At 41.2% G+C, this 72089-nt stretch overlaps 2 protein-coding genes across 3 annotated transcripts; one reads left to right on the forward strand and one right to left on the reverse strand.

Moving 5' to 3' along the window:
* The first annotated feature begins 4584 nt into the window (after positions 1-4584).
* Positions 4585-25908, forward strand: ATP6V1C2 (ATPase H+ transporting V1 subunit C2). 2 transcript variants are annotated; one of them, XM_063125832.1, is made up of 13 exons: positions 4585-4729; positions 6551-6618; positions 11334-11419; positions 13271-13300; positions 17304-17398; positions 18973-19064; positions 19637-19735; positions 20987-21055; positions 22349-22441; positions 23393-23486; positions 24819-24916; positions 25358-25487; positions 25625-25908. In XM_063125832.1, exons 1-13 carry the CDS (start codon positions 4601-4603, stop codon positions 25718-25720), a joined length of 1179 nt encoding a protein of 392 aa, XP_062981902.1. In that variant the 5' UTR covers positions 4585-4600; the 3' UTR covers positions 25721-25908. The 2 variants fall into 2 exon arrangements, with proteins under 2 accessions (XP_062981902.1, XP_062981901.1); XM_063125831.1 differs by lacking the exon at positions 13271-13300.
* A 1386-nt stretch (positions 25909-27294) lies between these two features.
* Positions 27295-49128, reverse strand: PDIA6 (protein disulfide isomerase family A member 6). Its single transcript, XM_063125162.1, has 13 exons — positions 49026-49128; positions 45865-46006; positions 44789-44846; positions 42236-42362; positions 41013-41119; positions 39251-39387; positions 37425-37539; positions 36890-37030; positions 30637-30721; positions 30466-30538; positions 29479-29637; positions 29008-29104; positions 27295-27771 (listed from the first exon to the last, which is right to left on the reverse strand). Exons 1-13 carry the CDS (start codon positions 49057-49059, stop codon positions 27697-27699), a joined length of 1350 nt encoding a protein of 449 aa, XP_062981232.1. The 5' UTR covers positions 49060-49128; the 3' UTR covers positions 27295-27696.
* Positions 49129-72089: the final 22961 nt, after the last annotated feature.

Here is a 72089-nt window from a genome sequence, read left to right on the forward strand (position 1 = left end):
TGGGAGTAAGTCCCATTGAACTTAATAGGATTAATTTGGATTGCACTGTTATTTGTATTAAGATTACAGTTCTATGAACATTTACTTGGTAAAAAGTCCATTGAAATCAGTGACATTTACTTCTGAGTTAGAATTAGGCATGTGTGTGTAATGAATTGTAATGTATTTGTTGGGGAAACTCAATAGATGTAGAATAAAAATGATGTTAATGCTAAGCCAACTTGATCATTATTTATTTATACGGCCCCTCTCAAGGCAGCCCACAATATATTAAAACAATCTACAATAATATCACATCCTGAGTCTGATAAAGTAGACTCCTAATGTTGTCTCCAGTATCCAGGATAAATTAGCTGCAATCTTGTACCCATTTACCTGGGAGTAAGCTATTTATTTCTGAGTAGAAATGGATTGCACTGTTTGGGTTGCATCTGATGTTAGTCTAACTCAATTCCCATTAATTTCAATGAATCTTCTCTAGGTTAGAATTAACTTTGGATGCAACCCTTCATTTCCTCTAGATGCCTAGCAGCGCAATCCTATGCTAAATTGTTCAGAAGTAAATCCCACCTAATTCAATCATGTACTCCCAGACAAGTATGAACAGAACTGCAGCCTTCAATTTAGGCAGTCTAGCTAATCACACATAGGCTGAGTTCAGACGACACTCTAAACAACGGTTGTTTCCCATTCTGTTCCTATTACACACACACCAGAGTTGATTAGCTTGTCGTCCAAACTCAGCCACACATTCTTGCTTCCTTGAGTAAGTTTGAGATCAGTGCAGTTTGTCCACGCTTTTTTTTAAAAAAACTGATAATGGGGCGGTTGGGAAATAGCTAATCCTTGGCAAGTGCCGCTAAATTCACAGCCCCGCGTTGTAACTGATGACTACAAAAGGAGGAGTTTCAGGTCATAGCGCCTGGAAGCAAATGAGAGCGCAATACGTTACGCAGAGGGCGAAGCTGCAGCGACACAGCGTGTGTTTGTATGTGTGCGTAACTCAGCGTGCTGGATCCCCATCGGTGAATTTTACACCTTCATCCACCCGCAGCAGCCTTGTCGAATGAACGGGTCAGCCGTTGGCAGGTAAGGTCAGCCGGCCCGTTGAAGACCCGAAAGGTCTTTGAGCGACAGATAGCTGGGAGCTTTTCCCTCCGTGTCTTTCTGCATCTTTCGACGGAGTTTTGCTTGCTCAAAGAAGCATCTGTAGGGCGCAGAATATCACCTATTGTCCAGCCTTTGGTGGACCGTAAATTGCCGGAGCTGCTTTGGAGAAGTTCAAAAGCTGACCTGAAGTAGGTAACAAATGCGAGGAGCTCAAGTTCTTGATGGGCTTTCCAGTCCACGTCTCAATTCAATTAAACGGAAGCTCTCCAATTTAAACCCTCCAATACAATGTTCTAATTATCAGACGTTTGGCTTTGCATATGGTTTGGCCGTTTTTTAAATCTCTTTTTCGCTTTCTGAAAACAGGTCGGAGTGATGGACAATTTTTTTCTCCAGCTTTTTCGTATTTGACGAGTCACGATCCAAAGCGAAGTAAATGTAAGTTAGCACGGTAAAAAGCAAGCACCGTTAAATGAAGTTTTGTTGGGTTACTTGTTGGGGCGGGGGTGGGGTATGCCAGATTGGGGGTCCCTACAGAATTGTTGAAACAAAAGCTGGAAGTAATGCTCGTTTTGCATTTTCAACTCTGTATCCAGATTTAAAGAGCAAATTGCATAGAACCTCCAAGGGTTAATGGCACACCATTTGGACGGCTGGGGCAATATGTCCCACTCATCGATAAATTGAATAATAAATGATATGGGGAAATCAGTAACACAGTATCTTCAAAATAGTTGCTATGGTAACTTTTAAATACCTATTATAATTACAGCAAATTCATTCCCTCTCCATTTTTTAGCAAAGGCTTTGTAAGTTTGACTTGTACTCCTAGGACTGAAGGTCACTTACATTGGAATACTATACCTGTTTGCACAGAAGTCCCATTGACTATAGTGGGAGTTACTCCCGGGTAGGTGGTGTAGGAAGGATTCTAGTCTTTTTTGTAGATAACAATCGTTGGTGTGTAGAACTAGTAAGCTGGTTACAAATGTGCTCCTGATGAATAATCACATGGGGTCTGAAACCTGGTGGAAGGGGGAGACTGACCCCTCCCCACTCTTCCTAAATGGTACCTCAGTAGTTTATGTGCATTTAATTGGCCTGATTTCTCTAAAATAACAGAAGCCAGTTTGTAATAGAGCACTGAGCATGCCTATATAGCAACAAGTTTCATGTATTAATTATTAATAGCTTTTTATTATTTTAATTATTAAGAGCTTCGGCTATTGGGCGGTATAAAAATGTAATAAATAAATAAATAAATAAATTTATATGACATTGATTTTTGTTCTTAGTCATCTTGGTCGCTCTTAGTGGAAAGGTGGGATAAAAATATTTATAATAAATGAATTAACTCTTGATTGATCACACCAGCCATGTGAGGTGGTTTGTTATTATACCCATTTTGCAGTTTGGGAAACTAAAGCTGATCTCCTAGGTCTAGGATTAGCCCTAAACCCACTGAACTACACTGTACCTCATCAGGAGTTGATTCCAAGTTAATGTGTTTAAGATTTGTGGCTTGGGAGGGAAAGGGTTAATTTCTAAATCCATCTCCATCTCTGAGTATGCATGTTGATAGTTTAAAGCACAATCCTGGGCATGTCTACTCAGAAGTAATTCCCATTAAACTGAATGAGACTTACTTCCAGGTAAGTGTGTATAGGATTGCAGCCCTGATTATACCAATCTTTGTCTGTGCTAGAGCAAATAAAACACATCAGACTCCACTGTAGGTTACATCAAATAAAATCTCCTTTAAGGCTGTGATCCTATGTACGCTTACCTGAGAGTAGGGGCCACTGAATTCAACAGAACTTCCTTCTGAGTAGACATGCATAGGGTTTGTTGCCAAGTAAATTAAAAAGGGAGGAAATAATGAGCAACTGTGATTGAGGTTAACTCTTTGTACTTGGGACAGCATCATGAAGTCCAAAATACGTTCATATAGTATAAGCTATGAATGATGCACATGTGTACACAGTAAAGCTTTTGCAAGCAAAATACACACAAGTAGCAACCCAGTAAGGACTAAATACAGTAGGGTGACCATATGAAAAGAAGGACATGGCTCCTGTATCTTTAACAGTTGCATAGAAAAGGGAATTTCAGCAAGTGTCATTTGTATATATGGAGAACCTGGTGAAATTCCCTCTTATCACAACAGTTAAAGGTGCAGGAGCTATACTAGAGTGACCAGATTTAAAAGAGGGCAGGGCACCTGCAGCTTTAACTGTGGTGATGAAGAGGAAATTTCACCAGGTTCCCCATATATACAAATGACACCTGCTGAAATTCCCTTTTCAATGCAACTGTTAAAAATGCAGGAGCCCTGTCCTCCTTTTCATATGGTCACCCTAAATACAGCAATCTATACACACATGTTCCTTATTCATAAATTATACCATTAATGTTTATTTAATATCCAGGATTGTTTTCCTAGTACAAAGAGTAATGTTAGATATGAATTTGAAACGCCTATGCTTTGCTCCAATTTGGTGAAATAATCAATAGTAGCACTGAGAAGCAGCTTCTAGTCCAGCTAGGAATATATGTGGAAGACTATTTCTCTGTGTGTACATGTACATAAACAGCCTTGGGCAACATTATAGCTGTTGTACTTTTGTATTGCTGTGGAGTTATTGAGATGGTATCCACTGTAAAGGTCCCAATTTGGGACAGAACAGTGAGGTTTGAATTTTTAACACAAACTTCCATCTTTTCCTCTCTAGAATGTGTGTTAGTATTACAGTATTTGCCAAACCTTTCATTGTCATACTTTTAAAACTGGTCTTTCCCCCCACCATTTTAGTTTTCAGACTTCTCTAATCTGTTTGAGATTAATAGTAGTTATAGAACAAACGTGATACGGTAGCAGTTTCCCTTTTACCCAAGAGTAGAGAAAATTGTGTTCCTTTTTATTTTCCCTTGTGATATTTTAAATGTTAAAATAGAGACCCTTACCTCTACTTTAAGAAAAATCTAAAAGGTTCTCCAACCTTTCATGCTATTTTTGAGGAGGATTCCCCCACCCTCCCCAATTGCATTATTCTGATAAAAGCAAGGTTCAAGGTTTTTTGTTTTGTTTTGTTTTAAATAGTTGTTTTCCAATCAGTGAGCCTGCTCTTGGAATGTTTTTTTAATGGATTGTTACTTTTGCAAACGTTGTAGAATGCTCCAGGCATCAGTAGCCTTGTGACTGCAAACTCCTCCCCACCAACCCAGGGCAGGAAGAAAGGACCGACTGCCTTAACGGTGACATTCAGGGGAAGGTCACATTTTTTTCAAGATTTGGATTGCACAGTGACTTAATTCTCGCCATATAGACTGACATACTAACCTTCCCAGTGCTTTTGAGGGAGTTAATCTAAAACGGAGACCATTGCCTGATCTATTGTGTGTGGGATTTTTAAAAATTATTATTTTAGTGTGTTTTCCCCCTTTTTGCTTTTGGCTACTGTGATTCAGAGCGAAGGGGACCGTTTACACCATGTCCGAATTCTGGTTAATTTCGGCACCGGGGGATAAGGCAAATCTGCTGGCCTGGGATAGGATGAACACTGTGACTTCCAAAGCCAACCTCTCCAGCAACAGCAAGTTCACCATCCCTGATCTTAAGGTAAAGATGGGACTAAAAGGTGGCAGAGGAGGAGGAGACTAGAATGGCAACAATGTGGAGGGGAGCAGGGATAGGGTAGACTTTCCTCCTTCCCATCTCCCTTCATGGGGTGGGTCTGTGCTGCAATACTAACTTAGCTGTTCAATGGATCAAAATAAGACTAGTCTGAGAAATAGATTTTGGGTTTTTTCTGTTTGAGGTGTCTTGACCTCAGGGATGGAAGTAAGAACAATTTTGTATGATTAATTAATGGATGAATTACCAGTAGACAAAACTGGATTTTTAATTATTTCCATTAGACCTATCTTCTGTGGGAAGTCTTGAAAACCGTTTTGTAGTTAAACTGAATAGTCCATGGGCAATTTTGGCTTGTCAAAGCAACCAATTAATCAATGTGCAGCCCTATCCTATGTATGTTGATGTTACTGAGTTCAATAGAATTTCCTCTCAAGTAAGTATATGCAGAATTGTAGGCTAGACGTTTACATGGGAGGAAACCCTGCTGAACTCTGGGATTTACTAAGTAAATCTGCATAGGATTGGGCTGTTGAAACGTATGCACAGCTCAGTCTTAGGCATGTCTACTCAGAAGTAAGTCCCATTGAGTTCATTGGTGTGTACTCTCAGGTAAGCCCTCCCCAACATGATGTCCTCCAAATGTGTTGAACACAACTTCCATCGTCCCCAGCAGAGTTTGAGCCTTTGGTAAACTTTTGGGCACATCTATTCACCCTCTTTTAAAAGAAAAAATGCATAATTTGTGGAAATTTCCAAGTATGTATTGCCGGTTAAAATGTCACTTTCTTTTGATCTCATTATTCAACATCAGTTTGCCGTATAGATCTTCACATATATCTTAATTTATATTGCGTGTGCTTTTCTGTCCATTCACTAACTTCTTTTATATGCATCTGCATTGGGGTTCATCTTACTAACCATCTTACTTACAGTAGTAGACACAGTACAAGACTGATATCATAAGCATATGACTATGACAGAATTGCTGGTTCATAAAATCAACTTCCCTGTCTGTAAGAAGAATTTGTGGTAACATCAAGAACTACAGAGATACTTTTTGGGGGTGGGCATAGTTGCTTTCTTCCTATATTATACCCAGATGAATTTTAAACCTAAGAATTTTAAGGTGCTGTGATTGTTATTTTAATATTGTATTGGTTTTATATGCTCTTTTAACTAATTTTATGTATTATATTTTATTTAGTGTTGTTCCCCGCCTCGATCCAGAGGGAGAGGCGGGTAATAAATTATTATTATTATTTCATGTTTACATGTTGCTGGGCTTTTTGTTTGTTTTTTGCTGGTAAGGGGTAAGAGTTTAAGTCATCCTAAGGATGATTTATACTGTGTTTACCTGGGAGTAAGCCTCATAGACCCCAAAGGGATTTACATATGAATAGACAGGATTGCGCGCTGTTAGTCTTCTTGCCACTGAAGTCAGTAGTAAAACTTGTATTGCCTTCAGTGGCCCAAGATTGAATTTACAGTATTCATTCATCATGAAAGACAAAATTATTGAGGAACAAAAAAATTGGGAAGAAGTCCACAGTGGTCTATAATCATGAGACAATGACGTACAATCTTTCCTTACTTAGAATAGATTCTTTCTCAGAGTTATTGTGGCCATTTTCCATTGAAGGAAAAAGTTCCCTCTGCTATCCCATGAATGTCCTTACTAGTTTGAATAACCTAGAAGATATTGCTTGGCAAAGAAAGGTCACTTTATTTTTTAAAAAATACCTTGTAAAATGTGCCCTGCAGGTGATTTGTTTATGCTTAACATACTTGTGTTCCTTTCTGCAGGTGGGAACACTGGATGCTCTTGTTGGCCTCTCAGATGAGTTGGGGAAACTTGATAGCTTTGCTGAAAGGTAAAATAGATCTTATTTACTACACACAAACAGCCAAAGGATATTGTTTTTATAGGACACAGTGTTCCTGCGTTAACTTAACTCTGACTCATTCAAGCCTAGCCCTAGAATTCAGCCAGGAATGGACAGGTTTGACTTTATTCTTTTATATTGTATTTTATATTATGGTTTTATACTGTTGTTTTATACTTTGAATGTTTTTAATTTTTGTGAACCGCCCAGAGAGCTCCAGCTATTGGGCGGTATAGAAATGTAATAAATAAATAAATATTCTGCATAAAGAAGGGTTTCCCTAAAGAAGGCTTAGATCCTGCATTTTCTATTCAAACTAACAAGAATCCCGGAAGCCTCAGCGATCAATGCAGATGGTGATGTTCATCCTGGGAGTAGGCAGGCAAATCCTTGTCGAACATGGTACTTTTCCTTCCTTCTGCGCTGTGCAGTGACACTAAACTGGGAAGCTTCTACCTAGACTGACTCTGGAAAAGAAAATAGCATTTTGCAGAATCAATAAAAGCACCCCAAAACTACAGCAAGAATTCTTAGGATAAATACCTCTGTTCTGACCTATCCTATTTTATTTGGTTTCTTTTCCTATTGTATTTTATTTAAAGAGGACATCCATCTGCAGCAACGTCTCCCAAAAAAGTGTTCATGTTTAGGCTTTACATAGCAGAAGGGCTGCCTCCTCTTGTCTGTCCCACTGTGGCCTTAGAAATAATTGTATTGTCAATGTAGAAGCACAGAAGTGTAAGTTTGTGCCTACAACGTTAACAACAGTCATCATTGCTAGATGCGGCCTAATCGTGTGAGTCGGGCCTGTAGCATAGCACAGACCTGTGGAAGAGGGATGTTGTTTGAGTAAGCTTGAGACTGATTTATCTATTCCGGATACAAAGGTGAGGTCAGTGCTTGGAAACTCTGAGCCAAATCTAGCTCTTTGTGAGGTGCTGCCTGCCTGGCCTTTCTCGCATTTCCAGGTGAAAACTCAAGCAGGAAGGAAGAATTATTATTATTATTATTATTATTATTATTATTATTATTATTATAATATTTATTTGTATCCCGCCTTTTGCCCAATGCTGGGCCTCAAGGCGGCCTTACAAAGTTTAAAATATAATAGTGTCTTGCTTCCCTCTGTCTCTTGAGTATTTCCCGTTCTCTTCTCCTTTCTCTTCCTGTTACCTTGTCTAGTAGAGAGTATAGATTAGGGTGACCAACTGTCAGGATTTCCCCGGATTTGTCCTGGTTTTTGTTCTTTCCATGGTGTCAGGGGGGATTTTCTATAATTTTCAATAATGTCCTGGAATGACACACCTTCCCCTTTAAGGCTGCCATTAGCATGGCAGGAGTGAATGACATGCTTTCTTGAGGCACATCATTCCCCCACCCCGAGCTCCAATTGAGGTCTTAAAGGGGAAAGTGGGTCATTCGTGGACATTATAGAAAAGGCCCCAATTGGAGTGGATGGTGGTGGTGCAGAATGAAATCCTTTCCCCTCCTCCACTCCAATCGGGCTCTTTAAGGTGGCGGGGGAATAATGTACTTTCTGCAGGACTCAGAAAGATGCTTCCCCCCACACACACACTAGGTGTCCTCTTTTTTGGTTTCCCAGATATGGTCACCCTAGTATAGATATTTGAGGCAATGAACTTACATGTTTTCTTTTGGCTTCTGGGCTGACGAGGAATAGCAGAGCCCTTGGGCCTGTTGCTAGGGTGGCCATGTGTGAATTTGCAAAAGGGGGAAAAATAGGACACTGATTTAAATAAAATTTGCAAATTGCTAATTTATATGTATAGATGCAAATTTAAGAATAATATTATAATTTTAATAGGAATACAGAACATCTATTGTGTAGAAGATTGTGACCAGGTGACTTGTGTATTTTGCTCATTCTGCTTGTCCAAGTGCTGTTTAATGGCAACTTCAAGGCCCGGCTCTTTTTTCCAATGGCTCATTATCTTTAAGCCCTTCAAATAGAGGATTGCTTCAACATAGACAGTCTTCTTGCAGCTTTTCAAATAGAGGACTGTACTCCATAAAAGAGGATATTTGGCTACCCTATGGTTGCTAGGCAACCAGCCTGCATCTTCTCACAGTGGGACAGAAGAGAAGGGAGAGAGAGGAGCTGTCAGTTATGCAGTTGGCTGGGATGTGCATGAGGGCGGCATTCTACGTGGTGACACCCAGGGTGCCAAACTTCTTGCCTCAACAAATCCTCTTGGCTCTGTCTTTATTGGGGTTTAGATGCCATTTAAGCAGTACTGTTTCAGCAGGCCTTTGGCCTACACGGCTGTCTATTTTATCATCTCCCTTGACTTCTTGGGTTGTTTTTATCTGTCATGTTGTCATGTGTTTACTGTTTTAAACTTGCTTTTCAGTATATGTGTGTGCATATATGTACTTGAGGTGTAAGCCACCTTGGGTGATGTAGAAAGAAAACAGGAAGGCAAGATATATAAATATACTAATAAATTTAATGTTTGGTACTGATTTTTCACCCCAATCACCCAGGTTTTCCTCTCCAGAAAAGGAGTCACTTAAAGCAGCTTACAAAATATAAACATTAAAAGCAACAACAATAATTAAAACAAGCAAGCTAAAAGCAGCAGCAAAGACACAAAATCTAAGCGATAGTCAATAAATTTAAGCAACAGCAAAAAATTTTTTTTAAAGAAATGTCATCTTTTTTTAACCCTTACTAAATTGTAACAAAGAGTTAAAGACAATCAATATAATACTTCACATTTATATAGCATAGACATATGTCAAGCATATAAATAACTTTATATACGTAACATATATGATCTCATTAACCCTTGAAGAGCTTTGTAATGTAGCCTAATATTTTCACCTCCATACTGCAAGGCAGGGAGAAAGGGGTGGTGGTGGGGTGCTGAAGTGATAGTAGCCTATACTAAGGTCGTAGGAAGCTGCTTTAGGATAGCTCAAAACCCTTTGTCCACCTTACCAGTAATGTTTACTATGACTGGCTGTAGCTTTTCAGGGTTTCAAGCAGAGATCCCATTACTGCTACCTTACCCTTTTATAACAGTGTCCCATCATGTTTAATTAGTCTTACTCCTGAGTAGTTGTGTTAAGGATTGCAGTCTTACTTGGGAGCAAGACCCTTGTTTCTTATTTCGGAGTAAACATGTATAGGATCAGGCTGTAACTGGCTGTAGTGACATCTGAACCTGGAGCTTCTCTCGGCTCCTGGGTAGGACCTACACTGCTGCTTTAAAACATGTAGTTTTATAACTATTGTTATAAAACATGTATAACAATAGTGACAACTGTTGGGGCCCAGGACACACTCCATAGACAGTTTTCAAACCATTTGAAAGTGTCATATCCTGCTGGGTGTAGGTCTGGCCCTACTCTTCTTAGCCATCTCTCTCTATTACAGCAGGTCCCGCGAGGTGAGGCAGGCATGGCAGGCCAAACACTGCCAGTGGAGGAGGAGGGTGTATTACAAGGATTAAGATTACAGATGCCTAAAACCACCACGAAGGCAATTTAGCCAAAAGCAATGCAAATGAGATCGGGATTTGCATTTCTGCTCCCCTGAAACATAGGGCTGGCAGAGCTGTTGTTAGATCAACACATGTGAGGAGTTCTGATAAATTTAGCTAGGCAGGAGAAACCTGTCAGCGCTGCTTCTGGCCAGGAACAGCAGAGAAGAGACAAGAGTTTTCAGGGTCTCTTGTTTCCATGTACTTTTATTACTTATTTACACAGGGAGGCTGGAGTATTTTTCCATGTCATGATAAAGCAGCGTGTGGTGTTCTGATGCTTTTGGCCGGTTCATTCCAGAGGGAACAAATCATCAGATGGCACGTTTCTTTTGCGGGCCTATTTTAAAATGACTGGCCAAGGTGAAAGGTAGATTGAAGGTTCAGGTTACGGGATACCTGTCAGCCTACAGCACGCTTCCCCAGCTGGCGCTCTCCAGATGTGTTGAATCTACAACTCCCATCATCTCCAGCCAGCACAGCCCATGGCCCTGCTGGCTGGGGATGACAAAGTTGTAGTCTCACCCATTTGGATGGTGCTGGGTTTGGGAAAGCTGACCTAAAGCTTTAAAAGGGAAGTTAACAGTGCAATCCTATGCATGTCTAGGATGCAGAGTAAGCCCTGTTGAGCTCTTCCAGTTCTGCTGCATCAGCATCACTTGACCCTCGGGGAGGGTGCTTCCCCCATCATATGTACAAGCACACATATGAAGGGGCAGCTGTGGCTTTATGCTTCTTCAGCAACTCCTAGAGATAGGGCCTATTCAGTCAGACAACATGCTAAGCCATGGTTAGGCCCCTAACCCTTTTGCAGCAAATAGTTACTGAGCATGTTTAAACTGTAGCCGCCATGGTTAGGAATGGTTCACACAACACTCTAAGCCATAATGTTTAGCTCAAAATGCTTAACCACCATGGTTTAGTGTGTCATCTGAACAGGGTCATACTTCTTTCCTCCAGGCTTGAGTGCTTGTAGGCTACAGTTTCCATAATGCTCAAACTCGAATCATGTAATTCTCCTTTTTCAAATGCTTTATACTACTAGGAATAACTCGAGAACTGGTTACTGGGTCATCTCAGGGCCTGAACCTGGCACCTTTTTTGAGTATTTGTTTTGTGTATTTTGCTGTAAGTTATTTCATGGTTTTAAATAATTTATTTGGATTATCTTTAAAACTTTTCTCTACTTGTCTGAAGCGTAATCAAGAAAATTGCCCAGTACATTGGAGAAGTTTTAGAAGACTCAAAAGATAAAGTACAAGAAAACCTGCTGGCAAATGGAGGTAGGTCTTACGGAATATAAATATGCTTGAAGTGTTGTGTTTGGTTTAGTTGTTGTCATTTTCATCCAGTTGGGAAGTGGGTAGCTCCAGGATTAGGAAAGAATTCCTCCAAATAGAGTCAGTTTCTGTTTCCACTAGGATTATTTTCATAAGTCTTTGTAGGTGGTATGGTTTGATTTTCTTCCTCATTTGTTTGCCTGATGAAAGTCCTGTAACTGTTTCACCAGATGCAAGGGTGACTATTACTCATTGGCTTCCCCTTGTTCTTTAGTTTTTCCTAATGGCATGGAGAAGTACACAGTTGTCTGGTTCACATATACTGTATGGGTTGTTGAATTCTGGGTTGCCATGATGTGTGGCTGTGCTAACAAGCAATGGTTTGTTAACCAGGAACAGCCCAACATGGTTTGCTGTTGGGTTGTGAACTCTGGTTTCTTTAAATCATGGGTTGTTGTTACCTGTGAACCCAGTGCCACAAAGACATTTGGGATACAGGGAAAGAGTGGGCAAAGGAGGAGGGAAACAACAGTCCAGGAATTGAGAAAACAAACCACAATTTGTTTGATTGTCTGCCAGACAAACTCTAGGTAGGGCAACAAACCATGGGTTAAATAAACCATGGTTAGTGTTATGTGCAAACCAGACCAATGACTATTATATTTACTTTCTTTGTGAGGGATATTTCATATCTGACAACTCACAACATTTGCAAACAGGAAGAAGAAAAATCAAATGAGGTGTGTTTGTGGGGTTAAGTTACACCTTAAGGTACAATACCCAGAGCCATTGCAATCACTTGAAGATTTGAAAGACATATTGCAGGAAGTGAATTGCATCCTATGCAGTTCCAGTTTGTGTTTGTGCATGGGAACTATTGTCCAGTATATATTGCTTAAAACATTAAAAAGAGCTCTATTCAGTCACTGGCCTCTAATACAATACAAAATGGAGAGAGCAACGTGAGATGTGCCTGTGCAGCCTTTCAAAACAAAACTGCTAATTGGTTGTTTGGCAGAGAAAGGGGATGGTGGAAGAGATCAATTCCAGAACTTACTCCCTATTTAAAAAAAATTAAAAATGAAATTGAAAGTAGGGTTGACCCAGCTGCCTAATTCTGCTCAGAGTGCTGGCACCCCAGCCAACTAAGCCCGCAAGGGCCCTTTGGCAGAGGAGAGGGTTCACCAAAGCAGGGTAGGCATAATTGGGTACCTACCGAGGGCCCACACCCCAGCAGGGGCCCACTGACAAGAGCCGCCTAGATGTGCTCCTCCCCTTCGCCATGGCAACCTGCTTCTTTACCTGCCTCTCACTCTGACCTAAACAATGGAGGGGGTGAGAGTAGATGCCACTGCTAATGCCTATTTCCTCATTGGATCACTGTCTGTTAAGCAAGTGGTAGCAATGATAAAAAAAGATATTACAGCTGTTGACAATGGTGGCAAGAAGGTATATTCTATACTCACTGCGTGGAAGCCTTGTGGGTGTCTTGTCCAAGCCCCAGCCCCCCCCGAAAACTTGGAGCTGGCACTACACAAGAGGACACTTTGCCCAGGCCCCACCTCAAACCAGGCTGATGTTGGACTTGGATGGGGTATTAGCTTTTAAAAAATGGCTAAGCAGGCACGTCTTGGGCTACTCCTGTATTCTAGTGGCTAGTTCTTGACTGTAGTGCTTCCTTTCCAGCATTAACTGGAAGGAAACTACTTTTAAATATGTGCTGAAATGGTTATGGTATAATGTAAAGACTGGAGTGGAATTTTGTTCTTTGACATAGATCCTCTTGGATGCCACCAGCTTAATTTTAAGTTGAGTATCTGTTAAAGTTTAATCATCGCACTTACTATATTTCAGGAGCGAAGAATAAAATGAAATGTCTAAAGAGTATGTTGAGTATGGATGGCGGTTGTGTTTTTGCAAGCATGTAATGGTGTGTTTAATGATAGAGCTGAGTCTCCATCTGGTTGTAGGAGTACAGTGATCAGGTTACGATGGATTTCTCTAATATCAACCTCGTAGCTTGATCACCATCTCCCTATGACTCAGATAACAGCAGGTTTGCCTCCCTCTTTTCGATTCCTCCTTTCGCCCTATCTTTTTTCTTTCCTACTAAACTACTTTGCATGAATAAAAAGAGGATGCAGGGATTACTGGGCTGTGTGAAGATTTCTTACAAACATCTGTATTCTTTTGATCCATTTGTCTTGTACTTACAACTGCATTATCATTGTTTTTAATCCTCCAAAAACCATTTTACCTAACAGCAATTCTTTACTCAATAGATCTAGTAAATTAGAGACCACCTAACTGAGGGCCCAACTAGACATTGCAGTAAACACACAGTTGCTGCCAAAAATGGTGGTTGTGTGTCTTCCCCCCGCCCCAGCCCCACATTATGTAATAGATGTTATATCATGTTGTGAGATCACAACGTTATTTTTTCTCCCTGCTCCCTTCCAATAATTGGCTGCTAGTCATACAGGGCAGGAAATTTAGAACACTGTGACATGAGGTCAGTACTAATAGACATTACAGAGAGAAGGAAGAATTAGATATACAGCTGCTGTTTTCGATAGCAGCTGAGTGTTTAACGTAACATCTAGTTTGGCCCTGCATTTTAGGTTATAAAATTTAGATGGGAACTGACCCATGTAGGTAAGAGTTTTGTCACTGACTTCAGTGGACTTCACAATTGTTTTTGATTTTCTTGTTTAAAAATGTCTGTAAATTACCTAGACAGCAATCCTATGGTCCTGGGACAGCATTTAGCCACAGTTTTGCCTCCCACCAGGTTAGCTCAGCTTTTCCCAACCATTGCAGTGCCTCAGTTTGCCTCTTTTTTTTTTTTTTTAGAATTCCCTTTGTGCATTTAACCAATCAAATTTATTCCTTGTTGCAAAAAATGTTCAAGGGGAAGTAAGGGGCTGGCTGTGTGATATTACAGATTCTAACCAGTCAGCATGGGGCACAGCCTGCTTGACTCTGGCGAACATGGTGAGTGGACTTTCAGAGCACAGCCACTCTTCTTAGTAAGTTTTTAGGGGCTCCAGTTTTTCTTATTTTTTTGTTGTTATTCTCTTTATGAGTTTTCTTTCATAAAGTATATATATTGGCAATCGTCTATACTTTATCTGTACACCGCCATGAGATCTTATTGATATAGGGCGGGATACAAATGTTTTGAATAAATAAATAAATATACTTTATGTAACAGTGTCAAAAATGGATTGTTCTGTCTCCAGGACTCTTTGGACCTAGCTCTTTCCAAGTTCTTTCTGTGCATGTTAGACTTTCCACACACCCATGAAATCTAAGACAGTAAAGTGACTCTTTCTGAGACTTGAGAAACTCTAGGTCAGGAAATTCAGATACTGAAAGGGAACAAGTCTCATGTCATGAAAGAAGAGGCTGTTGAAGTGCAGGGTGTGACAGTCAGAAAGAGAGAATTTTCTCTTAGCAGACACACAGCCCAAAACAGACTTTGCCCAATATGCTTATATATCAGACGTTCCCTCATTTTTCTCTCCTAAGATCAGCTGGCTTTATATCACATGTGCTTGAACGTACTGTGAATAGCTGGTGTTGAACAAATGACATCTCCCTATCCCTGAAGAGAGTTTCACTTTAGAGGTTTTTGTGTGTGAATATTAATGACTCATTGAAAAAGTACATGGGGCTGTTCATACAACACGTTAACTGCATTCAGTGGTTGAGTGTGGGTTGTTGTTGAACTATTGATTAGTGTGTTGTCTGAACCCGGGAGATCTTCCACAGGGTGGCTTATACAGTGTGGCTTGTTTACCACCTTGAACAACCCATGGATTCTCAAGGTGGCTTGTTTGAGAAAAAATAACCCACACTGCAGGTACCTAATAAGGCACCTGCTTCTTAGGTACCTGCACTATCAGGATAAAGGCCAAATTAAACATAACTCCATTCATGTAAACTGCAATTGTACAAATAGTTTTTGAAGGGTAAATGGCAGGTGAATTGAGATCTGGGGTGGGGTGGGGGGGAGTAATGCTTTGTGGCCCCAGTCTGGATTGGGTCCTTCTATTTGTACTGGAAGGAAAGCTTCCATTGGCATGAATGGGAGCTCTCCTTCCAGTGCAAATAGTAGGAAGAGAAGAACTCTGGAACAGAACTCGGTGGAAGACCCTTTGCCTCCCCACCACTTGCTATTTCCACTGGGAGGAAATCTCCCATTTGAGCCAATGGAAGCTTTCCTTCCAGTACAAATAGCAGGTGCTGCCACCCCCCCACCCCACCCCGATCTGGCTCAGACCTGCAGTGGGGACAAGGCAGAAAGGGTTAAAAAGAAAAACCTACTTCCACCACTAACATCCCAGTCATGATCGGAGAGGGGGAAGCACCTACTGTTTCACTTAAAAAGCTATTAATGCAACTGCTAATTGTGTGAATGGCATCACATTTGGAAAGACCTCCAAGTCCTTGTATATTTCCATACTACTTGATGGATTATGGGGTCAAACCTCACTCAAAAATCGTAATGTGCAGAGACTATGGTTAGGTGACCATATGAAAAGGAGGACAGGGCTCCTGTATCTTTAACAGTTGCATAGAAAAGGGAATTTCAGCAGGTGTCATTTGTATATATGGAGAACCTGGTGAAATTCCCTCTTCATCACAACAGTTAAAGGTGCAGGAGCTATACTAGAGTGACCATTTCAAGAGAGGGCAGGGCACCTGCAGCTTTAACTGTTGTGATGAAGAGGAAATTTCACCCGGTTCTCCGTATATACAAACGACACCTGCTGAAATTCCCTTTCAATACAACTGTTAAAGATACAGGAGCCCTGTCCTCCTTTTCATATGGTCACCGTAGACTATGGGAGAAGCTGAGCTCAGGTCAAACAGAGCAGATCACTTTTGTTTTGAAGTGTAATTATCCCAAGGGGAAAATGGCTTCTTTACATTTGGCACATCTCTACGATCTCAGAATTAACTCACTGAAATGTTAATTTTACTTATAAAAGTTTTGGTCTGGGGCTGAACATTTCTCAAAAGTTTCAAGATTGTGGGCTGGATCCAATACCCTTCCCTCCCCCCACAAAATCTGCTCCAGCAAACTGGGAAATCCTCTGAAGCAGGTTTTTTGGGTGACATGGAAGCCTCCAGGGGAAAAGAGAGAGGATGTCCCATTGTGCTAGTGAACTTCCACTAGCGCAACATTGGATTTCATCTTGGGTTGTTTTTTTTTTTGTGTGTGGGGCAGGTTGTGGGAGGTTGTGAAGAGAGACCCAAATATACATTTGGGAGGCCATCCACATCACCATGAAATCAGTGGCAAAACTCCTATATATTTGAATTGATCATTGTTTAAGCCTTAGGGGAGGTTTAGACATCCAGCTCATTTATTTATTTAAAGTATTTATTGGCCACCATTCAGGGCAAATCTCCTGCAAAGCCGCATACACAGTCGAAAATGGTACATAAAAGCATTGGACACATTAAATAGGCATATATTACTATGAGAACACTAAACATATAAAGATCTAAACAATCCCACAAGGAATTCCACTTGTATTGGAAGCTCTGGTTGGAAGTCATCTATAAGGAGACAACTACCTTGAGGAACTGAGGCAAATCTAATGCAACATTCTAAATTTTTTTTGCTTTTTTAGGATGTTTTCTGCGCATTCATACACAAGTTTTGTTTGACTAGGTCATATACACAATTTACCTAAGAATGATCAGGTGAGCTGAAGTTGGATTATTAAAATAATTGATGTATGTGATGACCTATGATAATGAAAACTTGGGATTTATGGTAAAAGCCAGAGTTCAGATGCATGCCATTGTATTGGATTTCTCTCTGACTGGAGAATAATGCTGATTAAAGCTGGATTTACTCATATCTTTCCAGTCGACCTGATTAGTTACCTGACAAGGTTTGAGTGGGACATGGCAAAGTATCCCATAAAACAGCCGCTAAAGAACATTTCAGAAGCATTAGCAAAGGTAATGTAATTCCTCTCTTTCTCTCTCATGGAAAATCACCCTCACAAAAACTTGTTCTCTCAGGCATAATAAATAATAATAATAATAATAATAATAATAATAATAATATGCTCAGTTGTCAGGAAATTCCTAAATCTGTAATAGACTTGGCAATGCCCGTCATGTCCATCTAGAAAAACTGCCACCAGTGAGAATGAGATAATAAAGTATGATAGCTCTTTTATTAGAGGCAACGGGGGGTTTGTGGTTTATTTTTGCAGGAACAACTTTGGGCACTTTGAGTTTCATATTAAAGCAAGCTCATGTAATACAGCCCAGAAATTCAAAGAGCAATAATCCCAGTCCTAAAATGAAGGGTGTTTTTCACAGTGGCATCATGTAAGCCTCCTCCCTGTATATATTTCCTTCATATCTGAGGGGAGAAGGAAAAACAAAGGCACAGTAACAGCTATTTGCCCCCAGACTACTATGTAATAGAGGCTGTGTTTGGACAACATAATAGTCAATGGTGGGTTAATAGTCAACTCCACAGTTGGCGATTGAGGAAGTGCTCCCCACACATGATTATAATCAACCATGGTGTGGATTAAGGCTGTGCTGAATTGACTATTAATTAATGGTGTGTTGAACTGACACATCCCTTGCCCTCTCTCTCCCCCTCAGTCCTTCCATTGGTATCCCATCAACCATTGTGAGTTCTTCCAGCTAGACTAGAGCGACAGCTGCTGCTTTGGTCACTCTTGCCAGGGGACTCTGTAGTTGCTTAAAATAACCAAACTGTGTGTGACGAAATAGTCAACGGTGCCTGACAGACTTGATAACCCACAGTTGTTCAAATAATCAACTATGCGCAGTGTTGGTTATTTGTGTTGGTTATTTTGGTGTGAAAAAGTCCCAACGGACAACACAATAAGCAACCGTTGACTATTTAACCCATCGTTGGTTATCATGTTGTCCAAACTCAGAGTCTAATGACGTGGTAGGAAACTTGTGGCCCTCCATCCTATAAACTTCCAAGGAAGGTTAATTGTTCAAACATACACACAGCATCAAACTCTGTGCTAAATTACACATTAAATGCCTATTTGCATGTAATGTGCAGGTTTTAAAAAATGGAAATAGCTTCTTCTGAGGAGGGGTTGACAATTATCAGGATCACAGCAGGAGTGAAGGAGAAATTTACACTTCCTCTCCTGCTGTACCCCTGAAGAAAATCACTCCTCTGAAACTGGTATTTACACTGGGAGGAAATCCCACATTTGCACCAGCTTTGCAATACCAGTTTCAAAATGGCAGCTTTCCTCAGGGCTGCATTTCCTCCTTCACTCCTGCTGTGATCCTGATAATTGTACATATACCCAACTGATATTTTCATTTTTAAAAACACACACATAAAACGCAAAGGTGCATTTAACATCACAACCTAGTTTGGCCTTCAGATCTGGTAAATCTAGCAACACTGTCCACATTCTTGTATATTTTTGCTTTTGTAATGTTATATAAAACTTCTAATTTTGTAAACATATGCAGAGTTCAGCTGAATTTCTCCCCCTCCTTTTTATTTTAATATTTAGCAAATTACACAAATAGAAACAGATATGAAAAACCGGGCAGCCGTGTACAACAACATCAAAGGAAATCTCCAGAATCTGGAAAGAAAAAATGTGTATGTATAAGTCTACAGAAGTAGCAGTGAGCTGCATGTGATATGTATTGGGATATTTTCTTGATATGATGATCAAACGTGTTACTTGCACAAGGATATAACCTTACAGACAGGTAACGTGGACTGAATGAGTTAATGAATCTGATGAAGGGAAAGCAAGATATAAATCAAGGGTGGGAGATTTTATTGTGTGGGTGGGACCATGTACCCTGATTTCATTTGGTCACCAACCAAAGCACCAGATAATATAAAATTATCTGGACTCAGGTTAAGTTAAAAAAAAAAAACTATTTCATGGAAATGTTGAAGGGCTGAAGTAAATATAGATGCTTGGGGAACTTGTATAGGATTCAATTTTTCCAAACCTCTATCAAGCAACTGTAAGCTTGTTTTAAGTCAGTGGGGGACAAGGGCCCCCAAACATACCCCCCCACACACATACAAATTGAATGAATGGCTCATATTCTAGTATTAGTACAAATATAACTACTAGTTATTTTTTATGAAGTATCAAACTAGTAATATCGATATCTCCCAATGTTAGTTCTTATTTTTTTGTCTTTTCTCCTTAGGGGAAATCTTTTGACACGTACTTTAACAGATATAGTAAACAAAGAAGACTTTGTGTTGAATTCTGAGTATCTCATCACTCTACTTGTTTTCGTTCCCAAGTAAGAAAGACTTTGGCCCTCCTGTGGATGGACAATCGTAACACTCAGCATTTACAGAACACTTTAGTGGAATTAAAGCACTTCATATACATTATCTCAGCATATACATGATCTCAGCAGTCCTCTCAATAACCCTGTAAGGAGGAAGTCCACTTGTTATCACCATGTTGTATATATGAAGTTGAGAGAAAATAGCTTACTAGCCAGCTGGAGAGTTCATGGCAAGGTTGGAACCAGGTTCTTTGTGGTCCAGAGATCGGTCCCTCGTCTATTGCATTAGTTTACATAATTAATGCATGCCTTTTGCATCTAAAATGAGAACACTTGATAGTAGGGAAGCTCAAAAACATCACATTAGAACCAGAACTTATATATATATATATATATATATATATATATATATTTAAAAAATATCCTGCTTTATCTTTATAAAATAAACTCAAAGCAATTAACGTACAAATAGCACAGTCCTATGCATATTTACGCAAACGTAAGACCCACTGAAGATCTGTTGAAAACAAAGGCATAGAGCTGTGTGTTGTCAAGTGTACTGGTGACTCTTTAGCTCATATCGCCAGGTTACTACATAGAGTGGCTTCAAAAGAGAGGGGACAAGATGGAATCCATGTGGAAACGTATGTGGGATTAGATATCAACTGGGACAGGCCCACAAATGTCATAGCAGCCATGATGTCGGGTGCAGCTTAAGCTAAAGCCAGCCCCCCTCCCATGAGAATTCTGAAGTCTCACCCTCCAAGAGTAAGCCTTTGGTTTTTCAATACCAGCTCAAGTTCACCTCCATCAGCTCAGGAAGCAAGACCTTCCACGTAGTGGAGTGGGCAGTACACCATAGAATCTCTGACCTGTCCTAGGCTCGTAACACTAGGTACATACACTCAAAATTGGATGACTACTGGATAGGGTGCTAGGAAAAAGAAGAAATGAAGCTTAAGACCACAGCAACCCCTTCCTCATTGCCCATTAAAGATCTATGCTTGCAGACATGATGGCAAAAGCTGGACCTCACCATCTTGGTCCTCCCAGGTCTTGGTGATGCAAGCCACTTCAGCATGCTCATACAGGATCAAATCCTGGATGACAGCTGCTTTCCCATGCAGGAACCTGGCATTAAGCAGTAAATTGTTAAGACCCAATGGGTCGAATAAAGAGAAGTAGCAGTCATAAAATATTATACCAAGTGTAGCTTTTCTGTATGTATAAAAGTTTCTGTACCGTCTTCCTGGGTTTCAGGTCAAGCTACGTACAATGGCAAAAAACATATGAATCCCTCTCTGAAATGGTGGTTCCTCGCTCTACAAAGTAAGTGAGATTTCTGAACCGGCTCTTTATTCATCGAGAGGTAATTTGGTAGGGAAGGGAAGGCAGTTGGGATGACCACATGCAGAGGAGGACAGGGTCTCTGTTCCTTTAGAAATGTTGAAGAGTAAATTTCAGTTGATGCACTATTAGTATTCTTGTTTAAAAATGTCTTATTTACAGTATTTGTATATTGCCCTCTATTGTAAACTTTTTCTGGTGGCTTATGCTACATTGGTTGAATTTCAACCTTTGATAGAACTCCTAAAATGACAGGATCTCTTTCTCTTACTCCACCATAGCCGAACAACATGGATAGGGGACCTTAATCTTTAATCCATCTTGTGAATCCTTTACCAGTGGACACCCCCCCTTAAAACTGCCACCCCTCTTACCTTTGAATTGTCCCCGCCCTGCAGGAATTTCCCCTGGGGAGGAGGAGTTGGCTTTTGGGATGCTTTTGCCATGCAGCTGAGCATTGAGAAAGACCCCCTTGCTCAGCTGCAAACTGTGCTTATCTCTGATCCGCTGCTGTTTGGAGTTAAGAGTTTTACCCTGCAGGGAAGAAGGGGGGGTAAGGAGGAACCTGTTGAATTATTCAATCCTGCTTACTTCTGAGTAGGCCTAAAAATCACTAAGAATCACACTTTAGCCCTACCTACTCTGCCCTTGGCTACACCCAGACATGGAGTTCAGCCCCCAAGGCATTTCCCAGATTGGAATCTGGCCCTTGGACCAACCCTGCTGAAATGGAAAGTTAGACTTAACAGATCCCAGCTTGAGACAGGCTATATTACAGCCTCCCCCAGCCTCATGCCTTTGAGATGTGTTGGACAACAATGGCTGGCTGGGGATGATGGGAGTTGTCCAACCAACACATCTGGAGGGTACCATTTTGGAAGAGGCTACTCTGTGATCTCGAGGAGATAATGTTGGAAGGGGGACGTAGATGTCAATTTCTGGTGTGTTTAACTTCCTTTTGGGTTTTGAAACACCCTGCTTTTTTGTTATTCAGATAAGAGGCAATAGTACATTTGGGAAACGGGGTTGGGGGAGGGTAGGGAAGAAAGCTGAAATGGCAAGTGATAATGTAATACACATTATAACCTAACACTGTTGTCACACACCCTAATTAAGACACTCCTGACAAGGTAATCTGATCTGGCAACTACCAGCTCTTCTAATTCTTGGTGGGGTTTTTTAATTGGAATTGTATGTTTTATTGTTGCCTTGGACACCTCATGCAGAAAGGCAGAGTAATCTTTTAAAATAAATAAATGTATTTCATTCCTACAGGATGATTGTTGAAGATGCAGAGGGAGGACTCTTCACTGTAACGCTGTTCCGAAAAGTGATGGATGACTTTAAAGCCAAAGCAAGGCAGAACAAGTACTGCTGTTCACTTTCTATTAGCGTATCAAAGGTGGAGAAGCAGGAGGGCTTTAAGAAGACCCTAGTTACCCTATTGAAGAGAAACTAGGAACATACCTGCATAATTACATCAGTGCTCCTGAATTCTTTACTAAGAACAAACCTCCATTATATATTTAATTATTATTATTTATTTATTTATATAGCACCATCAATGTACATGGTGCTGTACAGAGTAAAACAGTAAATAGCAAGACCCTGCCACATAGGCTTACATTCTAATAAAATCATAATAAAACAATAAGGAGGGGAAGAGAATGCAAACAGGCACAGGGTAGGGTAAACAGGCACTGGGTAGAGTAAAACTAACAGTATAAAGTCAGAACAAAATCAAGTTTTAAAAGCTTTAGGAAAAAGAAAAGTTTTTAGCTGAGCTTTAAAAGCTGTGGTTGAACTTGTAGTTCTCAAATGTTCTGGAAGAGCGTTCCAGGCATAAGGGGCAGCAGAAGAAAATGGACGAAGCCGAGCAAGGGAAGTAGAGACCCTTGGGCAGGCGAGAAACATCTGGTTTCAAACCTCTTGAAAGAGCATTTTCAGGCATAATATTATTTGTGTGTGTGCGCAAATGTTGATAACGGGTGATAGAAACGAGACAAGTGCCATTTATAAATCAAATATTTGTTCTAGCCGATTATATTCATAGTACATAAATGGGTAACATATAGCAAGTGTGTTGAAACTCAAATAAAAATGTCTTGTAATGGTTACAAGAGCTCCCAAGCTTATAAGGTTGGTCAGATGTGATGTACTTGGAGGAGCTGCTACCTTGATATGCCTTATCTTTGCTTCCTGACGAAGCTTTTAATTTGTATCTTTTAGCTGTAAAAGAACACATACACCCAAACTCTAATTGCACAGGTTTAATAAGGCACAACTGCTGATCGTCGGCACCTTTTCATTTGCTTTAAGGTTCATGGTGCGGGAATTTTATTTTGATGAGAAAGAACTGAAATGCGAAAAGGAAGAAATGAGGAAGTTAGCTTCGGATAAGAAGCAACAGTATGTAAGTATGCTATGTCTATTTGCATACCTTGGCCTAACTCTCATTGGAATATTGGCTTCTACAGCTCTGTCTTAATGAAGGACAATGAGAGGCCTCATGGTTCAAGAGACTTGCTCAAGACTGCCATATTAAGCAGGGCCAACACCCAGGGCCTTTTCGAGACCATTTGTAGTGAAATAATTGTGCAGTAACTGGTTACACACTTGCATCTCCTCAAGATAATTTTGATATCAGATTTTTTTTTTAAAAAAAATCTGATTCACCCTCTGCTAGTCACTCAGTGATTACCTTCATTGCTGTGTGGAATGCGGTTACACACGTGTCATGTACATCTGCTGACCAGTGCCTGTGATATCGTTGGTCACCGATGACGCAGTTCCTCTCTTCCACCATGTCAAATTTATTTTGTCATCTTTAGAGCTGTTCTTCGCTCTTCAGAGGCTAAATGCTCCTCCCCGGTAACATTTAAGTATATGTGCACTTTGTGAGCTTTTTAAACTCAAGCAGCAAGCTGATCATCTCCTAAGCAACACCTCCACTATTCTATGGACCCTTTCCTCACCCTCACCCCTTTTTAGGTTTTCTTTTAAGGCTGTGCTGGAAAGGAGGAGCACCTCTCTCCCTCCACCCCACCCCCCTAGCCATTTTTAAAAGTAAAAAAGAGGAGCCCAAATAACATACTGCTTGTAGAAACATACAAAGACGAGATATGGGGGGAATCCGCACGTTGTTCTGAAATCGCTTCTAAGCGACCCCAGTGCGGCGTGAAAGCGAGCGTGTAAAAGAGACGTCCTTCCCGCCGCCGCCACCTGCAGACCCCCTTGCCGACCGGCGAGGAGAGCTTGGCTGAAGAAGGCGGGGTTGAGAGCGGAAGAAGCTCTCCACCCCGCCTTCTTCCCCCCGAGCTTTCCGTCCCAGCCAGCGAGGAGGGAGTTGGGTGGCGGCGGCAGGAAGGACGTCTTTTCGTCGGCTCTTCAAAAGGCAAGTTACAGGCTCGCTTTCACGCCGCACTGGGGTTGCTTAGAAGCAATTTCAGAACGACGTGAGGATTCCCCCATGGTGTCTTTTGGTATTCAGAGGCTGTGCAAGCCATGTTGTTGCCCCAGGTGGAAAGTTCAAATAGTACCAATAACAACACACCTAAATAACTGACAATTTTCTGCCCTTTACTGATACCTCACGTTCTGTCAGTTATCCACCCTAATGGCAGGGTGCCTTGTTGGCTCTGCAAAAGAGAAAGGGGGCGGGCAGTATTTATAACATACGGAAAGCTCTAACTTTAGCCATACAGACAGCAAACATTTTATGTCCATCCTCTTTTTCCCATCACAGGGCCCGCTATTGCGCTGGTTAAAGGTGAACTTCAGTGAAGCATTTGTGGCTTGGATTCACATAAAAGCTCTTAGAGTTTTCTCAGAATCTGTCCTCCGGTAAGCGGGTGAATTCATATTAGGGATCGATTTTCTTGAGAGAAAGATACAATCCAAGGTCAACACTTCAAGAAGCCCACTGGTTGCAGTGGAAAAAAGCATGTATTTAACTTCCTCAATGAAAATGATTTGGCTATATCACATTGGATGTACTCTTAATATATATATATATATATATATATATATATATATATAGGGAAGGGAACTGGCTGCCGTTAAGCAAATTTCACGTTACAAATAAGGGAAAATAGGCATTGTCTGATGCTGTTAAAACTTCGGGGGGGGGGGAGACCCCATAGTCTCCAAGTTACAAACTTTCTGCATTGGAACAGGGAGCTTGCTCTGGAAGAAGAAAAAGAAACTAGATGGAAATTTAATTGCATTCAGAATGTAATCTGATCTTTGCTGACAGTTTACCTTGTTGCTTTACATTTTTAAAAGGTATGGACTGCCAGTGAATTTCCAGACAATGTTACTTCAGCCCAACAAAAAATCTCCAAAGAGGTTGAGAGAGGTCCTTAATGCAGTCTTCAAACATTTGGATGAAGTAGCAGCAGCCAGTATAATGGATGTAAGTGTTCAGTCTACTGAAATGTCTTTCAGATTCTTCTCAACTAGTGCTCAATAAAATCTTGCTTTCAGCTATGCCGTAAAAACATACGTGAAAGTTAGTGTCTTACATGAGTTATGGTTTTGATCTTTTCCCAGACTTCCATGGACATTCCTGGCTTACAGCTAAGCAATCAAGACTACTACCCTTACGTCTATTTCAAGATTGATCTCAGCCTTCTTGACTGCAGCTAAGAGATGTCTGGCTTACAGCATGACTTGTCCTCCAGTATTTTAGTACCTGATTGTTCATGAACAATGAAACTGATATGCAAGCACCTCCACTCCAAGTGGTTTTTTTTAAAAAACACAATACTAAGGGACCACATGATGGGAGTGCAGCCCTTTTTATTTTGGAGGACTAAGAAATGTTAAGCAAGTACTGATAGTAGGTTTGGCCCAACTATCCAGATACAGGAATTTTGCCCTCTTTCATTTTAAGTGTTAAGATTCTAGAAGCCTTTTCTAATCATGTTAGAAACATGCTTCACAAGGCAATTGTGTTACAGCTGTATTTATTTTTTTTGTAAGTTACAAAAAAGTTCTCAACCAGAATTTTAAATAAAATCAAGAAATATCTGGTGGTTAAGATGATCAAGTACTCTTAAGTCATGGATCTGTAACTGCTTAAGGTACGTACTCTTGCATTAAAGTTGAACAGTAGACCAGATAATTGGAGGAGGGAGGTGTTAGCCTTAATCTATTTGTTTCAGTTTAGCATTTAAGAGAAATCCAGGCAGAGATTATATTAATGAGAACTGGCTCAACTAAGCTATTAATTTCCCCAATTCATTGAATGTTAGATGAAATGGTTGGGGGGTGGGGAGGGGTGAGAAGGGAGGCCCTGGCCAACACCTAATAAAAATGCAGCACTGGAAATCTTAATCCATTTTGCCAGTTTGTTGGAAGAAGTGTGTCTTTACAAGGCAGTCTAGTACAAGTGTCTGTCTTGCATTTAATTGTTAAAATTAATCCTCCATTGTTAAAGTGAGCAGCAATGCACATAGCAACCATCATCTCGCGTCAAGAGTAAAATGTAAGATCTCGGTACGCCGCCCTGAGATCTTAATGATATAGGGCGGGATACAAATGTTTTAAATAAATAAATAATCATTTCAGGTTCTGCATGGGATAGAAAATGATAACACTCTAGGTCATTACTACTTTAGAAACCTTTCTCGAAAGGTACCTTACAAAAAGGTGAAGTGTAATAAGTAGGGAATTGGCCAAAATGATGCCAGACGAGGTTGTTCTCTATAGAAAGACTGGCTGTTATTTCTCTCCAAGAAATATTCATTTAATACTGACACACTGGTGTATTTGTCACACATTCCTTCCAAAGAAATCATGACACACAGTGACAAGGGGAGACAAGAGGAGTCCTTCTGCATGGCAGCGAAAACAAAAACAATCAGGAACTTTCTTGATCAGAGCCCACAGGAATGCCATACTAGGAGACTCCTCAGTAAGTCACACTGTTCAGCTGGCATGCAGAACAAACCCTCTCCCAGACCAGCATCATGCTTGTATTCCCATTCCACACAATAACATCCATGTCAAGAGTATACTCTGCCATAGGCACACCCCAGCACACCTTCAAAAAGGAAACGGGAGAAGTATCCCCTCTAATAAAGACCCGCATGCTCAATGGCCTGTATCGAACAGCTCTCTGCGCTATTGAACGTTCGCTGCAAAATGATTACCTGAAACACTGCACGGGTTTGTCAAGAGATGGAGCTCTGTACATTGTACAACACTGACACCGGGTGTCAAAAATATTGTTTTATTCTTTCATTGAAACAAAGGCTTTTGGGAGGGGAAATAGGTCACGTTTAAAAACTAGTTACAATAAAAGTCTCAAGTCACTGTCAACCACCACATACCAGCTGGACAAAAGCCAAAATAGGATTATTTCAATGAAAGATCGGTGTCATCCTCAAAGTATCTGTTGCGCAGGATACAATCAATTTTACTTAATACAAAAAAAAAATTCATAGAATTTTAGAGATGTTTTTTTCTTGAGAGGCACACTATTTGTAGTGTTTCCAACAGCGGACTAAGGGCTTCTCTTTCTCTCAGCAAAAAAGGCCACTGGTACGTCCGTATGATGTAAAGCATTGTTCCGTCAAACTACGGCCCAAAGTCTCTCAAGAAACAATGTCTTCAAGCTCTCACAATTCTTCTTTTCCAGCATCCCAGTCATCAAGATCTATGTCACTGAGATCAATATCCTCTTCAGCTGGTAGCTATGAGAATTAAGCAGAGCATGAATTAAATAGGTATTTATTCAGATACATTAACTGATGTTACCATACTTTCGAAGGGCTCAGCAAATACAGAGGGAAAACGGATGCCAGTAGAAGAGAACAAAGCAAAACATGTTTGAGGCTTAGAGTAAAAAACAGAACAAGCAAACAAGGTCTAGATCTACACTACCGCTTTATAGCAGTATTGAAGTGCATTGATAACTGTTAGGGCACATGACACATTCTAATACCGCTTTCATAGTGTTACTTCCTGCTTTTTATTCCATATTAGCCAAAAGACCTCAACAAATGTCATTGTGGCTCAATTCAGACAACACGTTTCTCAATGGTGGTTTTAGAACTCCACGGCAGAGTTTTTACACCACTGTTGAGAAATGTGTTGTCTGGCAGGAAAACTCCACCCCACAGGTTTTTTTAAAAAAAGCAAAACACTCCACACAGAATATCCATGCTGTGCAGAGGAGAGTTCCTGCACAATCATGTGGAGGGCTCTGTGGAGTTTTCCGTTGAGTTGATTTTTCCGACTGGCTATGGAGTTCCCTGGAAAGAGTGGTGAAAGGAGTGAGTGCTGCTCTAGGAGAGCCGTTGGGATTTTTTTTTTTTGCAGCAATGGCTGATAGGATTCCATCAGGAGGGCTGGGGGAGGTGAGAGGGTAGAGGAACTGTCAATCAAACATCACGAAGGGTTTCACTGAACTCCATGGTAGCCCAGTCACACAATGTTGGAATTAGAACACGTTGTGTGGGGAGTACCTCCTAAAAACTCAACAGTTAAGTGGAGTTTCCACATCATGTTGACTAACATGTTGTCTGAACTGAGCCTGTGTCTGCTACAAGGTATAAATGTGCAAGAGGGGCACAGCATCATCATGATGGGATCGAAATGATTTGACACAAGGTGTAGATCTGGCCCAGTACATGCAGCCTAGCTTAGAGCCAAGAAGGTTTTTCACGTATACAACAAATGGCAGAAAAGACAGAGCCAGCAATACTCTAGATGGGAAATAAGTGTGAAAAATCAAGGTTTTCACCCTTTATGGAAGCAAAGAACAGATTTTTCCAATGTTATTAAACTTAAGAAACACCCTTCGCAACACTCAAGACCTGAATTGCTATTGATGAAGTGACCCAAGATTCATAAAGAGCACAATGAGCCCTAAACAAAAGTTCAGATGAAATGCTTGCATAGGTAGAGATGAAAAAGGTGCCTCTTACCTCACCATCTTTGCCATCCCATGGCTCTACAGTGTTAATTTTTGCAAAAGACCCTCCTCCTACTGGTGCTGTAGACCCACGACCAACGGAGAGTTCCCTGAAAGGAGAAGATTCAAAGCATAATTTAGAATTTTCTGCATTAACTACCAGACAGCCTGCCCAAGGTAGGACTGAGAGACAGCATAATGCTTGCATTATCTAATCGGCAATATAGAGCCTGCTTGTTTAATTTGCTATAACAAAGGGAAAAATCATTACCAAGCATGTCTTGAAAGATTTACTCAAAGTCAAGCATATAATATAAACAGGAAAGTCCTAACATAAACAGGAAAATAAAGCAACCCCAAGAATAATCTTCGTGCTTTTGGCCCCTACTGATACCAAACAATTTTTGTCCAAACTCAGCAGATAACACACAGCTTCTCGCTATTTAGGTACTAACAGAAGAGCAAACAAAGATGATACTTGTACCTAAGGAAGTCGTTAATCCCCTGCTCGCTGAAAGACCCTTTCAGGAGTGCAAACTTCATCTTTCGAGCATTAACTGCTGTCATAGCGGGGTATCCAAATCCTCCGATTCCCAAGGAATTTTCTAGATCAGACTGCGCTCCGGCCTCTGTCCACAGCCACCTTAGGGGAAAAAAGAGTTGGATACATGTCTCCTAGCAATTGTACATGAAGATAAGTTCTCATGTTCATGTGAACAAAGTAGCTTGGGAGCCCCTCTCTCAAAATACTAGAACCCGCGGTCAACCCATGAAGCTGATTGGTGGGAGATGCAGGACAAATAAAAGGAAGTACTTCTTCACACAGTGCATAGTAAAATTATGGAACTCACTACCACAAGATGTAGTGATGGCCACCTATTTGGATGGCTTTAAAAGGGGGTTGGATAAATTCCTAGAGGCAAAGGCTATCAATGGCTACTAGCCCTGGTGGTTGTGCGCTATCTCCAGTAGTTGAGGCAGTAAGCCTGTGTGCACCAGTTGCTGGGGAACATGGGTGGGAGGGTGCTGTTGCATCATGTCCTGCCTTCTTCATCCCTGGCCGATGGCTGGTTGGCCACTGTGTGAACAGAGTGCTGGACTAGATGGACCCTTGGTCTGATCCGGCATGGCACTTCTGATGTCTCTGCAGTTCCCCACGTGTGTTAACGCCAATGAGGTGTAACACTGAAGCAGGATGGGAGAGAGGCAAAGGAAATGGGAATTTGCAAAACACACAACCTGCTCCTAGTCCCTTGTCTCCAGTTAACAACCAAGGTAGGGTTAAATCTACACTGCCCCATAGTAGCTTTATAGCTGTCCCTGTATTTTCATTTCTACAGGAAATTTACTGGGGCACATTATTTTCCATAATACAAGTGACCACTCTGCTTAAAAAAAAGTATCAAGGATAGGGCAGCAATTTTCTCCAAATATCTGCTTTTTGTTATATTTCAAAACAACCTGTCCTTACCCCCACATCTTCTTTTTGTATTTGTCTGCCATTTTCAACATGACTTCCAAGTAGGAATTTCTACCTGCAGCTCCTGTTTAATAAATAGAAATTGCAAAAAGGAATGAACATGTTTAATGCCAGCATTAGAAACATATAGTAAGGCAGGAAAAAATGTGTCTTCTTGCTTACCTGTGTCAAGAATATGGGGCAAAACAGAAATGATACAGAGCTGGTGAGCATCACATGTTTGCTTCAAGACATCTTCGTTAATAATCTAAGAGAGAGGAACAAATGCCTTATCACCTGTAAAATACTAATTAAAAGTTGATTACAGCAACAGGCTGTCCTTTCGTTCTTCCATAAAGCTTACTCTGCATTCAACTTTTCTACCTCTCCCAATGCGATTGGCTTACCTGCTCTGATGTCAGAGCAGAGCTTTGCAGTCATACATGTCACAGCAATTTTAACTACCATTTGTCTTTAGCTGCTCCAATACCGTGAGTGCCTAGGACAGCCTTATGCCAAGCAGTCGAGCGCTAAGGCAGTCCTGGGAGACATCAGAAACCACATTCTGAATGAAGAATAAAATTCCTTATGCATGGGGTTACCCGGTTTTTTTAAGATTTACATATGGGAGGAGGGAACATAGAGTAACCTCATTGGATCAAGGTAAAGATTTGCTGAAGAGGCTGGGTCTGGATGGGGAAGCAGATGGGGCTGAAGTGGGTGGGGGAGGGAATGAGGCTGGGACATCTCGAGAGTAAGAGAATTGTTAATTATGTTTGGAGATAATTGCAAATAAAAATGCTAATATAGAAACCTGCCAGCCAGGCACAGCACTGCCTCCCCCCTCCCCCTTTAAAGTAGATGGCTGGAGTACTAGACTCACGGGGATATGGGGGGGGATTAGAGTGGGGGGGTGGGGAGGGGGGAAGGTAGAGGAGGAGGGATTGGGGTAGGAGGGTGGGGGTTTTATGTATGGAGTTTGTGTTTTTATGTAAGCAAGTTTGAACTGCTGAGCACAAGGGATCGGAAGAGATTTCAAAAGGGTGATTATGGATAAAAAGATAAAGGTATCAACACTCAATGTTAAAGGTTTAGGGGCAGTCGTGAAAAGGAAGAGAATAGAACAAATGCTTAATAAAGAGGGATCAGATATTATAATGATCCAAGAGACACACCAAGGCTCCGAGAATTCGAATATGATAAAATTAAAGTGGCTAGCCTATTATGAAAAGTCATTAGGGACATCAAAAAAAAATGGAGTGGCCACTTTGATTTCAAAAAAAAGTGGGTTTACATTAGAAGAGGTAAAAAAGGATGATAAGGGTAGATATCTTATGTTAAAAGGTAAAATTGAGGGAAAGGTCTATACTTTGATTAATGTTTATGCCCCAAATGAGAGGCATAGAGAGTTTTTTATAAAGTTGTTTAAAGAAATAGAAGAATTTAAGGAGGGGTATGCTATATTAGCTGGGGATTTTAATATGGTTATGGATAATAAAAGAGACAGGTCAAATCCCACTAATGCTGAAAAGAGGAACAATATGACTATATTGAATAAATTAGTAAAAGAAAATGATTATTTAGATTCGTGGCGCTTACTTAACGGGAATAGGCCTGGATTCTCATTCTTTTCCCCAGTTCATCATACATACTCCAGGATAGATCATATATTTGTTTCAAAAGACTTTGCAACGAGGATTTGTAAAATGGAAATGGGGGTAATAAAAGTAACTGATCATGCCTTGTTAAGTTTAGAATTTACAGTTAAGAAAGATTATAAAGAGGCATATAGATGGAAGTTGAACACAAAGATATTGAAATACAATAAAATAGTAGATAAAATTCGGAAGGAACTGTCGGAGTCATGGGAAATTAATGAAAAAGGAGGAACAGCTGGGTCAGTCATTTGGGACACCATGAAGGCTGTAGCAAGAGGAATCTGTATTAGAGAAACATGTAGTTTAAAAAGACAACAACGTGCAGAACAGGAAAAGTTAGAGATAGAAATTAAAAACTTGGAGGAAAGATATTGGCGAAGTAAAGATAAATATAAATTAGTGGAAATACAAGCTAAGAAGAAACAATTAGAAAATTTAAATATAGAAGAGATTCAAAAGAATTTAATGTATATGAAAAGGGAATATTTTGAAAACAGTGATAAGAACTCGAGGTTGCTTGCCAAGCTCACACAAAAAGAAAAAGGGAGGAATGGGATAGAAACGTTGAAAGATAGCCGAGGGAATTATTGTCATGCAATGAAAACTAAAATAAAAATTTTTCAGGAATTTTATCAGGAATTGTACAAGGGTAAAGAAATTCAACAAGAAAAGGTGGAGGAGTATATTGGAAGGTTTATAAAGAAGGAAATAAAATCAGAATATAAGGAGTTAATGGAGTCAGTAATAACTCAAAGAGAAGTTGAAGAGGTTATTGATAAGTTAAAAGTGGGTAAATCACCAGGAGCAGATGGTTTGGGTCCAGAATATTATAAGGTCTTCAAAGATTGTTTAGTTCCAAAATTAATGGAACTTTATAATAGGATATTATCAGGAGAGAAGATACCCGAATCATGGGAACATTCAGTGATAATTCTGATCCCAAAACCAGATAAAGATTTGACTAATCCCGATTCTTATAGACCTATTTCTTTAATAAATCAGGATGCTAAAATTTTTACATCTATTATGGCCAAACGACTAAATAAATTTTTGGCAGAATATATAGGAGCAGATCAATGTGGGTTTGTGGTAGGAAGACATATGCATAATTTAGTGGGTAGAGTTTTAAATGTAATAAATGTAATAAAAAAAGCAAATATTAAGGCAGGTATTATGGCATTAGATATTTTTAAAGCTTTTGATTGTGTGAGCTGGCAGGCACTAAAGAGTATTATAGATAAATTGGGATTTGGAAATAAATTTAAAAATGTAATAGAACAGCTATATTCCCAAAATACGGCGGTAGTGGTGGTAAATGACGGACTTACTGAAAAGATACGACTAGCCAGAGGAACAAGACAAGGATGTCCGCTCTCGCCGGTCCTTTTTGTAATGGTTATGGAAGTTTTGGCGAAGGCACTAAGGGAGGATAAAGAATTAGAAGGAATTGGAGAGGTAAGGGAAATAAAGCTAAACATGTTTGCGGATGATACTTTATTGACCATTAAGAATCCATTAAGAAAATTAGAAAGAATTAAATATCAGTTGAGGGAATTTGAGGAAATTACAGGGTTAAAAATAAATTGGTCTAAATCAGAGATGATGTTGTTTAACTATACTAAGAAGGAAGAAAAGGATTGGGAATTTAAGGGAATGGAATTGAAAGTTAAGAACGAGATTAAATATTTGGGAATTAAAATTACAAAAAATCTAGAGAATTTAGAAAGGGAAAATTTAACGAGGTTAAAGAAGGAGGTACTAGAGAAATTGGAAAAATATAAAAGATTAAATTTATCTTGGTTTGGGAGAATAGCTTTGATAAAAATGAAGATATTAGCTAAAATTAATTTTGTATTTAGGATGTTACCTATAAAAATATCAGAAACCGAGATAAAAAGTTGGCAAAATATTATTAATAAATATTGTAATGGAGAAAAGAGAGCAAGAGTGAATAAAAATAATTGGTACCTAAGCCAAAAAAAGGGGGGAATGGGTCTCCCAAACATAAAATTAAATAGATTAAGACATGTTGTAGAAGCAATTATGGGAGTAGGAGATTTATATTGGATGGAAGAAAAAATCATAAGTAAGGTAGAGATGAATCTGGAGAATGTTTTTTTTAAAGATGGAGGAAGAAAGTGGGTTGGAAGTATAGATAATCCACTCCTGAGGACTCAATGGGAAATTTGGAGTAAATTTAAAGGGAAGCTGCTTCCGAGCAACTCTCCCTTAGCACCGATAATAATGTTAAAGAATTTCCCAGAGGATCTAAAGGGTAGATTATGTAAAATATTAAAAGAGAAAAATAAAATAAAATAAAATTAAAGGATTGGGTAAGAGATATTAAAACAAGAGAAGATATGGAAAATTTGTTAAAGGAGAAGAAGCTATCTTGGCTAGAATATGGTCAATTAGAACAATGGAATAAAAAGTGGATTAAAGATAATAGAATGTGCAGAAAGATGACGAGGTTTGAAGAATTAGTAGTAAGTAAGGAGAAAGGAAAAGGAAGTAGTATAGTTTCAAAAGGATTAATGAGTGAAATATATAAAATATTGTTAGAGAAGGAGTTTAGAGAGAATACAGAGAAAATGATTTGGGAATCAGATTTGAAGATACAAATAGGGCGACAGAGCTGGGAGGGACTATGGAAACAAAGAGTGTTGAGAAGTTTATCAGTAAGAATAAAGGAGAATTATTTTAAAATTTTATGGAGGTGGTACCTAACCCCGGTTAGATTGAATAAGATAAGTGATCAACATTCAGCAAATTGTTGGAGAGGATGTGGGGAAAAAGGAACGTATTTACATATGTGGTGGCAATGCAAATATGTACAAAGATTATGGAAGATGGTGTTTTCAGAAATTGAAGAAATAGTGGGAATGAAAATAGAACAAACACCAAAAATAGCATTGCTGTCACTATTTGAAGATATAAAGTGTGGAAAAGGAACTATAGAGCTGATATCGAGTTTGTTGGTTGCAGCACGATTGATGATAGCTAGGAACTGGAAGATCCAAGGGGAATATTCTATTGAGGAATGGTATAAAGTAGTATGGGACATAGCCATTAATGATAAACTGACATGCAATATTAAGTGGAGAAAAGGCGTAACTAAAATAAATGAGTTCGAAGGAATCTGGAAACAGTTCCTAGTGTTCGTGTTTACTAAGGGAAGTGGGAAACCACCAGCAGAAGAAATGATTAGATTTTGGACTCAAGAATGATCCCGAGGTGGGGGGTGCACATTTATGTTAAGAATGAAGATGTTGTAGTGTGATAAGGCATATGTAATAGTTTTTGATATTTGTACTCAACAATTATTCAATATGTATGCAGCAGATATTTGATGCATTTTTTTTCTTATTGTGTTAGTTTCAGTTATATTTTGGAAATGTTTATCTATGTTTATATAGTGTTGAAAATGAATAAAAATTATTATAAAAAAAAAAGAAACCACATTCTGAAAAGGTCCATGAGTGACTTTTGTTAAAATTAAGTCACGTGAAGCACTTGTGGCATGCCAATGGATTTTCAAAGGGACAACATGTTTCAAAGCCCTTTAACAGCAAGCAAGCAAAAAAAACCAACAACTTTTGAGACTTCCTCCACGCACTGTATTAATATAGCCAATGTTGAAATTGTGTGCCTCCACTGATGATGCTGTGACAGTGGGATGGTGTTGTGCTAACACTTCCTAGAGCAATCATGGAAATGAGCAGAAATGCTAATTTCTGGAATGGGACAGGTCAGTGGAGCTCACAGAAGGGACCTGTCCCATTCCAGAAACTAGGAGTTCCACTCATTTCTGCGATGGCTCTAAGAAGCACTAAGCTACCTGGTACACCAGCAACAGGCCCCATTGGTACACAAGCAATGTTGGCCAGTGTGTTTGTGTGGGAGGAACTATTTCCTAGGTTTGTTTCCAACTGCATGAAATGTGTGAAGATAGTATTGCAATTTTCTACCCCAGAGCTAAGTACAGAAATCCAGGGAGAGATCAGGCTTAACCAGTCCTTAAAAACCATATATACCAACAGCACACGCAGATGCTGAGTTATGTAGCCAAAATGGGGCTACATAACTCAGTCTGGAGAAGAGAAGATTGAGGGGAGTCATGATAGCACTCCTCAAATACTTGAAAGGTTGTCACACAGAGGAGGGCCAGGATCTCTTCTCGATCCTCCCAGAGTGCAGGACATGGAATAATGGGCTCAAGTTACAGGACGCCAGATTCTAGCTGGACATCAGGAAAAACGTCCTGACTGTTAGAGCAGTATGACAATGGAACCAGTTACCTAGGGAGGTTGTGGGCTCTCCCACACTAGAGGCCTTCAAGAGGCAGCTGGACAGCCATCTGTCAAGTATGCTTTAAGGTAGATTCCTGCAATGAGCAGGGGGTTGGACTTGATGGCCTTGCAGGCCCTTCCAAATCTACTATTCTATTGTTCTAAGAGGGAGGGAACAACATGCCCACAGGAGCCCCATATATTACAGAAGTAGGGAAAAAATGGGGGGGGGGAACTGTCAAGAGAGCAAAAGCCCCACAAAATAGGCTAGATAATACTAAGCATACACAGTGTCAACAGAATGCTGCACATCTGTTGGGGCACTGGATTTGGAGGGGGTGGAAGAAGAGAGAATGGAACCGAGTATCCTGAGAGAAGGCATGGGTGAGCGGCATAATGGACAGAAGCGTTCCACTGTTGCAGGTCCTGCTGGTAAATGCTAAAATGTAAGCCAGGGAGGAATTAGGTTAGTTTATCAGGAGCAGGTACCTCTAGGAGTTCAGGTGCTGGTGCGTTATCTGAAAATAGATCCAGAGCACGAGCAACAATATCTGATTTTGTCCTTCCACCATCAAAATCAACAGGGTCCTCTCCCTTCTGGAAGATCTTTATTGTAGGAAATCCACGGATCTGGAATAAGGTTTCAAATGGTAACAAATCAGAGCGATAGACTGAACAGAAGAAATAGCTAACTAGGTAGTAGATGGTTTAAAAACTAAAATTAAGTTGGTCTTAGGTGCATCTAGATAATGGGAGTGACATGCAAACATAGGAACCACTGCATACATATCACTGGGTTCAAAAACAACAACAACTTCCTGACAGGTGACATGCAAACTGGTTATGATCTCACTCTGTGTATATTTTAAAATGAAGTAAGTTAAGTTGCACAAGTTAATGCTTAAAATATTATTTTTTTAAAAAAAATCCTCTTAGTCATTAGAAAGAGGCCACTTTCCCTCTGTGTGAAATTGGAGCAGTGCATGAAAAAACATTGGCATTACTTCTTGCTGCTTCTACTCACCCCGTATCGGCTTGCTAAACCTTGGTTCACTGTGGCATCTACAGCAGCCAATTTAACTCTTCCATTGGTTTGCTCCTTCACTTCTGTTGCAGCTGATGCCCATTCTGGCTCTAAACTGGGGGAAGAAAATGTGTGTTTGTGCATGTTTCTTTCTTTAAAAAAAAAGACTAGTGGTAACTGCAATGGTATGTCAGAATTAAAGAGGAGAAAATACTGAAGAAAGTTCAGACAACACATCAGTCAATGCAGTGCGAAAACTCTATTCAACGGGGCTACCGTTGAGTTGAGAAAAAGTCAACGCAGCATTTGAGTGACAGTTCCGCCACCCTCTTTCCTTCCCTGGTCCTCCTGATGGTATCCCATCTGCCATTGCTGCAGAAAAAAACCCGTTCTGGCAGCTCTCCTAGAGCGCAACTCGTTCCTTTCACCGCTCTTGCCAAGGAACTCTGTAGCCAGTGGGAAAAGTCAACGCAACAGAAAACTCCACAGAGCCCTCCACGCAACACAATGGTTGTGCAGGATCTCTCCTCTGCACAGCATATTCTGCGTGGAGAATATCTATCCGAAACCACCACCCCACCTCCACCACATGTGTTTTCGCGCCAGACAACACATTTCTCAACGGTGGTGTAAAAACTCCACCATGGAGTTCTAAAACCACCATAGAGAAACTTGTTGCCTGAACTGAGCCAAAGTCACTGAACAATGCCAGTTAGGTTCAAGTTTGAGGGTAGGATGAAAAAAATGTTTTAGATTCTTAAGAACTTAGGGGCCCAGGACAGCAATCCTGTGTGCATTTATGTAAGAGTAAACAGCATTGAGCTTGACGGATTTTACTTCCAGGTAATCATGGGCAGGATTGCACTGTGAGCCACTGAAGGTTTTCTTTTTTCTTTTAGCTACAATTATGCAATTAGAATGAATATTAAATATTGTACATGCTATTAGATTTACAGCAAGATTTACCTCAGACTCATCTGTGATCACAAATGAGGACTGCATTCTCCCAGTTCGGCCTGCCTGCACTGTTGATGAGGTCATCAACAGAGACCTTTTTACTTGCCCGCTGCTAAGGGCAATTAATAAGTACAAGGGAGAGGGTCTTTGCAGTGGTGGCCCCAAACATCTGGAATCAGCGTTCATCAGTGGTTCATCAGGCCCCTTCTTTGTAGGTCTTCTGGAAAGATCTGAAGACCCACCTGCTTTTGCTGGCCTTTGTTCTTATGAATTTGCATTTAATATGTACTTATTGAACTGAATTGTGCCCACGTTGTATTGTTTTTATCTTGTACTCTGTCTTGGGAGAGTTCCATCCTTACAAGCTGCTGAAAATAATTTTAAATAAATAAAAAAACAGAAGGGTAGCTGGTGCCAAGGAGCACCGCAACAAAACCAAAAGAGAGAACCACATGGAGAGCAATTTAGGCTGCAATCCTGTACTCACTTGCCTGGAAGGCAGCCCACTGAACTGAACAGGGCTTACTTCTGAGTAGTCATGTGTATAAGATTGCAGTGTTAGGATAGGATCCAACAGGGTCCATGAGCATGTGGGTCAACCCTGCTGGCCCCAGTCCATGGTGGTAATATAGTGCTTCCGGGAGCAAGCCCCGACGCCCCTTCCAGAACCCAGTGTTTTTGTCTGTGGTGGGACTTGCCCCTTGAATCACTATTATCATGGCCATGTTTGGACCAGGGTCATTGGAGCTGGCCAAGTGCTCATGGACACCTACTGGACACTACCTTTAATGTCCTTACCCCAAACTACCACCGAGAAATGTCTGCTTCAGATCTGCACTTTGACTCAGAGCCTAAAACCTTTTACTTACTTTTTGCAATGTCCACACCAAGGAGCGTAAAATTCAACCAGCCAGATGTCATCGCTATTTAAGACGTTCTTCTCAAAGTTGTCGTCTGTCAGCTCGATCACATCCTTTTTACCTGAACCTCCACTTTCACGGCTGCTCTGTAGTTGGAATCACAAACACAAAACGTCGCAAATGGAGTTAGAAAACCTGTAGTACAATCTGGCAAGGGTGACTTGACACATAGACACGGAGCACTGATTTTTAGCTAGAAGAAAGGAGGTGCGCACGTGCATGTGCATGAAGCATCAATCCACACAGCTGATTACGGGAACCTTGTACAGCTGGAGTCTGGTCTACCCATTGCCAGGCCTTCACTTTCCAATCCATTTATAGGCCTGCTCTTGAAAGCATTTTGCCTTGCAAACCATAATGGTGGTGCTACTATTAAAACTAGAAGAGTTTCTATTAGGCTTTTCTTTGCCGTTTCATCCCTTGCCATTTACCAAACCCCAAAATGCACTCTTCTGCGCTTGTCTCTTCCTTCGCTTTTTGATACACATCAACATGCCAAAACTTTTTCCACAGGGAAACGACAATTCCATTTTTTTTGTTATAAGCCAAAACACTCTGGGCTTGAAATAGGCACCATCTTCCAGTTGGCAGTGTTTTATTCTGGGTATAGAGAATGTATGTCACCCTGAGAGCTTTGGCTACAGGGCAACTCACAAATTGTATAAATGAAGAATAAAAACGTAAGAACGCTAACAGTGCAGTCCTGTGCATATCCACTTGCACATAGGTCCCACTGAGTTCAATGGAACTCACTCCCAGGTAAATGTGTATAAGATTGCAGCTAAAATGTGTGAAATCCAGGCAAAAAGGAAGTACATCTTTGTAAATATTTTTAATCTGCCCTTTTTGTGCTTCTATTTCTAGGCCCTACTACTTTTATGGCAGCGCTAGCCACATTGCGTTCCTCTGGCACAAAGGCAGGAGATAAGCTGAAGTCATAAATAATAAACACTTTTAAGCAAGGCCAGAAGGCGACACTGAGTACCATTTTTCTTGGTAGAAAGCCAGGGCACAAATCACAAACCTATGCGGCAGGGTCCTGCTATTTACTGTTTTACTCTGTACAGCACCATGTACATAGATGGTGCCATATAAATAAATAAATAAATAAATAAATAATAATAAAGGTCTTTTTTGTGTAAGAACTCAGCAGAAAAATAAAATAGACCCACATCTACATTGGAAAGGATTCCCCCCACCCAAATCAAACCCATTCTGCCAAGCCACCTGGCGCTGGCATTGTGACGGGCCCAGAGCCTGGATTGGGCCAGGATCTGTGGCAGTCTGCGTAAGGCCCAGATGCCGGACAAGATGGGCCCACTTTGATCCAATCCAGCATCTGATGTTCTTCCAGGCTCCATTTGAACCTATGCTGCTGAGCAGACCTGGCCTTTTGTGAACCACCCAGGGAGCTTCGGCTATTGGGCGGTATAAAAATGCATTAAAAATAATAATTTGCTATTGCTCAACATTTTAAAAATCTTCCCTGTGTTCTATTTGAGAATTTTAAAGGAGCAAACGTACTGCTTAGAGTTTCCAACTGTTAAAAAAAAAACCTTATGGTATAGAATTCAAGTAGGTTACACATTTTTAATCCCCGCAAAAGTATTCTGTTTAACCTCTAGTAGCTTCATGCAAGAACTCCTGCCTGGAAAACATGCTTATGACTGGTATATGAAAAAAGCAATACATTATTACTGCCTGGAAGTACCTGTTTTCCAGAATTAAATCCACCTCCTCTACCACTAAGGCGATCTTTTACCAGTGACCGGAGAGCACCTAAAGCCGCATCAACGATTGCGTCGCTTGTCCTGGCCCCTGAGGCACAAGAGAAAGACAGAAGTTAAGACTCACCACGTGTCAACACCTGGGGTCTCCACCAAAGTGTTGCCTCTGGGGACCAAAGTGCCCTGAAACACTTCTCTTGGGACCCGCCAGGCTCCTTATTTCTTCTAATATTTATTTTATTTCTTAAGATTTTTAAAGTTTTTATTATTATTGACCCTGATCAGACAACACGCTAAGCCACGGTGGTTAAGTATTTTGAGCTAAACATTATGGCTTAGCGTGTTGTGTGAACCATTCTTGACCATGCTGGCTACATAACCGTGGTTTAAACATATTACCTAACCCTTTGCTGCAAAAGGGTTAGTGGCGTAACCATGGCTTAGCGTGTCATCTGAACAGGCCCAATATTATTATTTTAACTGGGACGCTGGCATGCGTCAAAGCAAAGTACTACTGTCTAGCACCATCTTTATTTGGGTACAAAATAGCGGTTTTGTTTTTTTGGAGTTCAGACCCTGCCTCTGCTTTGTACTTAGTTTCTTGAACAAGTTACTTTTCTTTTAGTCTCTCCAGTATGCCTCTGGGAAATTAGTGTTTTATGACTGGCCACGCCCACCACGGCAGCCATTTCATGAATGGCCGAACTGCCATGGCAGCCCATTTTGTGAGAGCACCCATGATACTCCCTCAAAAAATTCCAAATGCACCCACGGACTCAAGAAGGATGTGGACCCTGGTCTTCATTTTTCAGTGATAGCCTTGAAGCTTCTCCAATCGCTGCGCTGCTGTTCAATACCAGCCCAAGGGGCTAATACTGTAATTAAAGGCACTGGAAGCCCTGCAGGCAAAACATTTAAGTGCCCGTAGAGCAAGTCTTTGGATGCTCATTAATGCAGCTACAAAAGCAGAAAATCTGTTTCGCTCTTTGGACACTCTGGGCTTCATCTCGGCAGTACAGGTCAGCTACTAAGACAAGCTTCTGGCCATTTCAATACACACAGAGAAGTAACATATGATAGTTGCCTTTGCTGATGAATCAGGACACATGTTGTAAAGCTGAGAATGTAAACTGTTTCACTTAAGGTGCTCATCCATGAAGTACACACGATTCAACAATGATAATAAAAAAGTACCACTTAATAGTACCTTGATAATCTTCTGCTTTGTTCTTGTTGGCACCAAATATCTTGATCGTGGGAAATCCTTTGACACCATACTGGCCACCAAGGGACTGGTGTTTATCTGCATCAACTGCTCCCACTTTCACAGCACCCTGTCAGAAAAGAAAACTTCTAGTTAGTTATGATTAATCCACTTGAAGAATGAAACCAAACTAGCCTCTAAAGAGGGGAGGAAGGAGGGTTCTATATAGGATGTTTGGTTGAACTAACACATGTGCATTAAATTCTGCCCAAACTGATGTAATAAGTCAAGGGAAACATTCCTGTTTCTGTAATCAACTTTTAATTAGTAATTTCAAGACTGTGCTCTTTGTTTAACTTGGACATTGATAAAGCTGTCTAAAATGAAGGGGTATTTCTATACTCAGAGGAGAGTAATTTTAACTGGGTTAGAAAATAAGGCTTGTATGAATACATTTAATTCTCTTTAAATTACATCCAAGAAAATCTCATATTTACTGTGTCAGCCAACCCATAAGGATCCTATGTATGCAACTGCATAAAGGTACTGAGATTAAACAGGATCGTCTAGAGATGCCATAATTTCCCCCAATATCAGTAGATTAAATTGCCATTATGCCACCGCACTCCTCCAGTTTGATTACAACAATAATCAATTTCTCTGTAAGGAAAAATACAGAGTGGGAGATCCAACTTCAATTTTTTATTTATATTATTATTATTATTCATTTTGAATTTATATCCCGCTTTTTTCCTCCAAGCAACCCAAGGAGGTGTACATAATCCTCCTCCTTTCCATTTTTATCCTCACAACAACCACCACCCTGTGAGTTAGGTTGGGATGAGAGTCTGTGACTGGCCCAAAGTCACCCAGTGGGTTTCCATGGCCGAGTGGGGCCTAGAACCCAGATCTCCTGACTCCCAGTCCAACACTTTAGCCACTACACCACAGTGGCTTTTCCCCAGCACTGGACAATTCTTTTTAGTGTCCCACCTTTCTACACATTAACAAGTCACTCTCAGCCTAACCCATCTCAAGGGGTTGTTTGCAAGGGTTTAAAATGTGATAAGAATGCAATGTAATATATCCTTATTAAAGAAACCTTACTTAAGAACATAAGAGCCATACTGGATCAGACCAAGGGTTCATCTAGTCCAGCACTCTGTCTGCACAGTGGTGAACCAGCTATCGACCAGGGACCCACAAGCAGGACACAAATGCAACAGTACCCTCCTGCCCATGTTCCCCAGCAACTGGTGTAAATAGGCTTACTTGCTCAACTAAAATTCATACAATCCATCAATTAAATGTGCATATATCGGCATATGGGAAAACTATTTCTAGAGCACTCATATTTTTAAATGATGCCCTCAGGTTTTGTATTAGGGGCAACTTTTTAGTGAATTCAGTGTTTTTGTAACTTAACTGATCTAACAAATTAAATGGCGCAGCTCAAGTGCAATAACCCGGAATGCATTGAGATAGAATACAAGGCTGCCCCCTAATCAGCTTTGGCTGCATCAGCTGATTCGCCAGCTGCGCCCCTTCCTAGAGTCAGAAGACCTAAAGACGTTAGTGCACGCGCTGGTAACTTCAAGGCTCAACTTCTGCAATGTGCTCTACATTGTGCCTAGTCTGGAAACTTCAATCAGTTCAAAATAAGGCACCGGTACACGTAGGCGTGACCATATCAGACCAGTTTTAAAATCTCTTCACTGGCTGCCAATTAGTTTCCGAGCGAAGTATAAAGTGTTGGTTATTACCTTTAAAGCCCTACATGGTTTGGGTCCAGGCTACCTGTGGGATCGCCTTCTCCCATACAATCTGCCCCGCACACTTAGGTCCTGTGGGAAAAATCTACTTCAGCTAGGAAAAACTAGATTAACAACTGTTACCCAGAGGACCTTCTCTTCTGCTGCTCCCAGACTGTGGAATGGCCTGCTGGAGGAGACTCTTCAACTTAACAGTCTCCTAGCTTTCAAGAAAGCTATAAAGACTGATCTCTTCCGGCAGGCCTATCCAGTGGAATTTTAAGATGTTTTTAGAATGTTTTTAGGATGCTTTTTAGGAGGTTTTTAACAATGTATATTATGTTTTATTCAGTTTTATGTATTTTATTGTTTGTTGTTCCCCGCCTCGATCGGAATGGAGAGGCGGGTAAGAAATAAAAAAATATTATTATTATTATTCCTTTACATATGAAATGGGACATCCCATACATTATCTTCGCAACCCCATGTATCACCTAGAGCTCCAGTGTTTTAAAAAGGCAGATTGTAAAATGTTATACATGTTCAAGGGAAATAAAACAACAACATATGTGCTACCAAGGCAGCAGATGACAGCCGGCTTTTCAAGCAGCAAGGTAGACAAAGGCAACACTCAACGGTAGAGCACATGTTTTGCCCCTCAAAGGTCCTAGGTTCATTTCCCAGCAGAAAGGCCTGCCCGAAACCCTGGAGAGCTGCTGCCAGTCAGTGTAGACAACACTGGGCTGGATGGAGCAGTGGGCCTGACTGAGTCAGGAGATCGTTTCCTGGTGGGTAGTTTACTTACTTTCAGTGCGGTTGCAGCTTTCTTCCATTCAGGGGTCAGTCTTTGGCAGTGGCCACACCTTTTAGGAGGAACAAAGAAAATGGAAGCACATTATTTAAAAAGTGCTCAGCATATGTATTGCCAGTCTTTTTTGCACTCTGTCAAGGCCATGTGCTGGGAAGACACAGTTAAAACTACACAATAAACCGTGATCAGACCTTAAGCCTGAGCACTGTTTCAGTCCTCTAGCGGGCCATGCTCTTTGGTACCTGCATCTGTTTCTAGCAGAGCTTTCCAAGCACATACAATTGTGTCAATTGAAGAAGCACCATCCACAAAAGGCCTGCCCCCCCCCCCCCGACCTCACAAATTCTCCCCAACAGGTGCTACGCATTTCAATAGGTGCACAACAGGCAGAAATGCAACTGGTGTGGCTCTGTCACAACCTTTTCAAACTGGTGCAGCATCTCTTGAATTCCTGCCTAAGGATGCAGATCCTCCGTCAGAAAAAAGGTGGCAACACCCAAGCTCACCTAGGAATATAAATCCCTGCAAGCCAGGGCCCAGGCACTGTCGTGATTTCCCCAATCCTGGACTCTGTGTATAGAAGATTCCCTCCCTCCTGTCAAATTCTTTACAAATTGCACAGACCTAGACAATTCTCTCCTTGTGCCTACCCTTCAGAAGCCAAAGGTTTGGCATTACACATTTCCCCAACGTACAGCCATTTCTGCATGAATGGTAACTTTATGTGGACCAAGTTTTGCAAGTGCACGAAGAGCCCTTACACGCTCTCTCATCAAATTAGACAATATGTCTGCCAGAAGGGTGTGGCCATCAGCCATGTCAGTGACAGGACTAACAGGTGCGTTATGCTCAGTGAACATGCAGAAGCAGGCCTTGTCTGTCACACACACATTTGCCTAACCGAACCACTGATGATATCTACAACAGTTCCAGACAGCCGTTTTGTGCCAAGATACAAGAAATGTTCATATGGTCACAGCTAGCTTATAGCAATTCAGAGCGAAGGTGGTAAACAGAACATACCCCAGTATTAATTACTACCCAAACAACATGGGTCAATTAAAGCTTACCATGGTGCATAGAACTCTACAAGCCATAAACTGTCACTCTGAATGACTTCCCTATTGAAGTTTGTTGGTGTTAGATCTATAACGTCATCACTGGAAGAATATAAGCTGTTAACAGCCAGGAAGAGGGTGCAGCTTACAGTTCCTGGAATCCAAAAAACAGAGCAAAATTAAAGACCTTTCAATCAGCAGCTTTGGCCAAGAGAACCCTAAAGAAGAGACAGTAAAGTAGAGTAAGAGAAACCAGATCAGGTGCTACCAATCCAAACAGGACAAGAATTGCAGAGAGGTTAAGTGACACACCCACATTTGCCATTAGGTGCTTCCAATCTCTCTGAAGAGCTCAAAGTATAAATGTGCCAGTGTGGTGTAGAACTGAGACCCGGGTTCTAGTCCCCACTCAGCCATAAAGCTCAGTGGGTGACTTTGGGCCAATCATGATTCTCAGCCTAACCTACTTCACAAGGTTGTTGTGAGGATAAAATGGGAAGGAAGAGGATCATGTACACTACTTTGACTCCATGGAGGACGAAATGCAGGATACAAATGTAACAAATAAAAGTAAGCCAGTATGCCACAAGAGACTATGTATGTGATTGTATGGTCAAGTTAACTTTTGCATGCTACCCGAATATACACCATAGTACAAGCTTAAACTTAATCTTCTTAATTTTAAATGGACTGAGCCCAAATCAGAGTTTTGTACACAGAGTAGATTCACTCCAATTAAAAGCTGCAATCCTAGACACACTAGAGAAGAAGCCCCATCAGTCACATTGGAACTCACTTTCAAATAGGCATGTATAGGTATGCGCTGCACCTCACACTCTATGCAGAAGAGACACACCTCTACTTCCAATGTTGATTGCACAAATCTGCATGCTTTATTATGCTGTCTATGGTTTTACTGCTATGTTTTCGTGGTATTTTAAAATGACTGTAAACCAGCCCGGGGATTTGAATCAAAAGCTATGTTTAATTTAAGTAATATGCCAAGAGATCTTCAAGAAGTCTTTAATCAAGCTCAATCAGCACATGATCCCTTTTGAAAACCCAGTCTTTAGTACCCACTTATCCAGTTCTAAAGGATGTGCCCAGGTTAGTCTGTTGCAGCCAAAGCATCCTGTTTAATATCAGTTATTTTAAGACCAGTGTGGGACAGAAAAAAACCTGTATGAAAGCACTTCGTTGGGAAGCATCACCCTTACAATTTGCTAGTAGAATCTACTAAGTACAATAGTAGATGACTCCATGAACAGAATTCCTGGATAACCCAATTAACAGGATTGGCCACCAGCTAGCTGCATTGATGACTCATTCCAACAACATACACCCATACAGAGGCCATTCTATAAAAACATTAAGAGTAGTTATCTTTTCCTGCTAGAGAGCTTCCAAAATCAGAACCTTAACACTCACTAGCTGGGGTTTGCAAGTGATGTGCATTTTAATAAGTAGTGCCTTACTGGTGAGCCATACAAAGTTGCCTTAGAACAATGGTCTGACTTTCTATATCTGCTCTGGATTAGAACGGGTCTGATTCAATGTATGAACCAGAGAGGCGGCCTTACAAAAGTATTTGCACCATCCTCAATAGCACTAAAGCCATTTTTTTTAAAAAAAGTTCACAGAAACCTGGTCTGTTCTATGTTTTGCATTTTAGGAGCATGTGCCTAACTTAGCATGCCTAGGAGAGACCACTACATTGGACAGGCCAATGACTTCATCTGTCAGGTATGCTTAAGGGTGAATTCCTGCACTGAGCAGGGGGTTGGACTCGATGGCCTTATAGGCCCCTTCCAACTTTACTATTCTATGATTTAGATCACACAACTTTCACCACATCTGAAAGTTCATCACCTTACATTTGCTTACCAGTACCAAAAAGGCTTGCACTGCCATAAGCATTTAATCAGAACCAAGTCCCACTGACTTCATTCAACAGGACTTACTCCCAAATAATTTTAAGTACATAAGACATGCCCTACTGGAACCGTCCAAGGGCCTATATTTTCTCAACATTCTGTTTTCCAAAATGGCCACCCAGATACCCATGGGAATAGCACCCACCCACTCAGGTTCACCAGGAACTGGTATTTAGAGGCACCCTACCTCTAAATCTGGAGGTAATGTAGCCATCCTGACTAGTAGCCACAGATAACCTTATAAAGCTATCTAAATTGGTGACCATCACTGCATTGTTTAACTATGTACTTCCTTCTGCCTATCCTGAATCTCCCACCATACAGCTTCACTGGTTCTAGAAGGATGAGGGATTGCAGCAGTAACTGTAAGAGGCAGCATGGTGTAATGGTTACTGGGGGACTAGGCCCAGGTTCAAATCTCCACTCAGCCATGAAGCTGAATGGCTTCAACTTGTCAAGCCTACTTCAGCGAGTTGTCACATGGACAAAACAGGCAGGAACGGGGAGGCAACCCTGCACACCGCCCTAAGCTCTTTGGGAGGAAGGCCAAAATAAAAATATATAATATATATAAAAAATAAAAATAACGTTCTTCAGCAGCAGAGAGCCCTCTTCCCCTTCATGCCCCTCCCTTCTATTTCTGTCAGTATCAAATCAGAGTAGCCTTCCCCAATCCGGTGTCCTTCGGATGTGTTGGACTATAACTCCATGTTGGGGGGAGAGTACTGGGTGCTGTAGTCCAACATATCCGAAGGACACCAGGTTGGGGAAGACTGACCTAAGCTATTGTGCGTAAAAAGCCGGAGTCCTCTTCTTTTAAAAGAGGGATGGGCAACTTAGCGGCCCTCCAGATTTCTGTACTACAACTCCCATCAGCCCCAACCAGCAAGGCTAATGGGCAGCAGGTATTATGATATGGAAGTCGCACTCCGATGGCCTACCCCAATTTTAAAATGTTTGCATTCTATTCCAACATGCAGCAACAGTTTCAAAGGGTGGGGTGGGGAGAGGATCCTGACCCACACCGTGATCCAGAACCAAATTTAAATATTAGCTACCGAGACTGTACAATCCACACCCGTTTTTATTAGGGCTAATAACAGGGCTAATTCCCCACCCCACCGGGCTGGGAACCTCCATGCCCCACTATCACCTTGCAACGATGGCAGCCCTCCCCGCTCTTGCAATCACTAAGAGATGAAGCCTGCCCTCCTCCAGCGACAGCATCGCCTCCCTTACCGAGCAAGAAGCGTCCTCCGCCAAAAGCGCCCATGTTGCAGCCTTACGAGCCTCCCGCAGACTCTCTGGGTCTTCGCACCCCCCACGCTCGCTATTCTACCCAGCCCCTCCGCCAAAGAGTACCAAATGCCTCCACGAGCCCAGCCGTGGCCGCCGCTCATTGGCGCTCTCGGCGTTCTCTCCTTTGCATAACCAATGGGAGCCGGACGGATCATGGTCGGAAAGGGGCGTGCGAGCGTTCAGAAGGGAGGAGGGACTCCCCATCATCGCGAAAGGAAGCCAGAGAGACGCTTCGGCGCGAGGAAGGACCCGGCGCGGTCGTCTGCTTCCTGCACGGCCCCTTCCGTTTTAGCCTCCGGATGACGAGCCATAGAGTTAGGGAAAGAAACGGTGGCCGTTGCTATCCAGAGCACAAGATTCGTTTCAGGCTGTGCCTTTGCAGAGACCATTGACTTATGTTTATTTGCATTAGTTAATTTAACAACAACAACAACAACAACAACAATAATAATAATATAAAAATTATTTGTTACCCGCCTCTCCCTCCGGATCAAGCCGGGGTACAACACAAATGCAAACACCGTATAATTAAAACATTTAAAACTAATGCATTATTAAAAGCAGCACATTAAATAAAAATATAGAACAAAGCAAAAAGGAAAGGAAAGCATACTCTCATTTCATCATCCCTTTTCCCGCTATACATCTTATACCTGCATTTATCTTATCCAGTAACTATTCCAAGTATTCAGTCCTAAAATTAAGGGCACAAGCCTATGCATACTGAGGCCATAGCTAGACCTAAGGTTTATCCCTGGGTCATCCAGGGGTCAAACCTGTTCATCTAGGTGACACACAGGGGATCCAGTGCTCAGGCAGGGGCGAACCCTGGATGATCCCAGGATAAACCTTAGGTCTAGCTGTGGCCTAGACAGAAATAAGTCCTACAGTTTCCAGCACTCCCCTGTCAGCCATGTTGGCTGGGGAATGCTGGGAGTTATAGGACTTTTTTTATGTCTAATTGAGGCACTTGATTGTGCCTCAAGTGATGCTTACTTTTATTTATTTAAAGCATGTCTCCCCCTGCTATTCTAAAAAAAAAAAAAAAAACGGCTTCCCAAGCAGTTTACAAAGATGCCCTGCCCTGATGTTTACAATCTAATGACTATATTGATAGATATTGAGGTATTTGGGGGCTATGACAATTACTCAGTCTCTCTCTCTCTCTCTTGCGCCCCTATTGTGTTCTCTGGCCACAATTCTATTAAGAAATTGTCGCTGGTTTTGTATCTCAAATTTGGTATCAGGTTGTATGAATCCAGTTTCTTCCAACAGTTCAGGTTGAACTGTGATCATTTATTAAATATTTTGAATCAGTTCATTATAAGAATGAATGGTGCAACTCTCATTTATTTATCCCAACAACCTGGTTACCCTCCCACATGAGAGAGGGGCAGAAAAATAGACTGATGTTTTGCAACTTTAACTAGGGAGAGGCAGACAGGAGAGTTTATTTATTACATTTATATTCTGCTTTTTTTCCTACAAGGAACCCAAGGCGGCATGCATAATTCTCCTCTCCATTTTATCCTCACAACAACAACCCTGTGAGGTAGGTTGGGCTGAGAGTTTGTGACTGGCCCAAAGTCGCCCAGGGAGCTTGAAGACTAACCAGTTTATTATGACATAAACCACAAGCAGGCAATACAGAGCCCATGGGCTGCACTTGGTTTCCCTGGCCATTTTTGCAAGGCTGCACTTTTGCCAGGTCTTCTCTGCTGCTGAATTTGTGGCAGCAACAGCTGCAAAAAACAAAACCCCAAACTCAAATGAACCAACCAAACAAAAAAAAGGGCAGTGATTTTGCATGGAAACAAGCCATTCCAGGAGCGTACAACTTGTTTGTTAGTGGAATCGCACTCTGCCTGCCCCAATTCCGCCTACTATTTATTTGTTGTATTTTATACCATGTTTCTGACGCCAGCCAAGATGATTTAGAAAAATTTCAGAAAATAAAAACCATTATCAAATAAATAACATAGTAAAATAGTAAAAACAAAAAACAAACAAACAAACCCTTCAAAAGCCACAATAGGCACTCCACATGACTTTTGAAATTGCGGGATGGGGTGGGGCAGCGTTGCTGCTGTTGTGGAAAATTTGCCAGCAGCAGGAATGTGCATCCCTCAGATAGTTCCAGAGCAATCCTTGGAAGTTGCCCACTCATGGCATAAGCCTTTGTGGATTAAAGTCCACTTCATCAGATACATGAAGTGTTATCTTGAGCTGCAAGTATATATACACACACACACACACACACACACACACACACACACACACACACACCTGCAGGGCAGAGAAGTAAATGGTGAAGTCAGCAGACAATGAAATGCAGAACGCAAAGACAATGATAATTAAATTACTAGCAGTATCCATTCAGAAAATTGTTAGTGATAACATTGATAAGCCAATTAAAAATTGTTAGTGATAACATTGATAAGCCAATTAACACATGGTGTGTGTGTGTGTGTGTGTGTGTGTGTGAGAGAGAGAGAGAGAGAGAGAATCTTGGTTCAAGCCTACTGCCCCTATCCCAATATTTCATGCAGATGTATATATACATTTCTAAGCTGGCACTTGTTTGAATTCAGGTAGCTGACAGCATTTTGATTGGCTGGAATGTCCCTTTTCCAATCCTTACTGGACACATCATTGAGTCTTTTAAAACATTGTACCAAAGGGCAAATGCCATTACATCACAATCTACATTAACATTTTAATAACCAACATATGAAAGCCGGTTGACAAAACATTGGCACAGAGAAACATTGGCACAGTGCAAGCACAAGCAGGCAATATTTAACCATTGGTGAGATCATTGATTATGAGGATGTGCGTATTTAAAAGACACAGTTATTGTCCAGCTTATATTGACTGATAAGCTTTTTGTTTGGACAATACCAGGAACCAGCATGGCTTATTTTTTTTACTAAGTAGCTAGTACTGTGCTCGTAGTTCCTAATAGGGCAGCACACAAGGATGAAGAGGCATTTCGGAGTATAATGAGAATAGTTTTTCTTTAGTAGGCTGGTATTTTCAAGAGTCTTGAATGCTCTCCCCCTGCCCATTCTCTAATTTCATATACCAAGTAAGCTCCAAAGTTTGTTGTAGGATTTATTTCCTGACTCAATGGGTCAATATGCACTTCATGCTAAGCTCCAGGGCTTAGGGTGCGCACAGGTGGCAATTTGGCATATTCAAGCCGCAACTGCAGCTTGTCATGTCATGCAAACCCGGCGAGGGTGAGCTGTTGGCATGGCTATCAAACCACTCACAACCCATGGGCAGTTTTAGGGTTGCAGGTGGTTTGTCAACCACCCCAACTGCAGTCAGCATGAACAGAACCAGCAAAAGGCAAGACCTCAGCAGTTCAGGTCACAGGCAACAAGGTTCCAAGGCAACACAGAAGACAAGGGGCAGGTAGGAGGAGAGCCAGAAGTCAGCCCAGAAATACATCAGGAACTAGTCAAGGGAGCAGTCTAGATTCAAGGGATGCTGGATTCAGGAAAGTCTGGTCAATGTTGTTTCAGCGACTCTCTTAGCCTTACACTGCCGGTTTTTTTGCAGAGGCTAGCGTGACCAGATACAAAAGAGGGTAGGGCTCTTGCAGCTTTAACTGTTGTGATGAAGAGGAATTTCACCAGGTGCTGCATGTATACAAATTACACCTGCTGAAATTCCCTTTTCTATACAGCTGTTAAAGATAAAGGAGCCCTGTCCTCCTTTTCATATGGTCACCCTACAGGGTAGACCTCCAGATGTTTGGATTTCAACTCCCAGTATTCCTGTCCATTGGTCATGCTGGCAGAGACTTATGGGAGTTGAAGTCGAAAACATCTGGAGATCTACCTTCTGCCCACCCCTGCACTATTGCACCCAGTAAATTTGGAGGTGCAAGCAACTACTGTGAAAACACAGAGACGTTTTTCTGTAGGGGGTAATGTTAGTGTACTGATATGTTTTTCAGAGACTTTAGTGCATGGCACAAAAATAGCCAGCAGATGGTGGTGTTTGCTTTGATGTGAAAGTCATCCTGCCAAACAAGAGTTTTGAAATAATGTAAATATGATGAGGGACACAGATGCAGCCGGCAGTATGCATGGATTACAACGAAAGGCGAGAAGGGCTAATTCATATGGTTTATGACATAGTGGCCTTTTAACCTAATGCAGTTTCATGGAATTACATTTTAATTGTCTTATTGTCTTAGTCCATCCTGGGAATATCCTTAAAGAGTAGTATTCTATTCAATTCAATTATTATTTATTACGATTGCAGACCAGCAAAATCAATATAAAACATACAAGGGATAAATAAAAAGTGTCATAAAAACAAAATACAGCTTTTTTTGTATTAATGTTTTATGTATTTTATGCTTGCTGTTGTTCCCCGCCTCGATGCAATTGGAGAGGCGGGTAAAAAATGTATTATTGTTGTTATTATTATTATTGTGAAGTTCCTTCTCTCAGGAGGATTGCAACGTTATTTTTCTAATTTGCATTGAGGTCATAAGAAACTTAGAGACCCTTTCAGTAATATGGGAGTATAAAAATACTTACAGTGAGTAAATTAAATAAATAAATAGTGGGTTATTAATATTTTGAATAAGTTAGAACTGTGTGCGATTCAAAGCATGGCACACAAACTTACCAGCCATGTATTCACACCTTTACAAGGATTATCAAGGGCAAAATGAGTCTCCCTCAGTACCAGCTGGCCCTAGGGCATAGATTTCACAGATCACAACTAGATCAAAGTGTCTGAAGCTCTGTAGAATCATCATTTTGTGCACTGAATAGATTTGCAGAATACAAGAACTACTGGACCTAAAGGAGGTGCTCTGTGAGATTCATACCAATTTCTGAGCCAAATCAACTGGGATTAGAGAGGATCAAATGATACAGCAGGAGTAAGCAATGGCCTTTTCCAGCCCACACAGTTTCAAGAAGGTGAACATCTGTACAGAGCACAACCAGACAGTGGACACCAGTCTACAATCTGAAAGAGACAAGAAACGTCTTGCTTTATTCAGTTATCCAAGAGAATGAAAAGAAAGCTTTACAGTGCAATCCTAGGGGCTGCTTAAACATCATCTTTGCCCTGCGGGGGCTGTGAATCAGCGCTGCATCAGTTACATGACACAGCCTCCAATTTGCAACCACCGCAGGGCAAATAGATGAAGCTGCACAGCCAAAAAGCCAGGGACTTTCCCCACTTTTTCTGTTGAAGTGAGGTTGTGACGGCTCTTCTGCAGTCTGACCTCACTCCAGCATCCAGCCAGGTGTATTCCCAGGTGGAAGACGTCCTACAATTGGTTGCCAGAAGCTGGGTAAGAGGCAGGGGGTGGGACCGGGGAGCCGAATGGCTGTTGGAAAACCCTTACTGTCTCCTGCGAATTACCTGGCACCACCCTGTGGGGGTTTCTTAAAAGCAGAGGCAAGGCAGCACCATCAAGGCACCCTCTTTTTCATGCTCTCTTAGGCAGCAATCCTATACATACTTATCTGAGAATAAGCCCCATTGAACTCAGTAGGACTTACTTCTGAGCAGACATGTATAGTATTGTGTTTTTAAAGTATTTGCAAATCCTCCAAATTTTGTTCCATCAGCAGTTTGTGACATCAGCAGACATTCCTTTAGTGCGAATTCAGGAAGCCTTCCCCAATCTGGTGCCCTCCAGATACAATGTCCAGCATTCCAGAACATTGATTATGCTAGCTGGGGCTGATGGGAGTTGCCATCCAAAATATCTGGAGGGCACGCAGTTAGGGAAGGCTGGAGTAAGGGTTCCACAAGTTAACTTCTTTATGCAGTGCTTTTAGGATGTATCTCTCTCGCCCGAGTAACTAGTTGAGGCCTGCTTCACATGACAGACATTTTCTATGTGGAAGTTACATTTCTGTAGGGAATGTCACAAATCCTGTATATTGATATTTAACTTGTGATGATCCAAATTATGCATAATTAATTATAAATTTATGCTACATGTGGCAAACATGCTCTGGGAAGACATGGCCAATTGGAGCTCCTCAGTGTACCTATGTGCATCAACATACATTTGCATAGGATTGTCATATGTTATATTCTTCCAAGGTGGTGGTGGGATTAATGTCTCTGTAGGGATTTGGTTGATGCTGTGAAAAGACCTTGAAAGAGTACTGTTATTGGGGGAAGGGAACTCTCATTTCCTTTTAAAAGCTGCAGTGTGAGTGAAAGAGAGCCCCTCCGGTGAACCTTTAAGCCCCCTTGATGTTTTCAGAGGAAAGGTTTATCCTTCTGTCCTTGGCTAAAATGTCATCCTCTGATGTTGTTTTAAAAGGATTCTAACCTTTTTTCAGTCACCTGATAGACAATTGCTTGCATAGGCTGTGAAGTTCTCAGAGTTCCCAGAGGATGAAATGTGCCAAGAACCTGGTAGCATTTTACCAATGGCATCGAAGTCCACCTCAGGGGGCCAAAATCCTTTTCATTGACCTCTAAATGAACGTGTTGGATTTGAATGGCAACATTTATTGGGCAGGGATTTGCCTCACTTCAGCCCTGTTAAGGGTACTGTGCCACCCACTGCAAAGGCCAACCTTTTAGTTGTCAGGCCTCTGGAATGAAGTTTCAAGTACACAGTGTCATGGGCTATTCCCTCAACTGTAACCCCCATGCCGCTTCACACCTCCCTCATCACCTTCCTGGATAGGTAAAATGTGTGGTGGATCCTTCCTTTCACACTGTCAGTTCAGCCTATACCAGGCCCAAACCAGAAGTGATATGGCACATCTGATCTCCAAACATCGTTTTTGTCGTTAAAACAGCTGTGGTGTTGGGGATTGGACTGAGGTTCTGGAGAGAGAAAGATTATCACCATTCCTTTGCTCCATTTCTTTAATGTAGCCCTGAAGTGGGTGAGAGAGAAGATAGATACGGTATGAGAGCCAGTGTGGTGTAGTGGTTAGAGTGCTGGACTAGGAGCCAGGAGATCTGGGTTCTAGTCCCAGTTGTCCATGGAAACTCACTGGGTGATTTTGGGCCAGTTGCTGACTCTCGGCTCAACCCTATCTCACAGGGCTGTTGTTGTGAGGATAAAATGGAGAGGATGATGATTATGTACACTGCCTTGGGTTCCTTAGAGGAAAAAGGATGGAATATAAATGCAATAAATAAATACCTGTCTTCCTCATTTCATCCCACCCCTCTGCAGCCAATAGCATCTTCAGGGGACAATTTAAATTGAGGAAAGAAAAAGGCATTGGGAGACTTAATCAAAGCAATGTTACATGAGTGTGTTTGTTTACTTAAGGTATTTCTATCTTGCCTTTCTCAAAGTGACTTGCAATTAACCTCCCCGCACCCGCCACCAACTTATTAAACATGGAGTTGCTCTTTGTCAGCTTCATAGTAGTCTGCAGTGAGACTGTTCAGAACCACTCAGGTAACCCTTCCATGTTTCTTAAGACATAATGAACTACAATTTGCCCAACAGACTGCTTGAAAATGAGACCATTGGTTTAATTTGGAAAAGTATATTAAAGCAAAAAAAAAAACCCCACAACCAAACAAAAAACCTTTATAGTTGTGTGCACAAATAAGAGAATGAGAGAGAATGAACAAACAAACAACAAAATAACCCCGGTTTATATTCCATTTTGTACGATCTTCCCACTCCTTTTTTGAAGGTCATAATCATTCCAACTGGGCCTCCACATAATTGTTCATCTGGAGTACCCAATTCATAGCAGATATTTGCTGCATAATGGATGGGAAGAGGGTCCAGCTCACTTCTCCCCTATGTAACAATAGTGTGATCTGTGACAAATGAATGAACCAGAGAATGGAGATAGACAGGCACACATTATTATGGACAAAGCCCTGATACTTTTGCCCACCTGAGCCTTGAGACACTCCCAGCCACTCCAGTGTGGCATCGTACAACAGGGGTGAGCAACTTGTGGCCTTCCAGATGTTTTGGCCTACAACTCCCATCATTGGCTATGATGGCTACAACAGTTGGGCGTTGTAGGCCAAAACATCTGGAGGACCACAACTTACCCACTATAGTTGGCTAGGAAAGGAGATGTTCTTGGTGGACTGTGACCTTAGTCACAAACACTATTTTTGGTGTCAGTAAAGTTACTTACATGTGACCGTGGACCTGGACTTATCCTTTGCAAATGAAGGAAGCTAAACTTCTGGATCCAGAAAGGTGAAAAGCAGAAATAAAATGACAAGTGGAAAGATGATATACTAACAGAAAGGGCAAAGCAATTTTTAACGTTGAGCCAGAATAAAAATAGGTGACTAATTAGCAGGCTGTCTCTAAGGGGAACATCTTTAGCACTTTTAAAAAATCCATTATTAGACCTTGCTGAAATCATCTGAAGGCTAACGGGGAAAATTACTTACCATGTTATAAACTCCAAGAATATTTTCAAACTGCTGCTGGAGCTACTGGTTTGAACTAGCTTGCAGTGGTACCCCATTTTTATCAGCTTTTATCAGCACCTTTTATCAGCTTAGGCTGATATACCAACTGCGCCCTTATCTGGACAGTGATAGCCTAGCTACAGTTATCCATGCTCTGATAACCTCTCGTTTGGATTACTGCAATGCGTTATACGTGGGGCTGCCTTTGAAAACGGTCCGGAAGCTTCAGCTGGTACAAAACAGGGCAGCCCGTTTACTAACAGGGACTGGCTGGCGAGATCACATTACGCCAGTCCTTTTACAACTTCATTGGCTGCCAGTCCAGGTCCGGGCCCGATTCAAAGTGCTGGTATTGACATTTAAAGCCCTAAACGGTTTGGGGCCAGGTTATTTGAAGGAACGCCTCCTCCCATATGTACCTACCCGGACCTTAAGATCATCTACAGGGGCCCTTCTCCGTGAGCCCCTGCCAAAGGAAGTGAGGCAGGTGGCTACTAGGAGGAGGGCTTTCTCTGCTGTGGCACCCCGGTTGTGGAATGAGCTCCCCAGAGAGGTCCGCCTGGCGCCTACGCTGTACTCCTTTCGTCGCCAGCTGAAGACCTTTTTATTCACTCAGTATTTTAACACTTAATTTTAACTTAAATTTAAATTATACTGTTTTAACTCTGTATTTTAACCTTATATCAATTTTGCTGCGTGGTTTTATCCTGGTTGTGCTTTTTATATTGTATTTTGTATTTGTATTTTTAACTTGTTGGTTGTTTTATGATGATTTTAATTTTTGTGAACCGCCCAGAGAGCTTCGGCTATTGGGCGGTATAAAAATGTAATAAATAAATAAATAAATAAATAAATAAATTCCTAATTAGCAACTTGTTGTCTGTTTTTGTTTGTATTTTATGCTTTTTATGGTTTTAAATTTTGTATATTTGTTTTTAATGTTCATTGTTTTTAACTTTTGTAAACTGCCCAGAGAGCTTTGGCTATGGGGCAATATATAAATGTAAATCATCATCATCATCATCATCATCATCATCATCATCATCCTGTTTTAGCTATGGGCTGTGTCACTTGGACCTCATTTAATGGTTCTTTGCAGACTCATTCTTGTTTGTGTAATGCAGTTATTTTAATTGCAATTTTCTTGCAAAAATCTCCCTCAAGAACTATGTGCTATTGCAAGTGTAAAACATCTGCTTCAATTAGAAACTCTGGTAGCAAAATAATGTGCACTCTGAGGGCTATCCTAATGTAATTAAAATAAATAATCAAACATTTAAACGTTGGCATATCCTCAGAGTCACACTGCAGTTAGCTCTGCTGAATCTTCTCTCTCCCCTAGGTGATTTTTTTAAAAAGTAAATTTCCAGTGTTGTATCCTGCCTTAAATGCACCTAAACATGTCCAGAATCCTCTGCAACATGCAGGAAGCCCTCTTCAGATTTGTTGGTGTGAAGAGTTCCCTGAAGGATAAAGTTACTCCTGAAAATTTTGTCCTGAGGCAAAGTAGCACTAGGGTTTTCTACATGAGCAATTAATTGCACGCTCATGATTGGCCATTCAAGAAAGTTAGTGGGTCCTTTACATGACATTGTCAACCTCCAGGATGTTTACTGCGCTTTCCCCCCTTTATCCAGCTTTCAAAAAGATCAGAGATAATGAGAAAAGGCATGTTATTCCAATCTATCAGCTGTGTGAAATGCCAGTGTAGTGCTATAATAACACCACTAACTAGTGGCTGTAAATTGAAACACACATTCACATTTAGAACTTGCCAAAGAAATTTCCTCAATTTAAACCAAATGTCCACAGTGTAAAGCAGCCCATTGTAATCCTACAAAGAAACTGAAAGCAGAGAGCCCCGGTAACAGTGCACACAACAACCCCTGACAAAAGCTGGTGTCTCTCCAACTTTGGAATGCCCTTCCAAAGGAGATACGAAAGGTGTCAACTTTATTTTCTTTCCAGTGCTACTTGTATTTTTGCCTCAGCATTTTAACATTTTAGAATTTTACTATTTAAAATTTGAAATCTAATTTATTTTTAAAAAACTGAATTGATTGCTGTTTGTTTGGCTTGCTGGTTGAAGCGATGTTCTAATTTGACTTTCAATGTGTAGTTGTTTGGTTTTATATTGGATTTCTTTGTTTTTTGTTTTAATGTTGCGTACACCATCCTGGGATCCCCTGTAGACAAAGGACAGTTTATAACTTTTGCAAAGAAAGAAAGAAAGAAAGAAAGAGAAGAGAAGAGAAGAGAAGAACAGACTACCAAGAATGCCTTGCAGTGGAAGTTAGCAATGGAATGGAGAAAGCTTGAATGCTATTATGTGAAATTTTGGTTGGCTTGAGAAAAGCATTGCCCTAATATGGATCTTGGAGCTTTTCTTATGGACAACACATTTGCTTTTAGTCAAACACAGAGCAACTTTTCCCTAACTTCTTGACAGGTCTATCTGTTCAAACCAAACTTCCTCCTCTTGATACAGAGACACAGTTTGCAAACATACCTTCTGAAAAACCAACTAATACCCCGGGGAATTTGTCAGGAGGCAGACTATTCTGCAAAAGAAACATCTGCTTATGGGAATAAGCAACTAAGAAATATTTCTTTATAACCTCTCTGCAGGAGGACAGATTGCCGATATTCATGATTATCTCTGGACTGATGGAATCTCAGCAAGAAATCAGATTGGGTCTAACCTCACACACAACCTTGTCAGCTCCAGTTATGCTTGATTGATCTATGTGGCAGTAAATTATTGTATGTTTTAAACTATACAGCTCTCTTCCTTGAGGCACCATTAAATCTTTTCAAGTTTATATAAACCAGGGGTAGGCGGCCTGGTGCGCTCCAGAGATGTTGGACTACAAGTCCCAAAAGTAACACCCAGTATGTGGGAATTGTGATCCAAAACATCCGGAGGGCACCATGTTGCCTACCCCTAGTGCTAGTTAATTTCATTTGAGAAACTTGGGTTGGTAGTGTTTTATCTTCCGCACTTCCACAAGATGTTCCTTCTACCAGCGGTGCTACCATATGGACAGTTCCTAGTGCTACCAGTCAAAAGGCATTGGGCTGGTTCGCGTGTCACAATAAGCCATCCTAAAAGTAAACTACAGTGGGTGGGTTATTTGCTTGCTAACCCACGTTATTCCCAATAGACTATCAAGAACTCTGTGGCTTGCCATGGTTTGCTGTCATGGTTAATGAACGATGCTGAAGCCACCCTGCTGGGTTCGAATAACACAGCAAGCCATTCTGAAACAAACGTGGCTCACAACCCCAATGGCTTATCATGTTGCATGAACACAGTCAGTGTTACTGGGCAGGTTCGCACGATCACAGAGGGAAAATAAACAACAGTGGCTTATTTTCCCTCCAACATATTGCAGGCCGGCTAATTAGCATAATTACCCTCACTGGGCATGAGTTGTTGGGATGTCCAAACCTGGCAAGGCTGGTTGGCTGGGCTGGTTTACAAACCACCCTGAAACCCATGGGATGTTCTTGGATTTCAGGGTGGTTTGTAAACCAGCCCAGCCAGCCAACCTCAACGGGTTTGGACATCACAACAACCCATGCCCAACCAAGGTAATTATGCTAATTAGGTGGCTCGTGACCATGGGTGGGAGGAAAAATAAGCCACCATGACTTATTTACCCTCTGTGATCATGTGAACGTGGGTGTTGCATCTTCATAACAGACTAGTAAAGTAGTGGAGTGCCATTATTGTGGTGTTACTGATTGTGGCCTCAAAAAGTCAGTCAAGCAAGACACTGAGGGAATATAGGAAAGCTTCAATTCCTACGTTATCAGGCTTTTCACTGCCGTGAGGAGATAACATTTTATTCCCCACAGCTGCCTGGTGCATTCATGAAAATGCACTCGTTTCTATTACACATTTTTAAAATGGAAAAACAAAACAAAAAACTAAACCAAGAGAGTTTCAAAGTGGTCTGAAGTGATACAAGATTACCTGAAGCCCTAGTGACTGATAGAAAACTTTTGTACACTCAGTCGAGAGATTTCCCAATTCATTCCGTTGGAAATTGTCCAATTTTGTGGAGATGATAGGGTAACTATGTTATTCAGTGCCCATGAAATCTATAGTCGGAGGCCTGGCCAAGTGGCTTCAAGAGATTATAGAACCATTAATGAAGATAAGCTGCAGTTGCTACAGTGGATTTTTTAAATAACCCTCAGCGTTAAAAGAGAGGATGCATTGTTAACAGACTTCTGTATTAAAAAATGCCAGCGTAATCTACATTAAAACCTTGTCTCTTCCTGTGGAGAATAAACTACTTCAGTATTTTTTTAAAAAAGAGAGGAAAAATAATGAGAGGAAATCTCACTCACACACACACACACACACACACACACACACACACACACACACACCCCTACCCCTGCAGGAAAGGAAACTGACATGGAACAATTAATGGAGAGGTTACTCAAGGGGAAATTACTCACTAATACCCCAGTGGGGATCAGTAGGATATGGTTGAACCTGCAAAGACAAAGTGACCTGGTTCACACATTGCTAACCCATGGTTTATGGCCTTACCCAGGGCTTGTCAGGTAGACAATGGTTTGTTTTCATATTCCCTGAATTGTTTGTTTCTTTCCTCTGTCCCCCGGCCCCTCGTTCATTCCTTCCCTCCCTGTATCTCAAATGTTTTTGCAGGGCTGTAGCACTGGTATATTGAGCAGCTGGGGGTTTTGATTACTCTTTTCTGCCACATTTGTCGCTGGTGAAACAACCCATAAATAACCCACAGTTTGAAAAACCCAGAGTTCGCAACCCAACAAGTCATGGGTTCTCTTTCTGGGTTGTTTGTAGGTAACAAACCATGGTTTGTTAGCACAGCTGTGTTTGCACATAATGACACCCAGAATTCAACAACCCACGGGTTAAATAAAGCATGGGTTAGCATTATGTGTGAACCAGGTCAGTGTTTAGTCTAATGGAATAGGATTCCCCCCAAAACCATAATAGCATCTCATTTTGCATTTCATGACAAACCTTCTACACACAAATTACCACAAATCAGGGCTAAAAAACACAGAAGGCAAGCACAGTAACTACTGGAGGTCAGTGGTTTTGAAATGACATCATTTGGATGTTCCATAAAAAGTGAGGAGTGATAAGAAAAAATAAAATTAGTATGCTACGGATGTATCCTTAGTACATAATCTCAACAAACATGGTGCTTATCTACAGGAGGTATTTATTGTACACTCATCATTCCTTACAGTTGTTTATGGGTTCTTTAGAAGATGACGTAAACCTCCAATTTCACTTCTGTATTTAATAAGCACTTCGGTGAGGTTTTTTAGAACAGAGAAATTATGGTTTATTTTGCTTTTGTGAAGCAAAGAAAGCGTGATTTTGTCTTGTGTATCTGCGCTATTCTGCTATACCACCTTGAGGTTAGACAAGCAGGAAAGTAAATGCTCTTTGTGCAGTGCTTGGGTCTCAATTCTGCAGCAAAACTGAAATTAGATACAGTGGCTTAACAGCTGATTAACAGCCTCATGTAGAAAAGCTCATTGAAGGAAGGCATTTCATGAGGAATCCTGTCGACATGCCTGCAAGAGAACATCTAAATCCATATTGTACAAAGAATTCAGTTGTATCAAATGTTAGTCCTACTTAGAGTAGACCTATTAAAATGAATAGGGCTTAAGGAAGACTAACATTCAATACAACTCAGACAGACTTCTAAATAAAGATTCAACAAATTTTATAACGTTTACAAGTCCTAGAAAGATTTCAGTTTTTTATTTCTCTTCTGAGTTCAAGTGTCAAGATTGTCTTGGTTTTTGTTATTATTATTTGTTAAATCTTTGCTTTGCAATCACTGAGAAAGTGATTTTTGCTTGAAATGAATGTTGTGAAATTCACTGCCTGAATAACCAAGTTTTTCATATAAACAGCCTTTGGATAACATTAGCAAAATTGGCAAAAGTGGAACAGCTGGGCCTCTTGTTTCTTGGTATCAGATCAGGGGTGCCAATTCCATTCATCACTAAAAGCTCCATCACACCAGCGATATAGTCTGCTATCATGGTGAATTGCATGCAAAGGACTCAAATGACGCCGACCATGTCCTGCTGTTCCCCCTCCCCCCAGCGATGTATTTCAGCATGTGGAAAGTCTGGTTCTTCTGGTAACGCTCAAACTTCAATGTGTATTTTCATCCGTCGTTTTCAATCCCATGTTCTGTGGCCATGTTTTCAAGGGATGGTATTGCTGACACAAGTGTGTTCAAGGGGCAGTATTGATGATGAAAGAGAGGGGCGTGCCTTTTCTCCAGCAGATATTTTTAAATTCAAATTCAAATCCTTTCCTCCTCCTGCTTCCTGGCTGCTAGGTTGAATGAAAGAATGGTCTATTGTACTTTCAATCCTCCACCTTTGCTTCATGACTTGCTTTGCGGGGGAAGCGAGAGGGGGATGCATTGGTAACATCATAGAGGGGGGCTGTGTAGCTTCTCTCCCCTCCCCTTTCCCTTTCGATTGGAAGTGCGTGCCAAGGGGAACACAATGCAACCTCCAGTGGCAGGTGATAAGGAGGTTTAGTTGATTAATCAATTAATCTATGGATTAAATTTGAATGTGGGTTATAAGCAGTCCCTCTGGAGCAAGACAAGGTCCCATTGAACACTATATTCTTACTCCTGAGTAGGCATTTTCACCTTAAAAGAAATGTGGAAAATTTATTTATTTTATTTTATTATTTATTTATTTATTTAAGCATTTTTATCCCACCCTTCAGCCAAAAAATGCACCCTCCTTGCCATCAGCACCATCATTTTTAAAGATAAAGAGATCAAAATTTGTACAGTGATAGGTCTTAAGGAGGGTTTTCAGCATGCCCGACTTGAATCCAATTGGATCATCCCTTGATTTTAAGGGATTTTTTAAAATGGAAATTAAACAAATGCTTACATCTTCATAAGTTTTAAAGATAAAGGCATCAAAATCAGCACAGTGATAGCTCCTAAGGAGGGCTTTCAGCCTACCAAACTTGAATCATATTGGGGCATCCCTTGATTTTATATGATTTTTTAAATTTCCTCCCTCAAACCCTTTGGAGCTTATAGTCCACCAGTGCAAAGGATCATAGGATCGTTCTTCCATTCCTTTGATCATGTGAAGCTGTGCATCTTCAAGTTCATAAACTACAGATCTGCTGTTCCCTTACTCAAAAGTAAATCCCCTTGATTTCAACTGCTAACGTCACATGCTGGCTTACCTTTGAGGAAACTCCATTGAACAGAGAGAGTCTTACTTCTGAGTAAACACATATAGAACTGATTTTTAATAGTATGGTCACTCAGAAGCTTTCTTTTTTAAGTCTTAAAACAGCAAACTGGAAAGAAATGCTCTGCAACCCCTTGCTTACTTCTGAGGTCTTATTTCTGTTTACTCAGAAGTAAGTCTCTCCGTTGAATGGGGTTTACTCAAAGGTAAGAAGCCTTCATCTGATTTTACTATGTTTATGCTCCAAAGCCTCCAGGCAGGGTGAGGGGAATGGCCATAGCCTAGGCAACAGGGAATAACAACCTAGGGAGGGAGGGAGGGCATGGTGTCCAACTACCACCAACCAATGAACTGTAGGGGAAGGTACAAAGGCGATCAATGGGCGGAGGCGATGGCAAAAACAACAAGGTGAGAGTGAACCACAGCGGGATAACAGCAACCTGTTTCTGATGTACAAGCGCACAGGTGTAAGTTTGCAAGCTTTCGTACACTATGGAAACGAAGTGGGATAATTCGAGGGAAAACCAGGACAAATGTGTAGGTGTGATGGAGCTTTAAAAGACCTAGGAAGGCCATTGAGCATTCAGGGGGTTCGAAGTAGTTGTAGGCTTATGCCACCTTCCCTTCATTCCTCTTCTAAGCTAGAGAGAGGATGATTTCAGAACAATCTGCTGTACTTCAACAGGAAGGCTGCCTTCCTTTGACCTGTGGAAATTACAGCAAGAAAATTAGATACATTATTTCCCCACTTTCTAAAAATAAAAGCCAGCTGGTTATAAGTAAGAAGTGCTAAATCCGTTTCAAATGCTCAACAGTGTTCAAAAAGAAGCATATTCAGGAGAGAGGGGGAAACCATCACTCTAAGACACAATTCTTTTCAAGTTAACGTAGGGTTTTGTAGATGAATTCCTGCCCAAGCCTTGTTAATATAATACAGCCTTCCTCACCCTGGTACCCTCCAGATATTTTGTGCTTTTTATATTGTATTGTGTATTTGTGCTTTTAACCTGTTGGTTGTCTTACTATGATTTTAATTTTTGTGAACTGCCCAGAGAGCTTCGGCTATTGGGCGGTATAGAAATGTAATAAATAAATAAATAAATAAACTTCAACTCCCATCATCTCTCACCATTTGCCATGCTGGCTGAGTCTCATGGGAATTGTAGTCCAAAACATCAGGAGGGCACCAAGTTGGGGAAGCCTGATATAATAGGTTCCGTGTCTAAGGCTAGATCTACACTACTGCTTTTTAGCAGTATTGAGTACTGATAACTGTTGGGTCATATTACACATTCCGTATGCCATCTCCATAGTGTTATTTCCTGCTTTTCATTCCACATTATCCAAAATACCTCAATTTTGGTACGACACTGTGTGTTGTACAAGGTATAAATGTACATCAAGGATATAGTGTTACCATGATGGGAATTATACACAAGGTGTAGATCTGATCTAAAGCAGAAGCTGGGGAACTTACCCATAACCATCTCTGACAAATTCCTCCATGTTTCTGATGTTTACCAACGCATTTATGTATACTTTTTAGATATTGATTGACCACGTGGTGATATATTTTTTTTAGCTCAAGAGTAATAACTTTAGGACTGGGTGCAGGAGGTGGGAGGAGATATCCCCAGTTGAACTGTCAAGTCAAACTCTGAAGCACTTTCCCTTACTGTTTTGACAGCTTAGTTTTTCTGGCTGACTCATGCAGTCCTCCTGTGAACTGATCACAAGGTTATCAGTAATTACTGTCAAATTAATGTATCCAGCTGGCTCTGCAACCTCCATTACCTATATCAATATAATGGCAAAGCAGGAGCCGAACAGCTTGAGATAAGATGATAATGATGGAGATGGCAAAATAAGGATTTTATAAGATTGTCAGAATAAGAAAGATCAGCATCTAATGCTCAGTGCAGACATAACACTGGGTCCTGGCAGACAATGGGTTGCACATCTCTCTCAGGAATGTCTACTCTCCCCCCGCAAGATTTCCCTTCTCTCCAGAGCCATTTCTCATTCCTTCTTTTCCCATTCCTTGTTTTCTCAATCCTTCTTTTTGTTCTATGTGTGCATCAACACAAAAGATGATGAATGTGAATCAGTTTCCCTCATAACCATGGTTTGTAAAACCACTTCAAACCATGGTTTCAAATGAAGGAACCCACATTGTTTATCTAACCATGGGTTGCATCAGCGCACAAGTAATGTGAAACCATAATTAATGTTTGGAAGGGAAGAAGGGAGGGAGAGGAAGGGAACAAATGCTCACAAGGCTGGTTCGCAATTTGAAAACCAAGGTTTGTAGGGAACCAGTATTAAATTTGCACCAGGTTTATGTATGAAAGGCTTATCAGCATCTGCTCTACTACGGAATTGTCAGAACACTGTAAGAACGAATGCTTCCCGTCTGCTGTTAGATTCTCAATATCCATCAACATGGGATATTTAAAGTCACGACTCCAGTTTATCATCAAGCAATATGGCAATCTTGTAGAATTCCTCATAAGGAAACTGCCTGCAGGAACATGGTTGTATGCAAAAACCAGAATTTAGGAATTGTACAAGGGTGTTGGGAGAAGTCACTGTTCAATCCATTAAACTGTCAAGCCAAGATGAATAATCACTTTTTTGTTGACACACTATTTTAAATTGCTTTTCAAGTGCTTGAAAAGCAATTTTCAGCCAGGGCAGAAAATGTACACACAGATTAATAAAGTTTAAGAAACATAATTTTGGCCTGGCATTTTTAATGTTCTCAGTAATGGCCAGAATGCCCCTACTTGGCACGTTTATATATTTTCCCAGGTTATTTGCAAAGCAAACAAAAACACCCGGCACCCCACCTCCCCTTCAGTGTGCTGCTATTCCCAATGGACCTCTTTTAGTTGCTATTCCCAATGGACCTCTTTCCCAAGGGGCCTCTTTCTTGCAGTGGAAATAAACACAGTACCATTAACTATATCACTTCGAAACTACTTTTAAATGCAACTAAGGGGAAGAGAAGAGTGGGGTGGAATTGGGTCAAGATTGCTGTGTTGGAAGGAGGAAGGTCTACCCTTTCCTCCATGTGTTTATCAATCTAAACTCCCACCATCCCCTGCTGAAGCTTCGATTTGTGTTCTCTCTTAGTCCAAGTTTGCAGCACAGTGAACAAGGGAGACCGTCAGAGCAAAACCTCAAACAAATGAGAGTGGGTCCAAGACCTTTTGTTGCCTAAGGCAAAGGACAAAGGGTCACCCTCCCATTCCATGTACAAAAGCCAACCAGACTGGCAGTTGAATCCTACTTCAACGCTGGTGACTGGACAATGACTTGGTTTGCATGTCACAGTAAGCCACTGTGGGTTAATTCATCCACTGGGTTCTCAGATGTGTGCCAGCCACCAATTTGAATATGCAAGCCATAGGTGCGGTGGGGGGTCAACCACAGATTTATTTATTTATTTATTTATTTATTGCATTTTTATACTGCCCAATAGCCGAAGCTCTCTGGGCGGTTTACATTGTCATGTCATGCAAACCCGGGCATTGTGAGTTGAGGATTAAACAATTCTTGGCTAAACCTAGAACAACCTGCCACAGCTTGCATATTCAAAATGGCAGATGTCACAAGTCTCAGAGCTGCATGGGTGAATTAACCCATGGTGGCTTATTGTGACGTGTGAACCAGCCCAGTGCCTTCTTCCACTACATCTGAAGGCAGCAGGCTAGCTTAGGAGGTGCAGGACAGGCTACGCAGCACACAGGTCCTCCAACACCTTCCTGCCATTGTCTGCAATCCAGCATCTGCTGCCTGAGGCAGTTGCCTCACACTGCCTATTCACAGGGCTCCTGTCCCTTTAAAAGACATGTGGGAAGACTGGAAGTGTTGCGGAGTTCTATTGCATTGCTTGAACTTTGGATATTCTATGCAAACAATGGCTGCTTTGCTTTGGGGCTTGAAATGGCATTGCCATATTGTGCTGTGCCCACTGGGGAATTTCCTAAATTCCTGGTTCAATGCTTTAATTTTTTATGTCCCTTAAAAATTAAAATTTCCTATACTCCTTCCTCAACTTTACTTTTTATGTCCCTTACTTCAAACAACTTTCCATCAGTTACAGATCAGACCAGCCTTATGGTATGTAATGGATGTTCCTTACTTCATATGAGGGGTGGCCAGTAACACATTGTGGGGGGAAAGGACATACCGTATTTCTTCGATTCTAAGATGCACTTTTCCCCCCATATAAACATCTCTAAAAACGGGGTGCATCTTAGAATCGCAGGTGCGTTTATTATTTCTTAGAATCAAAGCTTTTTTTCTGTTGGTGGTACTGAAATTAGTGTGCGTCTTACAATCGGTGGCGTCTTAGAATCGAAGAAATGCGGTATATTGCCAAAAAAAGAAAAAGAAAAAAGAGGATAAAAGAGGATTCAGGGTTGTACAAAAATAGCATATGCTAATGTATATATATATATAGGTGAAAATTTAGAAAGAATTAGTACAATAGGAATGGAAATACCATACATCTCACCACAGTGGGGAATGCTGTGACATGGGCATTGCTGTCTTGCTGATGGCGCATTGGCGCTATGAGCCCCCAAGAACCCACAGTTTCACTCCTGTGGGGTTGCATCATGTTATTCCCATGCAGGGAGGAAGCACAGGGTTTATATGGATCATCAGGGGAGCCGGAGCCACCACTGCTGCTGCCACCGCTGCCTGTCCTTTCCTGACTTCCTCCCCTTACCTCACAGGGATTGAAGCCAAGGGAACAGAGAATCCCTCCCTGCCTCCCCCAAGCAAAAGGGAGACTCTTCTCTCCATGCCAGAAGCAGCACAGGGGTATTCTGGTGGACATTTGGCTCGCTAGCCCACCCCTCCCTCTGTCTAGGCAACCAGCAACCAATCAGGGCTCACTATCTGGCTGGCAAACACCTCCGCCTCACTCTGGTGTGGCGATAAACAACAGATGCGCCATTCTCACCTCACTCTGAAGAAAAAAGTCAGGCTAAGTCCCTGACTTTTTTATTTCGGAGCTTTGGGGGAAAGCCCCAGGATGGCTCCACAGTGGCTGCTGCGTTGTATAAGCGCCACAGTGTCACCACAGAGCCACCCCGGGGCTTTCCTCATGTATAGACAGCCGCCTAGGTGACTTCTGAGCCTGCTCAGTCTGCTGACCAGGTGCAAACTATTGACAGATAACTTCCAGGCCCCTGTTCTCCCTTCTTTGAGTGTCTTATATGCTCTACCACTAATGCGGATTTGGACTGGACAGCTCTTCAGATAGAGAACACATTCAAATAGAGGACTGTCCACCTGTAAAGTAAGACACCTGGCCACATTTCGTATATTATACCACTGCCACAGAATTATACAGAATGTTCATTATAATACAACAGTGTGTCCCTCCCTTAGCTAACCAATTTCAATTTGGCATGCCTACACTGAGATGAGCTACCACTAAATAATAATAATAATAATAATAATAATAATAATAATTATTATTATTATTATTATTATTATTATTATTATTATTATCTAGAGAATTTCCATTCAGAAATAACGCTGTTTCAGTGGCAGATGATCTCAGTGCGCTTTGCCCGCACAAGCCCTGCTGAATGGTGCTAGCGCATGCTGAAAGAGCCCTAGACTCAAATATTCAGAGCAATGACCATTGTTTGGCTTCAGTAGTCTAGTTTATAGAGACTTCGCTTTCATTAAAGGGGAAAAAAGAGGTGGGGAAGGGTGGGATCCGCTTTAACTGTCCCACTACATGCCTTCAGTAGAAAGCAAAACAATTAAAACACAGTACTTCCCCCTTCCTTATTTTCTGCTTTACAAATTTGGCTCGGACGCTGCATGGCAGCTGGAATACCCACTGAAACAAAATTACAGCAGCTTCCACAAATAGAGATGGAAATGCTGCTTGAACATTATGTCAAACCACGTGAGCTTGAAATATTTGCATCTTCTTTGCCAACTATTCTGTTTTTCCCTAAGAGTCTCGGTTTACACCTGGAGGAGATCCAGGAATTCCCCTACAGCTGAAAATGGATATTTCCTCTTCAGTATGGAATTACACTTCCCATTAATTACATCCAATATGAATTGGACCCATTTTTAAAATGACCTATCCTATCAATACAATCTCTCTAACTTATTTGGCCGGCGAGATCACATTACACCAGTCCTTTTACAACTTCATTGGCTGCCAGTCCAGGTCCGGGCCCGATTCAAAGTGCTGGTATTGACATTCAAAGCCCTAAACGGTTTGGGGCCAGGTTATTTGAAGAAACGCCTCCTCCCATATGTACCTGCCCGGATCTTAAGATCATCTTCAGGGGCCCTTCTCCGTGAGCCCCTGCCAAAGGAAGTGAGGCAGGTGGCTACTAGGAGGAGGGCTTTCTCCGCTGTGGCACCCCAGTTGTGGAATGAGCTCCCCAGAGAGGTCCGTCTGGTGCCTACACTGTACTCTTTTTGTCGCCAGCTGAAGACCTTTTTATTCTCTCAGTATTTTAACACTTAATTTTAACTTAAATTTAAATTTTACTGTTCTAACTCTGTATTTTAATCTTACATCAATTTTGCTGCGTGGTTTTCTCCTGGTTGTGCTTTTTATATTGTATTTTGTATTTGTGTTTTTAACCTGTTGGTTATTTTATTATGGTTTTAATTTCTGTGAACTGCCCAGAGAGCTTCAGTTATTGGGAGGTATAAAAATGTAATAAATAAATAAATAAATAAATAAATAAATAAATAAATAAATTTGTAACTCACCATACCTCCAAGGAGGTTAGGGTGGTACCCTATACACAGGGATGGACTGCTAACCTATGATGCTAAACTCAAGATCTGGTTAAGGACATAAGAACATAAGAAGTGCCCTGATGCTGGATCAGACCAAGGGCCCATCTAGTCCAGCACCCTGTTCACACAGTGGCCAACCAGCCGTCAGCCAGGGTCCATCAAGCCAGGACATGGTGCAACAGCACCCTCCCACCCATGTTCCCCAGCAACTGATGCACACAAGCTTACTGCCTCAAGGTTCAAGGTCACCCCATGAGCTTTATGAGTCAGTAAGGATTTGAACCTGGATCTCCCCCGTCCAACATCCAATGACATTTACAACACCAGAGGTACACCAGCATAGAGGGAGGATGTGTTTAAACCCTTTTATATTAATGAATTTCCATGTGTCTAGCATCATACTTGATGATTTCCTAAATCTCTGCATTGTTGCTTGGTTTTATTCTGGTTCTATTTTTATATTGTGATTTTAAGTTTCTATATTTTATATTTTATGCTGTACCTTACGGTTTAAATTTGTAT

Source organism: Elgaria multicarinata, chromosome 4 (genome assembly GCF_023053635.1).
Source record: "Elgaria multicarinata webbii isolate HBS135686 ecotype San Diego chromosome 4, rElgMul1.1.pri, whole genome shotgun sequence".
In the NCBI taxonomy this organism is placed as follows: Eukaryota; Metazoa; Chordata; class Lepidosauria; order Squamata; family Anguidae; genus Elgaria; species Elgaria multicarinata.

What these genes read in the sequence shown, in the direction of transcription:
- PDIA6 (XM_063125162.1), bottom strand. Translation starts at nt 49,059, where the DNA reads ATGGGCGCTTTTGGCGGAGGACGCTTCTTGCTCG. An exon ending in CGGAGGACGCTTCTTGCTCG is followed by an intron (nt 46,007 to 49,025) that starts GTAAGGGAGGCG and finishes TTTGGATTCCAG; the next exon opens with GAACTGTAAGCTGCACCCTC. An exon ending in GCCCCATATTCTTGACACAG is followed by an intron (nt 30,539 to 30,636) that starts GTAAGCAAGAAG and finishes TTTATTAAACAG; the next exon opens with GAGCTGCAGGTAGAAATTCC.
- ATP6V1C2 (XM_063125832.1), top strand. Translation starts at nt 4,601, where the DNA reads ATGTCCGAATTCTGGTTAATTTCGGCACCGGGGGATAAGGCAAATCTG. An exon ending in GCCAAAGCAAGGCAGAACAA is followed by an intron (nt 22,442 to 23,392) that starts GTACTGCTGTTC and finishes ATTTGCTTTAAG; the next exon opens with GTTCATGGTGCGGGAATTTT. An exon ending in CAGCAGCCAGTATAATGGAT is followed by an intron (nt 25,488 to 25,624) that starts GTAAGTGTTCAG and finishes ATCTTTTCCCAG; the next exon opens with ACTTCCATGGACATTCCTGG.